Source organism: Pristiophorus japonicus, chromosome 4 (genome assembly GCF_044704955.1).
Source record: "Pristiophorus japonicus isolate sPriJap1 chromosome 4, sPriJap1.hap1, whole genome shotgun sequence".
In the NCBI taxonomy this organism is placed as follows: domain Eukaryota; kingdom Metazoa; phylum Chordata; class Chondrichthyes; family Pristiophoridae; genus Pristiophorus; species Pristiophorus japonicus.
Window position 1 is genome coordinate 13,178,739 of NC_091980.1, and position 72,089 is coordinate 13,250,827.

General features: G+C 40.4%; 1 protein-coding gene and 3 pseudogenes across 1 annotated transcript; all 4 read left to right on the forward strand.

The window, feature by feature from the left end:
- Window positions 1-2,330: 2,330 nt before the first annotated feature.
- LOC139262422 (protocadherin-10-like) lies at window positions 2,331-15,867 on the forward strand (annotated as a pseudogene).
- A 7,694-nt stretch (window positions 15,868-23,561) lies between these two features.
- LOC139262423 (uncharacterized) lies at window positions 23,562-42,983 on the forward strand (annotated as a pseudogene).
- Window positions 42,984-47,177: 4,194 nt separating this feature from the next.
- Window positions 47,178-58,197, forward strand: LOC139262424 (protocadherin gamma-A8-like). Its single transcript, XM_070877619.1, has 3 exons — window positions 47,178-49,717; window positions 50,970-51,159; window positions 57,845-58,197. The coding sequence occupies exons 1-3, from the start codon at window positions 47,261-47,263 to the stop codon at window positions 58,195-58,197; spliced, it is 3,000 nt and encodes a 999-aa protein (XP_070733720.1). The 5' UTR covers window positions 47,178-47,260.
- Window positions 58,198-69,354: 11,157 nt separating this feature from the next.
- The window catches only part of LOC139262425 (protocadherin gamma-A11-like), a 6,692-nt pseudogene continuing 3,957 nt past the window's right edge, over window positions 69,355-72,089 (forward strand).

Genomic DNA, 72,089 nt, shown 5'->3' on the forward strand with positions numbered 1-72,089 from the left:
CATAATCCCACAAACAGTAGTGAGATAAATTATCGAATAATCTTCTTTGTAATTTTGATTGATGCATAAATGTTAGCCGAGACAACTTCTCTGTTCTTCTTTGGATAGTTCCAAGGATCTTTATATCCACCTGAAAATTTAGGTAGGGCCTCAGTTTAATGTCTCAACCGACCAAGTGTATTGCCCATAGTGCAGCACACCATAAGTGGTGCACTGAAGGTTCAGCCAACAATAGGCACAGGCACGATAGGCTGACTGACTTCCTACTACGGCCTTTTACATTTGGGAGGTGGACTCGTGAACTTTCGATGAAGCCGTAACGATCTGTGGGGAGGGCAGAGATTAGCTGCATGAAGTTTGGAGGCCTACCGCATGGAAAAAGAAGGAGGTAGCGTGTTATTTTTGGCCGGGGCATTGTTCGTTTCCCTGCGCACGGCTGCAATCTGAGAATGCTTGAACAGGCCGCTCTTCATTTTTCGCCCTTGGGACACTTCCACCATCTTTTGAAGGTGGGATGCTAAGATCTAACACCAGACTCATGTGTCCAGTGCTGGGAAAAGTGCAAGTGGCAGAAAACATATAGAAATATAGGAACTCTTGACGAGAATAGATCAAGGTCCATCTATTTCGCCTTCTACCACCGTGGTGGTCTCATGATAGAATGATATTGCACAAGGAAACCCCGAGCGGTAGAAAGCTTTGGGGACTATAGTTCCAATGTCTTCATTTTTCCTCCCAAGCATGCTACAGTTACCTCATGTCATGTCTCAAATTACTCATACATTCTATCCCAAAATGGTATTTTCTGAAAGAAATATACCGAATTTTCATTGAATGAATTAAAACTAATTGCTTCCCCCGTCTTCCGAGGGATCCATAGATTGACCGCGCGCTCACTGAAGTATTTTTTCGGCAGATTAGTTTTGAATTTACCCCCCTTCAAACACAGTCCATGTCCTTTCATTCTACTGTTCTCTTGTTATATTTCGCTCATTTATATGCATTTACCGTTTTTTCTGCCAGTCTGTCGGCGGTACAATGTATCTCGGTGAGCTGTATTAGTAGATTAATGCAGGGATGTCTCTGCCGCTCCAAATCCACCGATCATGGGAGGAACGGGAAAACCTTTGCTTCTGTGCTGGCGTTCAAGGGTTAATCAACTGTGAACAATGGTTGAACACCTGGATGTAAAAAGCAGAGGATTCCTGCCCAGCGATCTTTTGATCCTAAAGCGCCATACTCGAGATATTGGTAGGCAGGAATCTTCTACAAATTTCGTTTTAGAATTGATGCCGAATTTATTCAGTCCGCGGCATTTTTATTTTGTCCATTGCTTAAATGGATGAGATTGAATCCACGGTTGGAAATTTCGCATAGTTGGTTAAAAGAACGGGATTTTGGGGCCTCAAGGCCTTTGCCCTTTCTACGACTGCTAAAGATCCAAATATATATCCAAGCAGAATTCCTTAGTTAGCTCGATGTGCAGCATAATGCTGGATTCGCATGTGAATTGGAAAAAGAAATAATAATCACACATCAGAAAATATTTCTCGCCGAACTAATAACTACAATTTTTATCAATGCATATGTATTCTCCAATGTATTTTAAGGAGAATTATCAATAACAATGTTGAAAGTGACTTACAATGAATTTCAAACGAACTATACGCATTTAATACAGAAATGCATAAGAGGCCCTCCGGGGACGTGGCTCAATCACAATGACTCAGCAGCACGGCATCCCCGGAGGAGCTTATATTACGACGTTTCTGGTTAGCTGCTGCATCGACTGGAAAGCTATTTTTTGAAGAACAGTGCAGAAAAGGATACAAAAGCTGCAGAAAAGTAAACCACATGGTCACTCATATTTAACATTGCACAACAATAATTGTCACTTTTACGCATAGACGAACGGAGGCATGACAGCTTTAAGAAAGGCTCCGCATCGTTACTGGTTGAACTAGTGCACCAATGAAAAGCTGAATCGTGCCCGGAGATCCTCCCTGCCCCTTTTCTTTCCCAGCCAACATTACCGATAGTCAGAAGCACTGCAAGCTGGATAGCGAGCTGTTAAGGATATTTAACGTAATCTAAAAGCAACTATTAGAACAGTTAACCGAAATATGATGATTTTCTTTAAAAACTCGCATCGCGTTTTAAAGCAGACAGGTATTTTGTACCATGTACCACTTTATTTGGTCGAAAAAGCGCATATTTTTTAATTTCATTCGGAATGATTGTCGAACGGCTCTGTGTCGTGCTAAATTGTTTCGAATGATTTGTGATGGAAATTGCAATATTACACAATATATTGGTTGTTAAGATGGCAAATGCGGTGCTTTATGCTCCTATCCTGGGATCTAGTTTATGGACAGATTCGGTATTCGATTCCTGAAGAATTGCAAGTGGGTGCCTTTGTTGGAAATATCGCCGTCGATTTAGGGTTAGATGTGAAAGAGCTCAAAGTTCGGCGTTTTCGGATTGTGGACGGCTCCGGGACGCCGTATCTCGACGTTGATTTAAACAATAAGATTCTATTTGTGAAAGAAAAAATTGATAGAGAACATCTTTGTGGACCAAGTCTTGTTTGTCTTTTGTCTATCGAGACGGTACTCGAAAATCCTGTCGATCTGCACGATATCGAAGTGGAGATTCAGGATGTAAATGACAACGGTCCCAGTTTTCCAAAGGTCCAGTTCCGCCTTGAAATCTCCGAGCTTGCTGCGCCGGGAGCGCGCTTCCCTCTCGAATCCGCGCACGATCCGGACGTTGGAAGGAACTCCGTGCAAACCTACCAGCTGGTCGCAAACGATTTGTTCACCCTAAATGTTCAATCGCGCAGTGGAGATGGAAAACTGCCGGTGCTTGTGTTGGAAAGGCGTCTGGACAGGGAAAATCAATCGAAACACATATTGGAGCTCATTGCGAAGGATGGCGGAGTCCCTCAAAGGTCTGGCACTGTTCAAGTATTGGTAATCGTAGAGGATCTAAACGACAACCTACCCGTTTTCCCGCAGTCAGTTTATAGAGTTAACTTGTTGGAAAATGTACCTAAAGGGACCCTGGTAATCAACTTAAATGCCACAGACCTGGATGATGGTGCCAATGCAGAAATAATGTACTCTTTCAGCAGTCATACCTCGGGTAGAGTCCGTGAATTATTTAGCATCGATTCTAAAACTGGCGAAATCAGAGTAATGGGGAGTTTGGACTATGGTACAAGTCGTATTTTTGAGATTAATGTGCAGGCAAAGGACAAGGGCTCTTCCGCAGTCCCCGTATACTGTGATGTGATGTTGAGCATTGTTGATGTGAATAATCACCCACCTGAGGTAACACTGACTACCGTTTTCAGTCCGGTTGGCGAAGACGTTCTGCCTGGGACTGTGGTGGCTCTAATCAGTGTCGAGGACAAAGATTCTAGAGAAAACGGACAAGTCCAATGTGAACTGGGAAACAGCCTTCCTTTCAAGCTCGATTCAACTTCAAAGAAGTATTGGAAATTAGTTACCCAGCAGCTGCTTGATCGCGAAAGTTCTTCCAAATACGAGGTTACTATCATATGCAGTGACTCGGGAACACCACCTCTCACATTCAGCAAAACCATTCGGGTGGAGCTTTCGGATATAAACGACAATTCACCCAAGTTTTCCCATGAAAACAAAATAGCAGACATTTTTTGAATGGTGAGAGACTGGGAAGTGTTTGAATTCAGAGGGACCTTGGTGTCCTTGTACTTGAATCATAGAAAATTGACATACAGGTACAGCAAGCAAATAAGAAAGCAAATGGAGCGTTAGCTTTTGTTAAAAAGTGATTCGAGTATAAGAGTAAAGAAGTCTAACGACAATTATGCAGGGAATTGGTGAGGGCACAAGTGAAGGATTGTGTACTCTGCTGGTCTCCTTACATAAGGAAACACATAATTGCTTTAGAAGGAGTGCAGCGAAGGTTCGCTAGACTAGTTTCCGGGAAGTGGGGATTGTCCTATGAGGAGAGATTGTGTAGACTAGACCTATATTCGCTAGAGTTTAGAAGAATGGGAGTTGATCTAATTGACATATGTAAAATTCTTAAGGGGCTTCACAGAGTTAATGTGGGAAAGTGTTTTCCCTGGTTGGGGAAACTAGCACACGGGATAACAGTCTGAGAATAAGGGGTAGGCCATTTAGGACTGAGATAAGGAGAAATTTCGTCACTCAAATGAATGTGAATCTTTGGAATTCTCAACCTCTGAGAGATCTTTATAATTCTCAACCTCAGTCTTTGAGTATATCGAAGACAGATGTTGAACAATTTTTTGGCTACAAGGAATTAAGGAATATGGGGGTGGTGCAGGAAAGTGGAGTTGAGGAAGAAGATCAGGCTCGATGGACCAGATAGCGTACTCAAACTCCTATTTCTTATGTTCCTTTGTTATTCTTGTTTGCTAAAGGGATCGACATAACAATACAATTTCTTCAACATTAACATTATATCAAAAATATTGATACATTTCCAATCGCAGAGAAGGTGAAAATTCTCTGAAGTTTGTTCAGGAGAATTTTCTTGATCAGCATGCTCAAGTAGTTTCCTGCTCAATGACGAGCAGGCATTGCTGGGTCTAGGTCTCTGGAATGAGTGGCTCAAGTGGAAATTGCCACAGTTGCAGAGCATCTTGGTAACAGTGATCATAGGCCCGGAGTTTGCAGAGGATCTCAGAGTACGCCATCATTCCTCCTTTGAAATCCGCCGCAAGTTCAGGATTTCCGCGTGCGTTTTCACATGTGCTAAATCCTGAATTTCTGTTATGCCAAATTATGCACTGACAGGCCATTCACACGGCACAAAATAGACCAATTGCTGGTGCAGTGTTGGACTATTTGCCCTTCAACTGTCCTGCAATTGGTTACGGTAATGTTACAGTGCTCTTTGCATCAGTGTAAGGGGATACCTCAAGCATGTTTTAAACAGTTTTATCTGGAAAATCATATCTTTGTACTTTATTGAATGATTATTTCAGCTTCTGAAAATATTAGAGCTTTAATCATCAATAATTATTATCAGCAAACTTAATTTTTTGGTGAAGTTGATGGAATGAAACTATTTATAAATTAAATTGCAATCCGTTAAATTATAACTAAATCTGCTTAAAGGATTCAATTAAATCTGATTCTAGGATTCCCTTCTGAAATTATGTAAAATCTAATTCTGTTTTTGATTGGAAGACCAAGCACACGTGATCCCAGATATGCTTCCGCTTTGGCTTGATATCTGGAACCGTGGTTCATTACACTGTCCTCCTAGTCTCAGTGTCAGATCACACGTTTTCACTGGTGGGCTGACAACAGGCAAGTGAGTTTTCTTTTGGCAGGTTGGTGACATACTGTTGTGGTTTGGAACCAACCACAATTTTTGGCCCATAGTATCATAAGCTTTAGATTAGTTATGGAGAAGAATAAGAAGCAATCTAGAGTAAACATTCTAAACTGGAGGAGGGCTAATTTCAATTAAGGAGGGTTCTGTGCCTTTGGCGATGGAGTCAAATATTGTCAGCCATAAATGTAATAGAGCAACGGGCGTCCTTTAATGACGAAATGGTTCAGCTATAATCTAGGTATATTCCTACAAGGGGGGAAGGGAGGTAAACCATAGTCAGAGCACCCTGAAGGTTTGAGGAGCTAGACAGTAGAATGTAGCAGAGAAAGTGGGTGTATGGCAGATGTCAGCTTGTAATACAAGGGTGAATAAGGCTGAATATAAAAATTACAGAGAAGTGAAAAAGCAAATTAGAAACAGTACGAGAATAGATTGGTAGCTAACAAAAAAGGGCTAATATAAAGGACTTCTATAGGAATATTAACAGTAAAAGAGTTATCAAAGAAGCATTGGGGCCAATTAGCAAGAAAAATGGAGAACTATTGCAGGAGGCAGAAGGCATGGCAGAGGTATTAAATGAGTTAATTGCATCAATGTTTACAAAGGAAGAGGACTTTCTCAAAGCTTTGGGAAACGAAGATGATGTTGGGATACTGGCTGAGATAAAAGTAGATCAACGAGAGGTACTAGAAAGGCTAGTGTTAATTAAAGTGGCTAAGTCACCCAGTCCAGACGGGATCAATGCTGGGTTGCTTAGGGAATTAAGGGTAGAAATTGCGGAGGTGCTGGCCACAATCTAGCAACTCACCTTAGATACAGGGGTGGTGCCAAATGAATGGAGTATTGCAAATCTTACACCCTTGTTCAAAAAAGGGGCAAATGATGAACCTGGCAATTACAGGCTAGCCAGTTTAATGTCCGTGGTGGGAAGCTTTTAGAAGCAATAATCCGAGAGATAATTAACAGCAACTTGGACAAGCATGGACTAAAAAGGAGAGCCAGTACACATGTGTTAAGGGCAAATCGTGTTTGACTAACTTGGTTTCGTTATTTGATCAGGTAACAGAGAGGGTTTATGAGGGTAGTGAAGTTGATATGTAAATGGACTTTGGAAAGGTATTGGATAAAGGACCACATATTAGGCTTGTCAGCAAAATTGAAGACCATGGCATAAAAGATGCAGTAGCGGCATGAATACAAAATTGACTAAGGCATAGAAAGCAGAGTGGTGATTTGCTGTTTTACAGACAGGAGGGGCGATTGTAATGACATACCCCAAAGTTTAGTACTAGTACCACTGCTGTTTTTAATTAAAGATTTAGACTTGGGGCTCGCGCACACAATTTCGAAATTTGCAAATGTAAGACATTAATAGACTTCAAGAAGACATAGACAGGCTAGTGTAATGGGCGGACACATGGACGATGGAATTTAATGCCGAGTAGTGTGAATTAATACATTTTGGTGGGAAGAAAGAAGAGAGCACATTCATACTAAGTGGTACAATTTTAAAGGAATGCAAGAAGAGAGAAACTGTGGCTGCTTCTGCAAAAATCTTTGAATGTGGCAGAACCGGTTAAAAAATGATAATAAAATATGTGGGAGCCTGGGCATTATAAATAGAGGCATAGAGTACAAAAGACAGGAAGTTATGCTAAAATTATATAAGACAGTAATTCGAGCCCAGCTGGAGTATTAGCTGGGAATTTGCGGTCAGCGTTGAAGTGAAGAGGTTCACTGCTGGTGGTAAAGTACACTTCGCACAAGGATCTTGCAAACCCTGTGTCGAGAACTTCAGATTTTCCGACATACAATTGAAATCAACCAAGCATATATGAGATCCCCTTGTGCGAAGTATTGTGACATCAACAAGCTGTCTAAGTAGCCAATAAAACGCACAATTCTCATACATTGAACAAGGAAGTGAGTAAGCTCGGAAAATGTTAACTTTTTAAAAATGTTAGAGAGCAAAACAAAGATTAGACCTCTTGCATAGGGAAAAGGCAAAACTAACCAAAGATGAAAAGACGTTTTTTTTAATTAGCTTTTATTCAAATTGACGCAATTTACACTGCACAAAATTAAAACTAGTTTTCATGGCGCTTCTCATAGGTTTACCAATAGTAACGCCATTAAACCCTCAGTTATACCAAACCCTTTGGGTCTAACTTAGTGCGGAATTTAACAGTGTTCTCACATGCTTACAATGCATAAGCCCTCACTACTCGTCCATAAACCACTAAAATAAGTGATTTCAGGGTTTTCTGGATATTTTTCCAAATCATGTAGGTTATATATTCATATAAAAGCATAAACATAGAAACATAGAAAATAGGTGCAGTAGTAGGACATTCGGCTCTTCGAGCCTGCACCACCATTCAATAAGATCATGGCTCAACATTCCTTCAGTACCCCTTTCCTGCTTTCTCTCCATACACCTTGATCCCTTTAGCCATAAGGGCCATATCGAACTCCCTCTTGAATATATCCAATGAATTGGCATCAACAACTCTCTGCGGCACGGAATTCCACAGGTTAACAACTCTCTGAGTGAAGAAGTTTCTCCTCATCTCAGTCCTAAATGACCTGCCCCTTATCACATGACTGTGTCCCCTGGTTCTGGACTTCCCCAACATCGGGAACATTCTTTCCGCATCTAACCTGTCCAGTCCCATCAGAAACGTATGTATATCTATGTGATCCCCTCTCATCCTTCCAAGCTCCAGTGTATAAAGGGCCAGTTGATCCAATCTCTCCTCATATGACAGTCCAGCCACCCCTGGAATCAGTTTGGTGAACCTTTGCTGTACTCCCTCAATAGCAAGAACGTCCCTCCTCAGATTAGGAAACCAAAACTGAACACAATATTCCAGATGTGGCCTCACCAAGGCTATGTACAACTGCAGTAAGACTTCCCTGCTCCTATCCTCAAATCCCCTTGCTATGAAGGCCAACATACCATTTGCCTTCTTCACCGCCTGCTGTACATGCATGCCAACTTTCAATGACTGATGAACCATGACTCCCAGGTCATGCTGCACCTTCCCTTTTCCTAAACTGCAGCCATTCAGATAATATTCTTCATTCGTGTTTTTGCCCCCAAAGTGGATAACCTCACATTTATTCACATTATACTGCATCTGCCATGTATTTGCCCACTCGCCGAACCTGTCCACGTCACTCTGCAGCCTCTTAGCGTCCTCCTCACAGCTCACACCGCCACCCAGTTTAGTTTCATCTGCAAACTTGGAGATATTACACTCAATTCCATCATCTCGATCACTAATATATATTGTATAGAGCTGGGGTCCCAGAACTGAGCCCCACGGCACTACACAAGTCACTGCCTGCCATTCTGAAAAGGACCCATTTATCCGGACACTTCTTTTTCCTGTCTGCCAACTAGTTCTCTATCCATATCAGTACATTACCCCCAATACCATCTGGTTTGATTTTGCACACCAATCTCTTGTGTGGGAAATTGTCAAAAGCCTTTTGAATGTCCCAATACACCACATCCACTGGTTCTCCCTTGTCCACATCCTCAAAAGAATTCCAGAATATTTGTCAAGCATGTTTTCCCTTTCATAAATCCATGTTGACTTGGACCAATCCTGTCACTGCTTTCCAAATGCACTGCTATTTCTTCCTTAATGATTGATTCCAACATTTTCCCCACTACTGCTGTCAGGCTATAATTACCAGTTTTCTCTCTCCCTCCTTTTTTAAAAAGTGGTGTTACATTTGCAACCCTCCACTCGATAGGAACAGATCCAGAATCGATAGACTGTTGGAAAATTATCACCAATGCATCCACTATTTCTAGGGCCACTTCCTTAAGTACTCCTGGATGTAGACTATCAGGCCCTGGGGATTAATCGGCATCCAATCCCATCAATTCCCCTAACACAATTTCCCGCTTAATAAGCATATCCTTCAGTTCCTCCTCCTCACTAGACCCTCGGTCCCCTAGTACTTCCAAAAGGTTATTTGTGTCTTCCTTCGTGAAGACAGAATCAAAGTATTTGTTCAATTGGTCTGCCATTTCTTTGCTCCCCATTATAAATTCACTCGAATCCGACTGCAAGGGACCTACGTTTGTCTTCACTAATAGTTTTCTCTTCACACATCTATAGAAACTTTTGCAGTCAGTTTTTATGTTCCCAGCAAGCTTCCTCTCGTACTCTACTTTCCCCCTCTTAATTAAATCCTTTGTCCTCCTCTGCTGAATTCTAAATTTCTCCCAGTCCTCAGGCTTGCTGCTTTTACTGGCTAATTTATATGCCTCTTCCTTGGATTTAACACTATCGTTAATTTCCCTTGTTAGCCGCGGTTGAGCCACCTTCTCTGTTTTATTTTTACTCCGGACAGGGCTGTACAATTGTTCAAGTTCAGCCATATGATCTTTTAAGGTTTGCCATTGCCTATGCACCGTCAACCCTTTCAATATCATTTGCCAGTCTAATTTTGCCAATTCGCGCCTCATACCGTCAAAGTTGCCTTTCCTTAAGTTCAGGACCCTAGTTTCTGAATTACTCTCACTCTCCATCTTAATAAAGAATTCTAACATATTATGGTCACTCTTCCTCAAGGGGCCTCGCACAACAAGATTGCTAATTAGTCACTTCTCATTACGCATCACCCAGTCTAGGATGGCCTGCTCTCTGGTTGGTTCCTCGACATATTGGTATAGAAGACCATCCCTAATACACACCAGGAAATTCACCGCATTGCTACTAGTTAGGTTAGCCCAATCAATATGTAGATTAACGTCGCCCAAGGTTACTGCTGTGCCTTTATTGCACACATCCCTTATTTCTTGTTTGATGCTGTCCCCAACCTCACTACTACTATTTGGTGGCCTGCACACAACTCCCACTAGCGTTTCCTGCCCTTTGGTATTCCGTAGCTCCACCCATACCGATTCCACATCATCCAAGCTAATGTCCTTCCTTACAATTGCATTAATTTCCTCTTTAACCAGCAACGCCACCCCGCCTGCTTTTCCTTTCTGTCTATCCTTCCTAAATGCTTTATACTCTTGGATGTTGAGTTCCCAGCCTTGGGCACCCTGGAGCCATGTCTCTGTGATGCCAACACATCATATCCATTAACTGCTATCTGCACAGTTAATTCATCCACCTTATTCCGAATATTCCTTACATTGAGGCACAGAGCCTTCAGGCTTGTCGTTTTAACACACTTTGGCCCTTTAGAATTTTTGCTGTAATGTGGTCCTTTTTGTTTTTTGCCTTGGATTTCTCTGCCCTCCACTTGTACTATTCTCCTTTCTATCTTTTGCTTCGGACTCAATTTCATTTCCCTCTGTCTCCCTGCATAGATTCCCATCCCCCTGCCACATTAGTTTAACTCCTCCCAAAAAGCACCAACAAACACTCCCCCTAGGACATTGGTTCTGTTCCTGCCCAGGTGTAGACCGTCTGGTTTGTACTGGCCCCACCTCCCCCAGAACCGGTTCCAATGCCACAGGAATTTGAATCCCTCCCTTCTGCACCACTGCTCAAGCCACGTATTCACCTGAGCTATCCTGTGATTCCTACTCTGACGAGCACGTGGTACTGATAGCAATCCTGAGATTACTACTTTTGAGGTCCTACTTTTTAATTTAACTCCTAGCTCCTTATATTCGTCTCGTAGGACCTCATCCCTTTTTTTACCTACATCATTGGTACCTATTAGAAAGATTAGCAGAGAAATACAATCCAGGCAAATTTTGAAAACTTTTGTATTTTTGACTGCACAACCATAAATGTGAAAATGACGCAATGTTTTTCGAGACATTTTAGCTGTAAGAAATGTTCAGAAGTCTCATTGGATAGGTGTGATTATGTTCAATCCACCAATCAGAAGCTGCAATGCGACTGGAGATCCTGACTGCCCCCTTCCCTTCCCATCCACCATTGCGCACTTTTAACCACAGTTTAGTGTTGAACGTCGGGCCGTGAGCATTGTAAGCGCTTTTGCATCTGAACCCAATGATGATTTTTCTCACAAAAAAGATCAGCACAGAGCAATCTCCAGATTTTAAACCCGCAGGAATATTTTAGTAATATGCTAGTTTCGCTCGAGAAAAATAAGTAACTTAATTCGAAGGAAATATCGAAGCAAGCTATCGGGCTGAAACAATTGGGATGATTTGTGCTGGAAATTAGATATTATAAACGACACTGGCTGTTAAAATGGTCACTGTTGTACTTTATCTTTTCCTTCTGGGATCTAATTTCGAGACAGATTCGCTATTCAATTTCTGAAGAGTTGCAACTGGGTGCCTTTGTTGGGAATATCGCAGTCAATTTGGGTTTAGACTTGAATGAGCTCAAACTCGCAGTTTTCGGATTGTGCCTTGTCAGAGGAAGCAGTATGTCGACGTAACTATGAACAGTGGTAAATTATTTGTAAAGGAAAAGATTGAAAGAGAACAGCTCTGTGGGCCGAGTGCGACGTGTGTGTTATCTTTGGAGACAGTGATCGAAAATCCCTTCAGTCTGTACAATGTTGAAGTGGAGAACCTGGATGTAAACGATAATGCACATATTTTTTACCAAAAAGCTAGTTCCTCCTTCAAATTTCCCAGCTGGCCGCACCAGGATCGCGCTATGCCCTTCAGCGCGCCCGTGACTCAGACGTAGGAATCAATGCACTGCAATCATACCAGCTTGTCGAAAACGAATACTTTACTTTAAATGTTGAGAGCCGAAATGGGAATGAAGATGTGCCAGTGTTAGTTTTAGAAAAGGGATTGGATAGAGAAACCACATTTAATCACAGGTTACTGCTGATTGCCAAGGACGGCGGGGACCCTGAGCGGTCTGCAACTGCACAGATAATAATCAGTGTACAAGATGCCAATGATAACGCGCCTGTGTTCCCCCAGTCAGTTTATAGCGTCAGTCTTTTAGAAAATATTGCCACAGGAAGCTCGGTTATCAAGCTAAATGCTACCGACTTGGATGATGGCTAAAATGGAGAGATTGTGTATACTTTTAGTAGCCTAACCTTAGTTAGAATCACTGAGATGTTTGCCATGGATTCAAAAACGAGTGAAATCAGAGTAAAGGGCACTCTAAACTTTGAAGAGAACAATATTTTTGAGATCAATTACAAGCAATGGACAAGGGGCCTTTTGCAGTTCCTGCTTAGTGCGATGTGCTGGTTCAGATTGTGGATATAAATGATAACGCCCCTGAGGTGAATGTCTCTACCCTGTTCAGTCCCGTCCCTGAAGACTCTGTTCCCGGGACGGTTGTAGCTCTAATCAGTGCAACAAACAAAGATTCAGGCGAAAATGGGCATGTAGAATGTCAAGTCACAAATAATCTTCCTTTTCAATTGGATTCATCCTCCAAGAAATACTTAACATTGCATACGCAACAGGTACTTGATCGTGAAAATACCTCGAGGTACAGGTCACCGTACTCTGCAGTGATACAGGATCTCCAGCCCTCACATCCAGGAAAGTCACCTGGTAGATATTTCCGATATAAATGATAACGCGCCCCGCTTTGCACAGTCTCTATTTACAGCTTACGTGACGGTGAACAATGTTATTGGAGCGTCTATCTTTTCAGTTACAGCTTTTGATCCAGATATAAACCAGAACTCGCTGCTAAACTACTCCATAGCGGCGACTCGGATTCAGGGCGAGTCAGTGTTCAATTACATCTACATCCAATCAGAAAACAGATCTCAACGATCTTTTGACTCCGAGAGACTCAAACATTTTCAAATCCAAGTTCACGTTACGGACTCTGGAGTCCCACCACTATCCAGCAACGTCTCGGTGGAGGTAATTATCCTTGATCAGAATGACAATGCTCCGGTGATCGTGCATCCACTGTCCGAGTATGGATCTATAGTAACAGAGACAATATCTCGATTCTCAGAACCTGGTTATCTGGTCGCCATGGTGTCGGCCACTGATGCTCACTCTGGCCAGAATGGTCGCCTCTATTACCAGATTCTCCAGACTACCGACCCTGGACTTTTTACCATTTCACCCGATACAGGCGAAATCTAGACTATTCGTGGCATTATGAGCAAAGACAGCTCAAAGCAAAGTTTGTTCATCGGCGCAAAGGACAATAGCTCACCACCGATTTCAGCCTCAATGACAATTATCTTACCGCTAACAGGCGGGGATACGGAAATACTTTCCGACGTGAGCAGTTTGTCTGATGATCCTGGGTCCTTTGGTGACTTAAGCCTTTTCTTAGTCATATCATTAGGAATAACCTCATCTATTTTTCTCGTGGTTTTAATTATCCTCGCCGTTAAATTTCATAAAAACAGAAACCGGTTTGTTCCGCTAATAGCTACCTGGACTCGTGCTGTTGCGTCGAAGCACAAAATTCGTCGAATGGAATTAAAAAGCCAGCAGAAATCTAGAAATAGCTCCGAACTATGTCGAAGTGTTTGGGGGCGATCCACTTTCTCAAAGCTTCCGCTATGACACGAATTCAACTTCAGGTACGGCCACGAGAGACGCCATGTTGCCGAACATGTACAGGTAATCTATACACAAGAGTAACGTCACGAGTGGTAATGAAGAAGCTTTCCGCAATTTAAACTGCAAGAACTCTGGAAACATTGAGGTGAGGCACTTCTGAAAATTAAAACACTTTAAATTTTATTTGGCTGTACAGATATCCGCTGAAATATTGTACCATCTTTGTCTTGTTGATGGCAGAGAAATGGGAGGTACGAGTAGTAACAACGGAACGTATTTATCACTTCTTGATCATACCCGTTACGCCTGAAGAAGGTACCTTCTAAATTTAAATGCAGATATCGCCGTGAATTCTCAAGGGTCATAGTGTAGAATAGCCACAAAGTGAAATGTATTGGCGAGATAATGACATAAGTCAGATATTGGCGAAAATATGCCAAAAATGAGTTATGGTAGATTGCAATCGTAAAGAGTCTTCAAGAATCAAGACATTTTACACTATGACGTTCTGCGTGAGAATGGGTTACCTCAGGAGACGATGCAATTGACCTCAATTCGGAAATGTTGAAATTATATGTTGGAAGGTTACGAGAAACAAGGGAAATATCAGCGCACTACAATAAGCATAGTACTATGCATAACGTTGATAAAAAGGTGTGATGAACATTGGAACAGGAGGAGGCCATTCAGCACTTCGAGCCTCGAATGCCATTCAATTAGAACATGGTGGATCTCTCTATTACCTCTATCTACCTGCCTTGTTTCCATAACCCTTAATATCCTTGCATAAAATAATATATCAGTCTCAATTTTTAAATTTTAATCAAGAACTTCAGCCTCAGCAGCTTTTTGGGGGAACAGAATACCAGATTTCCATTACCAATTTTGTGAATAATTCCTTTCTGACATCATGCCTGAACGACCCAGCTCTACATTTAAGTTTAGGATAGGCCCCTTTATTCTAGAATCACACATTAAATATCATAGTTTCTCTCAATCTTGCATGTCAAATGGTTTAACCATCATAAAAAAACTTAAATTAGATTATCTCTTAAAATTTGATATTCAAGGGAACACAAGCTTAGTCTGCCCAATGTGCTCTCATAATATAATTGTTTTAGCAGCGGTTTCATTCTGGTAAATCTATGCAGCGTTCTATCCAAGGCCAATATATATTTCCTGAGGTGCAGTGCCCAGAAATCAATTCAGGACTCCATATGTTGTGTTTAGGTGCCGGGGCGGGGTATCTAACTAGAGCTCTATACATGTATAACATAACTTCCACCACTTTGTATTTCATCCCTCATAAGATACAGGCGAATATTCCATTAGACTTTTAAATTATTTTTTATATCTGCGTACCAGCTTTTAGTGATTTCTCTACTTGGACCCCTAATTTTCTCTGCTCCTCAGTTCCTAGCATTTTGCCATTTAGAAAATAGTGTGATATATATTTCTTTGTTTCAAGTTGGATAACCTCAAACATGCCCATATTGATCTTCATCAGCATCAGTTTCGTCCACTCACATCATTTATCGATGTCCCTTTGCAACATTCTGCTTCTATCTGAATGACGTACTGTGCCACCTAATTGAGCGGCTATAGAGAGAAAAAATGGAGAACAAGTTAAGGTTCTGGCCAATATTGAGAGAAGGATCACCTAATAGAAAAAGGTTTTAGGGAAGACTATTGTTTTGTCCATAAGGATGTGTTTGTAGTCATTCACAAGTAAGTTTTTCAAATTCTTGAACTGGCTTATCTGCATCATCTGAACATGCCCTCATATGACCTAGCTGAATTTTGTTACATTGCTGCATGTAAAAATTCAGGATGTTAGAGAGAAAAATAGTGATTACATTCATAAATGCCACATGTCTTGATGGATTTACAAATAGTACTTTATTGGTGATACTGCTCGGTCAGGAACATATAAGAAAAACATATTTGAGATTGCTTTGGATGTGCAAGCATCCACTGAAGCATTGGAGCAAAAGCTTCCATCTTTATCTAGTTTATGGCAGAGAAATGGAAGATATGAGTAAACGTTGTACATCTGAATTTCTCTTTAATAGCTGTCCCTAAAATGGATCCCTACCAAGACATCATTTAAATTTAAGATTAAGAAGTTCAATTGTTGTCTCAAGGGATATAGGGACAATTACGTGAAAATATGAGTTAGTCAAATATTGGCCCGAAGATTCCAAATCTCGGTTTCGCAGATTGCCGTACCAAAGAGACTGAAAATATCAACACATTCCACACATTTGAAGTCCAGAGTGAGACTGGTGTACAATAGGAGATTTTGGGCTTGGCTTAAATTTGGGGGAAAGTACGAATGGGTAGATATATATTTGAAGTTTAGGAGAAAGAAGAAATAGATCTGGGCACCAAAGTGAGCACACTACAATGGATAAGGTTGGCAGAAGGAAGTTGTGATCAACATAAGAGAGGAAGTACGTTTTGAGGACAGTAGGGTAAGAAGGATCACACCTTCGAAAATAGCCTTTTGGTTATCCTGTTAATAAGTTTGTAATTATTCACAATTCATTATTTTTAAATGTTTAATTGGCTTATTCGTGGCAAAAGAACGTGTCCTCAAACAAGCTAGGTCTAGGTCAGCCTAGGTCAGTCAGGTAAAAAGGGGGGTGTAGGTGGTGTTGGAACTGTCTTGCAAAGATAAAATTGTGTAAGGTTTTCGTTGTGTCCGTTTCTTACCATAGATGTTCATAGTTTATAAGTGTGTGTCAGATATGTCTTTAATGAAGTTTGACCTTGTTGGAAACTTACCGTGGATAATAAATTGGACTTACCCGGGTTTTTTGTTCCAAGTACCACTTGTCTCTGTGTGTTTTGTTTTCCCTTGTGGAAGCTCATAATCCACCACAATTCTGAACCAGATAGGGGTGCTAGGGCGCTTCGCAACCGCCAGTTAAGTGGTCAGCGAGCCATAAGCTGCTGGACCGTCGCCTGGAAGGGACAGAGAGGCCCAATACACCAACAGCCACCAAAGACCCCAGTAATTGGACAGAGCAAAACCCCCCTACACTCATTTGTTAAAATATTTCATGTTAAACTTAGGAAATTGTAACAGAGAAAAACTGTAACTTAATGCACAACAGCCTCAAAGGAATATGTAAGAATGGATTAGCAATGATTAGGTAATTGTTGATTTTGCTGGGTGCACAATGTCGTTCGAGTTACATATTTGATGTTGCCATATATTGTACCAAATATTTAGGCTGACGTGTTGTTTTGATTCTGAAAGAAATACAACTAACTCTATTTAATTTGAAATGTATTATTTTTAAAATTTTTCGGAGCATAGTGAAGTTAGCATTGGAAAATTGATCGGTTTTCCATTTCAAGCAATTTCCATTGTGAAGCAGTCCCAGCTCAAATATAGCACAGTTTAAAGGCAGAGTAATGCTCATCTTGTTTGTTTGCATAGGTGCTTCAAACTCATCTTCAAAGCACTGGTCCATAGCATCAGTGTAACATTTCACATTACCAGACGAGCATTCGTCCCACTGAGCGAGGTTTTGAAATGAGTGCGAAATTAGCATTGTGCAGTGGCATGGCGCCCATTGGTAACTATGCTTAGTATGCACAAACTCACTTAATATCAAACACATAAACACGGAAGAAACAAAAAAAAATCTTCCCAACAATAACAGTTGAATTAGCAGCTATGTCCTAAAGAGCAATGTGTTAATTCGTTATGCCATCTATTCCCTAAAATTGCTCTCATCGGCAGCAGGCAGAGTTCCAATTGTTCACTGTCATAGAACCATTATATGGCAAGCATAATATTTAAATAATTTTTGATGTAATCAGCAGATCACTAACGAAAATAATTGGATTAACGGATAAGTGTAGTGTGAAATAAGATGTGTATTTTTAAAATATATATTTAAAGAACATAAGTAAATAAGAAATAGGAGCAGGCTACACAGCCCCTCGAGCCTGGTCATCCATTTAATACGATCTTGGCTGATCCAATCATGGACTCAGGTCCACTTTCGTGCCCGCTCCCCATTACCCCTTATTCCCTTATCGGTTAAAAAACAGTGCATCTGTCTTAAATGTATTCAATGTCCCAGCTTCCACAGCTCTCTGAGGCAGCGAATTTCACAGATCCACAACCCTCTGAGAAAATAAATGTTTCCTCAACGCAGTTTTAAATGGGCAGCCCCTTATTCTAAGGTCATGTCCTCTGGTTCTATTCTCCCTCATCAGTGGAGACATCCTCTCTGCATCCACCTTGTCAAGCCCCTTCATAATCTTATACGTTTCGATAAGATCACCTCTCAATCTTCTGAATTCCAGTGAGTAGAGGCCCAAACTACTCAACCTTTCCTCATAAGTCAAACCCCTCATCTCCGGAATCAACCTAGTGAACCTTCTCTGGACAGTCTCCAAAGCAAGTATATCCTTTCGTAAATATGAAAAACAAAACTGCACGCAGTATTCCAGATGTGGCCTCACCAAAACCGTGCATAACTGTAGCAAGACTACCATGCTTTTATACTCCATCCACTTTGCAATAAAGGCCAAGATTCCATTGGCCTTCCTGATCGCTTGCTGTACCTGCATACTAAACTTTTATGTTCCATGCACAAGTACCCCCAGATCCCGCTGTATGCAGCACTTTGCAATCTTTCTTAATTTAAATAATAACTTCCTCTTTGATTTTTTTCTGCCAAAGTGAATGACTTCATACTTTACAACATTATACTCCATCTGCCAAATTTTTGACCACTCACTTAGCCTGTCAATATCCTTTTGCAGTTTTTTTTTGTCCTCACACATTGCCTTTCCTCCCATCTTTGTATCATCAGCAAACATGGCTACGTTACACTCGGTCCCTTCTTCCAAGTCGTTAATATGAATGGTAAATAGTTGGGGTCCCAGCACTGACACCTACGGCGCCCACTGGATACTGATTGCCAACCCAAGAATGAAACATTTTTCAGTGCGTTCTTCTGTTGTGAGTTTTGGAAAAATAACTGTAAGACTTTTCTTAAAAAAGAGATTAGTACAAGAATGAAAAGCTCCAAAGTATTATAATGAAATAAAGCTTCAATTTTTGAATACACAGCAATAGATTTGGACAAAGCATTGCACAGACACCCCAGCTTTACCATATGATGAGAATAGTGATTTGTTAAATCTCCAAATTCTTTTTTTTCAATAAAGTGAAGCCAAGAGGTTATGAAGTTTCTGACAAGATGGTTTTGTCATTACGCACTGATAGAAATTTTGCAAAGCTAAATGGCAGGATGCGCAATATGGCATAGAATTTTTTCATGTAGGAATCTAATATCTTGGAGCAAGTGACAGAAATAAGCCTTTCAGCATTCACAATGCTATAATTGGCAAGAAGCAAAGCTTGTTGCTGTGCAGTTGATAGGCGTTATGAGATGTATTACACCAGCACCGACAGTTGCCTCCATATTCTCGGGCATTTCTTGCAATCTCATCTCAGAAGAGAAGTAGCAATAATCAAAAAATAAAACCCCACTTTAGCAAATTTAGATCTGCCTATTAATGACCTCCAGAAGCACTCAAAATGCAACCTTCAGTCCAAGAATCACACCTAGGTAGCGAGGAAAACTCTGAAAACTTAAGAAACCTCACCTAAATGTATGAGGTGGATGATGTTGGAATCCAGCGGGGACACGAATTAGGAGCTGGTCATGAAGAATTTGGAACACCCACCTGGCTTCACAATGCCACGTACAATATGGATCACTCCAACCAGAACTTCATATGGACGCTGTAACCACCTGCCACAAAAATAGAAAATGAAGAATAATATGTTGTGCCAGTGTGGAGATACTATTCAATACATGGCAGCATCCTGTGAACCATGGCTCACTATGAGCTATAGGTTCTTTCTCGGAGTAATAGATTTCTAGATTCGTGTGGCTCTTTGTCTGCCGGCGCAGACATGATGGGGCGAAATAGCCTTCATCTGCGCTGTAAATTTCTATTTTTTTGTTTAATGTATCACCTGAGGCCATTGACTGAATTACAACTCGATTGTCCACGTTTCATGTGGCTTTGCAAACTGAAATACGATAGAAGACTGAATAGTGGCTAGCATACTGTAGCATTTCGAAGGATTTTTTTACTGTAATTTGCTTAGTTTAAATTAAGTGGATTACTAAAATAACAGCAGATATGGTTATGCACCTTTTCTGCTACTTCATTTATGGATAGAATCATATTCGATACCTGAAAAGTTACAACTGGGTCAATTTTTGGGAGATTTGTGTTTATGATTGCATTTTTAGGGTGATGTTGGCCTGTGGAAAGCAATATGTAAGACAAATTGCGTGAAGTAATGTTTGTGGGGAGAGCATAACTTGCATGTTTAATAATTCATTAGAAATGGGCGTAGTGCCTGAAGGATAGTGAACGTAATGCCTATATTTAAGAAGAGGGGTAGTACATGTCATAGAATCATAGACGTTTACAGCACACAAGGAGGCCATTCGGACCATCATATCCGTTCTAGCTTTGTGTGTTCTAGTCAATAGGGTGAGAATTGAACCCATAACCTTCTGAGTCAAGAATGACACCAACTGAGCCACATCTACTTTCTGACTATACAGGGAATTATAGACCAGTCAGCTTAATATCAGTGGTAGAAAAAATTATGCAATCTCTGCAAATGGACAAATTGGAAGAACATTTAGAAACCAAAAATATAGCAATGAATGGTCACCATGGATTTTAAAAGGGAAAGACTTGCTTGACCAATCTCGTTGAAATTTTGGAAGAGGTAATGGAGAGTAGACAATGTTAATGAGGTAGCTGTGAATTACTATATTTTCAAAAAGCCTTAGATAAGGTACCCCATAATAGAGTGATGAACAAGGTCAGAGATTGTGGAGTAGCAGAATGGATAGTTAGCTGGCTTCAAGATGAACAGCAGAGGGTAGCGGTAAAGGGTAGCTATTCACAGTGGCATAAGGTGGGTAGTGGTGTTCCACAAGGATCAGAGCAGAGCCCATTGCTGATCACAAATTATATTAACGATTTAGACCTTGGAATCATTAGCTTCATTTATAAATTTGGAATTGCACCAAATTGCGGGGGAGGGGTATCAATACAGAAGTGGACGGCAAACAAAATTACAGGTGGACATTCATAAATGCGCAGAATTGGCATATAATTGGCAAATGGTGCTCAACACAGACAAAAGTGCGGTATTACATTTTGGTAGGAAGAATAGGGACAGCACTTATTATTTGGAGGGTGCGAGTCTAGGTGGGGTAGAGGAACAATGCAATCTCGGAGTACAAATACACAAATCATTAAAAGTTACGACACAGATTAGCAGGGTCATAAATAAAGCAAACCATGCATTAGGGTTTAATTCTAGAGGTAAAGAATCTAAAAGTAGGGAAGTTACTCTAAACTTGTACCGAACATTGGTTAGACCACACTTACAATACTTTGTACAGTTCTGGTCGCCATATTATAAAAAGGATATAGAGGCACAGGAGAGGGTGCAAAGAATATTTACAAAGAGGACACCAGATATGCGAGGGTATACATATCAGGAAAGGATGAACAGGCTGGCTCTCTTTTCCCATGAAACAAAGAAGGCTCAGGGGTGAACTAATAGAGGTCTTTTAAATTCTGAAAGATTTTGAGAGAGTGGATTGAGAGACAATATGTCCACTTGTGGGGAGTAGCATAACTAGAAGCGATCAATATAAGATAGTCAGCACGAAATCCAATAGGTAATTCAGAAGAAATGCCTTTACGCAAATTGTGGTGAGAATGTGGATATCACCAGCATAGGGGGTGGTTGAAGAGAATAGTACAAATGCATATAAGGGGAAGCGAGTCAGGCATATGAGGGAGAAGGGAATGGAGGGTTATGCTGATAGATTTAAATGAGTTAAGACAGAAGGAGTTTCGAGTGGAGCAAACTGCCGGTATGGACTGGTTGAGCTGAATAGCCAGTATCTGTGCCATATTTCCTATGCAATCCTATGTAATATTGTATTGAAAGAGTGAGAATGAAAAGTCCATTAATCTCATCTGAACTGATCTGGTTATTCTGAATGTAAGTGACAATTCAACGAATTTCCCAAAGTGACTGATCAATCTGAAAATCTCACATGTAGTTGCACCAGGGTTTCGCTTCGCTCCAGAATGTGCGAAAGTTCCAGGCATTAGAAACAAGATCCCATGATTGGAGCAGACTCGTTGGGAAAATACCACCTTCTCTGCTGCAAAATGCTGTGATTCTCCACTAAGCTATGTACTCGTTCTGAACGATTATTTAATTCTAGAGTCACAAGCCTGGAGCGGTGATGAAAGATTCTCTATGCTGGTACTAGCAAACAACTTAGACATAGAAATATAGCAGGCACATAAGTGAGGGCTAATCACAAAATATATTGGCGTCTGAAATGAGACTTGCGACTGTTCAGAAAGTAATAGCAGTACAAGAGGCCAACAATAAGGTATCAACATAAGATGCCAACGTTTATTTGCCTAGTTAGTTTACAAGGTCAGTTCTTTGAGAGACTCAGCCAAAGGAATTTTGGTAATCAAACGACCCACTACTGACTTGAGTATTTGTTACAAAGGAGTGATAGTGTAATTTTTCAGGAGCCATCCTTTGATAGAGTGCATGAGATAGGAACATAGGAATGGGAGTGGGCCATTCAGCCCCTCGAACCTGTTTCATCATTCAATTAGATCATTGATAATGTGCATTTCAACTCCATTTACCTTCCCCAGCTTCATATCCCTTGATATCCTTACCTAACAAAAAGCAATGTATCATTCTTAAAAGCTCCAATTATCGTTTTATCCACAGATTTTTGGTGGAGATAATTCCAGATTTCTACTAACTTTGTGTGGCCGAGCTCTAATTTTAAGGTTTTGTTTATGTAAGCATTTGTTGAACCAGTTTTTTACCAGTGCCGTTCTACATTATTATGATTTGGTAAAGGGAGATCATAAAAAGATAATATTTCTGAGCAGTTAAGTTAAATAAGAAATGTTGATATCGGCTCCAATATCTTGGAGTTAAAACTACAAGTACAGTAAAGTGGCGTAGAGTTGTCAAAAACAAGATTAAATTGGATTTGTTGTATTTGAAATTAGCTTTGAGTAGCCAAGTTAAGGGTTTGACAATTTATCAGCTTAGATACACTAAAAGAAGTGATTTTACGGATTTTTTGCATAACAGTAACCTAATTATACAGGATACATATTAATATTAAAGGACACGTCAGCAGAGAAAGGTGATCGCCCAAACTTTTTGAAAACACTATTTAGTTGCATTTTTGGTTGAACAACCATAAATGTGCAATCTAAGCCGTGATTTTCCGAGAGAGTCCAGCTTTAAGAAATGCTCGGAAGGCTGATTGGCTGTTTGTGATTATGTTCCATCCACCAATCAGAAGCTTAATGTGACTGGAGATCCTGACTGCCCCCTTCCCTTCCCATCCACCATTGCGCACGTTCAGCCACAGTTTAGTATGAAACGTCGGGCCGTGAGCATTGTAAGCGGTTTTGCTTCCGAACCCAATGGTGATTTTTCTCACAAATAAGAAGATCGGCACAGAGCAATCTCCAGATTTGTAAACCCGCAGGTATTTTTAGTAATCTGCTACTTCCACTACGGAAAAATACGTATATTAATTCGAAGGAATTATCGAAGCAAGCTGTCGAGCTGAAACAATTGGGATGCTTTGTGTTGGAAATGAGATATTCTAAACGACACTTGCTGTTAACATGGTCACTGTTGTACTGTGTCTGTGCCTTCTGGGATCTAATTTCTGCACAGATTCGCTACTCAATTTCTGAAGGGCTGCAACTGGGCGCCTTTGTTGGGAATATCGCAGACGATTTGGGTTTAGATCTGCAGGAGCTCTCAGCTCGCAGTTTTAGGATTGTGCCTGGACCTACGAAGCAGTATTTCGACGTAAATTTGAACAATGGCAATTTGTTTATAAAGGAATTGATTGACAGAGAACAGCTCTGTGGGCCGAGCGTGACGTGTGTGTTATCATTAGAAACACTGATCGAGAATCCTTTCAGTCTGTACGATGTTGAAGTGGAGATTCTGGATGTAAATGATAATGCCCCTATTTTTCCACAAAGCCAGTTCCGCCTTGAAATCTCCGAGGTGGCCGCCCCAGGAACGAGGTATGCACTTGAAGCCGCCCAAGACCCAGACGCAGGAACGAACTCCTTGCAATCATACCAGCTGGTTGCAAACGAGTACTTCGCTTTAAATGTTGAGAGCAGAAATGGGAATGCAGTCATGCCAGTCTTAGTTTTGGAAAGGCTACTGGATAGAGAAAGCATATCGACTCACAGCTTAGTGCTGATTGCAAGAGACGGCGGGGAACCTAAGCTTTCTGGAACTGCTCAGATAATAATCAGAGTGCAAGATGCCAATGACAATGCGCCTGTGTTCCCCCAGTTAGTTTATAAGGTCAGTTTATTAGAAAATATACCCAAAGGAACATTGGTGATCAAAGTAAATGCAACTGATTTGGACGATGGTTCCAATGGAGAGATTGTCTATTCCTTTAGTAGGCATACCTCTATTAGAGTCCGTGAACAGTTTGCCTTGGATTCAAAAACTGGTGAAATCAGAGTTGAAAGATATTTAAACTATGAAGAGAACAATGTTTTTCAGATTAATGTACAAGCAATGGACAAGGGTCCTTACGCAATTCCTGCTTACTGCCATGTGCTAGTTCAGATTGTGGATATAAATGATAACGCTCCTGAGGTGACTGTCTCTACACTGTTCAGTCCCGTCCTTGAAAACTCGGTGCCTGGCACTGTTGTAGCTCTAATCGGTGTAACAGACAAAGATTCAGGTGAAAATGGGCAGGTAGAATGTCACGTCACAAATAACCTTCCTTTTCAACTGGATTCATCCTCCAAGAGATACTTAACGTTGCGTACACAACAGATACTTGATCATGAAAATACCTCGAGGTACGAAGTCACAGTCCTCTGCAGTGATTCAGGGTCTCCACCCCTCACATCCAACAAAGTCATCCTGGTTGAGGTTTCGGATATAAATGATAACGCGCCCCGCTTTGCACAGCCTTTATATACAGCTTACGTGATGGAGAACAATGTTATTGGAGCGTCTATCGTTTCAGTTACAGCTTTTGATCCAGACTTCAAACAGAACTCGCGGGTAAACTACTCCATCGCGGCGACTCAGATTCAGGGCGAGTCAGTTTACAATTACGTCTATATTCAATTAGAAAATGGAGTCATCTTTTCTCAAAGATCTTTTGACTATGAGAGACTCAAAAATTTTCAAATCCAAGTTCAAGTTACGGATTCTGGAGTCCCGCCACTCTCCAGCAATGCCTCGGTTAAAGTAATTATCCTTGATCAGAATGACAATGCTCCGGTGATCGTACATCCATTGCCCGAGTATGGATCTACAGTCACAGAGACAGTATTTCGATTCGCAGAACCGGGCTATCTCGTCGCCAAGGTGTCGGCCACTGATGCCGACTCTGGCCAGAATGCTCGCGTCTCTTACCAGATTCTACAGACTACTGACCCTGGACTTTTTACCATTTCACCCGATACGGGCGAAATCTGGACTATCCGTGGCATTATGAGCAAAGATGGCTCAAAGCAAAGGTTGGTCATCTGTGCAAATGACAATGGTTCACCGCCACTTTCAGCCTCAAAAACATTCATCTTATCACTGACAGGTGGTGATACGGAAATGCTTTCCGACGTGAGCAGTTTGTCGGACGATCCTGGGTCCTTTGGTGACATCAGCCTTTTTTTTGTCACATTGTTAGGGATAACCTCATCTATTTTTCTCGTGGCTTTAATTATTCTCGCCGTTAAAATTCATAAAAACAGAAACCGGTTTGCTGCCCATAATCGTTACCTGGAAACGTGTTGTTGTTTCGAAGCACGAAATTCGTTGAATGTAATTCAAAAAGCCAGCAGGAATCTTGAAATAGTTCCGAACTGCGTCGACGTGTTTGAAGGCGATCCACTTTCTCAAAGCTTCCGCTATGACACGTGTTCGACTTCCGGTACGGCTAAGAGCGACACCATGTTTCCGAACATGCGCAGGTCATCAACACGGAAGAGTAACGTCCCGAGTGGGAATGAAGAAATGTTACGCAATTTAAACTGCAAGAACTCTGTAAACAGTGAGGTGAGGAACTTCTGAAAACTAACAACTTAAAGTTTTATTTTAGTGTGCAGCCGTCCGCTGAAGTATTGTAGCATGAGGTTCCATCTTTGTCTTGTTGATGTCAGAGAAATGGCAGATCTGAATTGTAGCCCACATCGGAACTTATTTTTATATTATTGTGCAAAATAGTTACGCCGAAACAAGGTACCTTTTAAAGTTAACGTTTGGTGAAGTCTCATGTGTCATAGTGTAGAATAGCATCAAAGTGAAATAGATTGGCGAAAATATGAGATAAGTCAAATATTGGCTAAAAGAAACCAAGGTTGGGTTATCGTAGTTTGTATTAGCAAAGCGTCTGAAAGAATCTCGACATTTCATACTAGTGACCTTCTATATGAGAAAGGGTTACAATAGGAGACAGTGCAATTGACCTGAATTCGGGACTTTGCAACTACATGCTTGAAGTTTACGAGAATCAAACAAAATATCAGAGCACTATAATAAGCAGAGCACGATGCATAAAGTTGATATAAAAAGGTGTGATGAACATTGTAACAGGAGGAGGCTATTAAGCAGCTCGTACCTGTACTGCCATTCAATTAGAACAGGGTTTATCTATATCTTAATTCCATCTGCACGCCTGGGTTCCGTAACCCTTAATACTCTTGCATAACATAAATAAAGCAATTTCTCTTTTGAATTTTTAATCTGGCGCCTTAGCTTCAACAGCTTTTTGGGGGAACAGAGTTCCAGATTTCCATTACCCTTTCTGTGCAGAATTGCTTTCTGACAACATGCCTGAGCAACACAAATCTATGCATACCGGTAGCTCCCCTTGTGCTGAAATCTCTCAATGGAATGTATTTTTGTTGAGAATTATGCAATATTTATTTAAATGCTAGACAAAAATACATTCCATTGAGAAACAAAAACTCCATGGGAAAAGTGATCCATCTGTGGCTAACAAAATAAGTTAAAAATAACATTAGACCGAACGAAGAAGCTTATAATGTTGCGCCGAAAGATAATAAGCTTGATGATTGGGAGTGTTTTGGAAACCAGCAGAGGATGGCAAAAAATTGAAGAAGACACAAAAAGAATGTAAAAAATGGTGGGGAACCAAGGGTCTAGTGAGGAACTTAACATGATTACTATAAGTAAAGACTAAGTACTAGAGAAAGTAATCGGAACAAAAGCCGACAAGTCCCCTGGACTTGATAGCCTAGACCCTAGGGTTCTCAAAGAGGTTGCTGCAGTGATAATGGATGCAATAGATTTCATCTTCCAAAATTCACTAGATTCCAGAACGGTCCCAGCGCATTGGAAGATAGCAAAGCTGCTATTCAAGAAAGGAGGGAGCGAGAAAACATGGAATTACAGATCAGTTAACCTGTCATTGGGAAAATGCTGGAATCCATTGTTAAGGAAGTGGTATCAGGGCATGTAGAAAATCGTAACATGATTAGGCAGAGTCAACAAAGTTTTATGAAAGAGAAATCGTTTTTCACAAATTAGAGTTTTTGAGCAGGGTAGATAAAGATGTAGTATATTTGGATTTCCAAAATACATTAGATGAGGTGCCACTTAAAAGATTATTACGCAAGATAAGACCTCGTGGGGTTGGGGGTAATATAGTAGCATGGACGGAGGTTTGCGTCACAGACAGAAAACAGAGATTAGGGATAAACGGCTCATTTTCAGGTTGGCAAGCTGTAAGTGCTGGCTTGCTGCAAGGATCAGTGCTGGGGGCTCAGCTATTTACAATCTATATTAGTGACCTAAATGAAGGGACCGAGTGTAATTTATCCAAGTTGTTGATGATACATCGCTAGGTGGGTGTGTAAGTTATGAGGAGAACACAAAGAGTCTGCAATGAGATATAGGTAGACTAACTGAGTGGATAGTAAGCTGGAAGATGGAGTATAATGTAGGAAATATGAGGTAATTCACTTTGGTAGGAAGAATAGAACAACAGAATATTTTTTAAAAGGTGAGAAACTTTCAAATGTTGGTGTTCAGAGAGATTTGCATGTACTTGTGCAAGAAACACAGAAAGTCAGCATGCAGTTAAAGCAAGCAATAAGGAATGCAAATGGCATCTTTTATTGCAAGGGGGTTGGAGTATAAGTCATTCTTGCTATAATTGTAAAGGGCTTTGGGTAGAGCATACCTGGAGAACTGTGCACAATTTTGATTTCATTATCTAAGGAAGGAAATACCTGACTTGGTGGCAGTGCAAAGAAGGTTCACTGCATTGATTTCTGGGATAAGAGGGCTATCTTATGATGAGAGATTGTGTAGAATCGGCCGATACTCTGCTGTTTAGAAAAATTAGAGGTGATCTCATTGAAAGATTCTGAAGTGGATTGACAGGTAGATGCTGAGAGGTGGTTCCCCCTGGCTGCAGTGTCTAGAACGAGGAGTGCAGTCTTAGGATAAGGGGAAGGGTATTTATGACCGATATAAGGAGGAACGTCTTCATAGAGTGTTGTGAATCTTTCGAATTCTCTGCCCCAGAGGGCTGAGGATGCTGAGTCTTTGACTAATTTCAAGATTGAAATAGATAGATTTTTGGAATCTGGGAGAATCAAGCGATATATTGATCGGGCAGGAAAGTGGAGTTGAGAAGAAAAGAACATAAGAATTACGAGCAGGAGTCGGCCATCCGTCCCCTCGAATCTGCTCCGCCATTCGATAACATCATGGATGACCTTCTACCTCAAGTCCACTTTCCTGCAGTATCCTGATATCCCGTGATTCACTTAATCTAAAAATCTATCAATCTCTGTCTTCAATATACTCAACGACTGAGAAACCACAGTCCTCTGGGGTAGAGAATTCCAAAGATTCACAAGCCTTTGAGTGAAGACATTTCTCCTCATTTCAGTTCTCAATGGCCGACCCGTTATTCTGAGATTGTCAACCCTGGTTCTAGACTCCCCAGCCAGAGGAAACATCCTCCTTGCATCTACCCTGTCAACGGCTGCAAGCATATTGCATGTTTCAATGATATCACCTCTCATTCTCTTATACTCTAGAGAATTTAGGCCTAGTCTACTCAATCTCTCCTCATAGGACAATCCCACCGTCCCAGGAATCAGTCTAGTGAACTCTCTCTATGGCAAGTATATCGTTGCTTCGGTATGAAGAACAATACTGTACACAATACTGCAGGTGCAGTCTCACAAGGGCTCTATATAATTGTAGTAAGACGTCTTTACTCATATACTCAAATCCTCTCAAAGGCCAACATACCATTTGCATTCTTATTTACTTGCTGTACCTGCATGTATATTTCAGTGATTCGTGTACAAGGACAACCAGGTCACTCCGAACACCAAAATTTCCCAATCTCTCACCATTTAAAAGAAATGCTGCTTTTCTATTTTTCCTATCAAAATGGGTAACTTCACATTGTTCCACATTATATTCCATTTGCCATGTTCTTGCCAACTCACTTAGTCTGTCTATATCCCTTTGAAGGATATTTGTATCCTACTCACAACTTACATTCCCACCTAACTTTGTATCACAGAAAACTTGGATGTATTACATGTTGTCCCCTCATCCAAATCATTGATATAGATTGTGAATAGTTGGGGCCAAAGCAGCGTTCCTTGTGCTACCCTACTAGGTACAGGCTGCGTACCCCAAAATAAACTGTTTATTCCTACTCTTTGATTTCTATCCATTCACCAATCCTCAATCCATGCTTGTATATTGCTGCCAATCCCATGAGCCCTAATTTTGTTTAATAACCTCTTGTGTGGCACTGAATTCCTTCTGAAATTCCAAATGCACCACATCCACTGTTTCCCCTGTATCTATTCTTATAGGTACAACCTGTTCTAACAGATTTGTTAAACATGATTTCCTTTTCATAAATCCGTATTGACTCTGCCCAATACTATTATTCTTATCTAAGTTCGTTGTTACCACATCTTTAATAATAGATTCTAACATTTCCCTACTACTGACGTCAGGCTAACTGCTCTGTAGTTCCCCATTTTCTCTCACCCTCCTTTCTTAAATATCGGGGTTACATTTGATACCATCCAATCTGTGGGAACCGTTTATAATGTATGGAATTTTGGAAGATGACAACCAATGCATCCATTATCTTGAAAGCCACCTCTCTCAAAACACTTGGATGTAGGACACCAGGTCCAGGGGATTTATCGGCTTTCCATAAATGTCCCATTAATTTTCCCAATGGTATTTTTTTATTAATACAAATTTCTTGCAGTTTCTCATTCTCGCTAGACCCTTGGTTCTCCAATATTTCCGGGAGGCTTTTTTGCATCTTCTTCCATGAAAACAGACACAGTTTTTCTGGTTAATTACTCTGCCATTTCATTATTCCCCATTATAATTTCTCCTTTCTCAGCCTGTAAGTGACCCACATTTACTTTTCCTAATCTTTTCCTTTTTACATAAATATAGAAGCTTTTAGTATAGTTTTTATGTTTATTGCTAGTTTACTCATATTTTATTTCCCCTTGCTTTATCAATTTCTTGGTCCTCCTTTGCTGAGTTATAAAATCCTTCAAATCCTCAGGCTTACTGCTCTTCTTGAAAATATTATAAGCCTCTTTGACCAAATAATATCGTTAATTTATCTCATTCACCATGGTTGGACCACTTTCCTTGTGGAATTTTAGAGCCTTAAAGGAATGTATGTTTTTTTTAATTATGTATTAATTGTTTCAATGCTAGCCATTGCTTGTCTACCATCATACCGTGTAATGCAGTTTCCCACCTCACACCTTCGTGGTTTGCTTTGTTTTGATTTAAAACCTTAGTTTTGGATTGAACTGAATCACTTTCAAATGGGAATTAATTCGCACTCCCCATAGATGCATATGAGGTGCACATGCACCTGTGGAATACCCGGAATTTCCGGGTTTAGGTATGCATAGCCTTGACATCTCTTGATAGACCCATTGCATCCAGAAATAAAGGGCCTTCGCGGGCATAGAGTAGTACTATTTGCCCAACTTGTGCCCAGCAAATGTCATTCAAATTCTGACAGCTGATGAAAGCAGGCATCAGTCCAGCTTTTTATCAGCGTAAGACTTTTAAAGTACAGAACAACACATTTTAATATAATTGTAACATTTAAAACCATGTTAAATAAGGTAAGTTTACTTTTAAATACTTTAAAATATATTAAAAAATTGAATTATATTTTTCTTTTAAATAAATAATTACATTCAATTTTTGTTAATTTGAAATATGTGGTGTTTTTTTTAAGTTATTTTCAGTGTTTCTGTATATTTGCGGGTATTCCCATTAATATTTATGGTGGTTCCGTATGTATGGAACTCACATAAGTATGAATGGGGATCCCCCTAATCTGATAGGTTGGGCTGGCCCAAGTGATTCCAATGATGCGTACAAAATCCACATATGTGCTTCCAGGAATGCATTCACGTAGAGTCCCAGGAAATCTCTGAACCTCCGGTACCATCATGTACTTCAATAGAAATTGTTGCAGGGCCATTATAAAATGCGACCATTTTATAGTCACACTTCTCTAAAGACCTCTTTACTAGAAAGTTATTGATTAACCCTTTGTCATTGCACAAGCCTAAACTTAAAATAGCCTGTTCCCAAGTTGGTTCCTCAACATACTGATCTAGAAAACCATCTGACATACATTCCATGAATTTGTCGTCCACACTATTACAGAAAATTTGGTTTGCCCAGTCTATATGTATATTAATGTCCCCCATGATTATTGTATTATCCTTTGTAAAATGCACCTATAATTTCCTGATTTAAACTGTGCCCTACATTACCACTACTGCTTGGGGACCTAAAACAATTCCCACCAATGTTTTCTGCCACTTGCTGTTTTTTTTTAGCTCCATCCAAACGGTTTTTACTTCTTGATTTTATAAGCTAAGATGCTTTCGCTCTACTGTCTTTATCCCATCCTTTTTTATCGGGAATTGTGGTTCTGTGGAATTCGCTGCCTCAGAGAGCTATGGAAGCTGGGACATTGAAGAAATTTAAGACAGAAATAGACAGTTTCTTGAATGATAAGGGAATAAGGGGTTATGGAGAGCGGGCTGGCAAGTGGACCTGGGTGCATGATCAGATCAGCCATGATCGTATTAAATGCCAGAGCAGGCTCGAGGGACCGTATGGCCTTCTCCTGCTCCTATTGCTTATGTTCTTATGTTCTTATTAGTCCCTATGAGTGATGCTTTGAACTGAGTTCCAAATTAGAGGCAGCATTGTGCAGTGGCATTGCACCCACTCGTAACTGTGATTCGTCTGATGAAGTTCAGTTCAGATCAAATTCTTAAAACTGGAAGAAACAAAAAAAAGTCTTCCCAGCAATAATGGTTGAATTTTCATCTATATCCGAAGAGATAATGTGCTAATTCACTCTGCCATCGATTCCATAAAATTGGTCTCTTCAGCAGCAGGCAGTGGTCCAACTGTGCACTGTCACAGAACCACTATCGTGCCAAGCATAATATTTAAATGATTTTGGATGTAATCACCGAAGCTTTAACGAAAAGAATTGAGTTGATGGATAAGTGTAGAGTGAATTGAGATGAGTATTTTAAACTATTTGCAATGGGTTCTTCTTTGGTGCATTTTGAAAATATTACTGTCAGACTATTCTTGAAAAACAGCATAGCGCAATAATGGAAAGCTCCGAAGTAAAATAATAAAATAATGCTTGAATTTTTTGAATACATGCAATCGATTCAGACAAAGGATTGCACGGACATTCCAGCATTAAGATTTGCTGAGTAGAGTAATTTGTTAAATTTACGAGTTATTTTTTATTCACAAAACCGAAGCTGAAATGTAATGGAGATCATTACAAGGCACTTTTATCAATTCGCACTACTAAATACATTACAAAACTAAATGGCAAGGTGCGCAATATTTCACAGAATTTTTTCGTGTAGGAATCTAATGTCTTGCAGAAACTGACAGAAATAATCATTTCAGCTTTCGAAACGCTGTAATTTGCGGGGAGAAAAGCTTATTGTTGTGCAGCTGAACAGTGCTATGAGACCTATTACACCAGCACCAACAGTTTAGCTCCATATCCTCTGGCATTTATTACCACCTCATCTCAGAGGAGAAGCAGCAATAATCGAAGAACAAAACACCGCTCTTACAGACTCAGATCTGCCTACTGATGATCGAAACATAGAAACATAGAAAATAGATGCAGGAGTAGGCCATTCGGCCCTTCGAGCCTGCACCGCCATTTATGAAGATCATGGCTGATCATTCCCTCAGTACCCCTTTCCTGCTTTCTCTCCATACCCCTTGATCCCCTTAGCCATAAAGGCCATATCTAACTCCCACTTGAATATATCCAATGAACTGGCATCAACAACTCTCTGCTGAAGGGAATTCCATAGGTTAACAACTCTCTGAGTGAAGAAGTTTCTCCTCATCTCAGTCCGAAATGGCCTACTCCTTATCTTAAGACTATGTCCCCTGGTTCTGGACTTTCCCAACATCGGGAACATTTTTCCCGCATCTAACCTGTCCAGCCCCGTCAGAATCTTATATGTTTCTATGAGATCCCCTCTCATCCTCCTAAACTCCAGTGAATAAAGGCTCAGTTGATCCAGTCTCTCCAAAAACGCTCAAGATGCCGCCTTCCATCAAAGAACCATACCTGCCTAGCGACTGAAACTTTTAAAACATTAGAATGCTCACCTAAATGCAAGGTAGCAGATGATGTGGAATACCAGCGGGGCAGGAATTAAGAGCTGATCATGAACCATTTGGATAACCCACCTGGCTTCACAATGTCACGTAAAATATGGATCACTCTGACCTGCATCACAACTTCAAATGGACGTAGCAATGTTACATTATTAAAAGTTGAACTGTAGCCTGTTGTGCCACTGTGGAGAGACTGTTCAAAACATGGGAGAGATTTTTGGACCATGGCTAACGATGATACTTCCTCAAAGGAATATATTCGTGTCACCTGAGGCCATTCAGTCAATTACATCTTGTAGGTCCACATTTACTGTTGCGATGCAAACTGTCTTAAGAAAGAAAGATAACTGAATAGTGGATACTGTACCGAAGCATTTGGAGCGCAGTTACTGTAAATGAATAGATTAGAATAAGTGCATTTTTAAAATGACAACAGCTATGGTTTATGCTCACTTGCTGATACTTAGATCATGGACAAATTTGTAACTAAATTACTGAAAACTAAAGGGTGGCTATGTTCGGGATATATTTCCCAGTCAGATTAGACGACCGTTGTTTGACTCACCCAACGGAACTCTGATAACCACAGTAAATGCAACTGATTTTGGTGATAGTTCCAATGGATAGATAGCGTACTTTTTCGGGAACCAACCTTCCGATTGAATGAGTGAACTGGAAGCATAGCAACAAGAGTCATCAATTCAGTCCCTCGAGCCCACTCCGCTATTCAATTAGATCACGATAATCTGTACCTCAACCCCATTTACCCGCCTTAGCCCCTAATAAAACTTTATAGATAACATTCGTATTATCTCCATTTCGCGCAGTAGCCACAGCCTTTTGTTGAGATAATACCACATTTCTGTTAACATTTTTGTGGAAAAATACTTCTTGATTTCTCTCCGAAAAGGCGCAGCTCTAATTTTATAATTCAGTACACGTAAGCATCAGTTGTACCTGTAATTACCAGAGCTGTACCACCTCTATAATTATTATTTGGTAAAAGGAGAACTTCATGAAATTAACATTTCATTCAAATATATTTCCTTACAAAATGTTAATATCGGGTCCAATAAGTCGGCTTTAAAACTGTGATTACTGCGAAGTGCAGTGGAGTTGCCAGGCACAAGATTAAATTGGATTTGATGCTTTTGAATTTATCTTTCAGCAGCCCATTTAAGGTTTTAACAAATCCTCAGCGAATATACACTAAAATAAGTGCATTTTAGGATTTCCTTGGTACTTTAACCTAATTACGTAGGCTATTAACTGATATTAAACGAAACGTTTGCAGAGAAATGTAATTCACAACACTTTTTGAAAACAATGTTTAGTTGCATTTTTGGTTGAACCACCATAAATGTGAAATCGAAGCAGAGATTTTCCGAGACATTCCAGCTTTAAGAAATCTCGTAAAACTGATTGGACATGTGTGATTATGTTCCATCCACCAATCAGAAACTGCAATGTTACAGAAGATCCTGACTGCCCCATTTCCTTCCCACCCACCACCCACTCAATACTGAACGTCGGGCAGTGAGCCTTGTAAACGGTTTTGCATCCGAATCCAATGGTGATTTTTCGCAAAAATAAAAAGATCGGAACAGAGAAATCTCCAGATTTCTAAACCCACAGGTATTTTTAGTGTTCTGCTAATTTCACTTGGAAAATATAAGCTGCTTAATTCGAAGCAATTAGCGAATCAAGCTGAAACAATTGGGATGCTTTGTGCTGGAAATGATATATGAACGACACTGGCGGTTAAAATGGTCACTGTTGTACTGTGTATGCTTCTTCTGGGTTCTAATCCCTGGACAGATTCGATATTCAATGCCTGAAGAGCTACAACTGGGTGCCTTTGTTGGGAATATCGCAGTCGATTTGGGTTCAGACATAAAGGAGCTCTCAGCTCGCAGTTTTCGGATTGTGCCTGGATCCACGAAGCAGAATTTTGACGTAAATTTGATCAATGGTAATTTATTTGTAAAGGAAAGAATTGATAGGGAACAGCTCTGTGGGTCGAGCGCGACGTGTGTTATCTTTAGAAACGGTGATCGAACATCCTTTCAATCTATACGATGTTGAAGTGGAGATTTTGGATGTAAACGATAATGCTCCGACATTTCCACAAAGCCAGTTCCGCCTTGAAATCTCAGAGATGGATGCAACTGGAACGCGCTATCCTCTTGAGTGCGCTCACGACCCAGACGTAGGAACCAACTCATTGCAATCATCCCAGCTAGCTGCAAACGATTACTTCACTTTAAATTTAGAACGCCGAAATGGGAATACCGATGTGCCAGTGTTAGTTTTTAAAAGACCATTTGATCGAGAAAAGACATCTAATCAGAGGTTGGTGCTTACTGCCAAAGACGGCGGGATTCCTGAGAGGTCCGGCACTGCACAAATATTAATCAGTGTATAAGATGTGAACCAGAACGCGCCTGTGTTCCCTCAGTCAGTTTATGGTGTCAGTCTGTTGGAAAATATTGCCAAAGGAACATTGGTGATCAACATAAATGCCACTAATTTAGATGACGGTTCTAATGGAGATTTTATGTATTCTTTCACGAGCCATAACTCTGTTAGTGTCCGTGAGCTGTTTACTGTAGATTTTAAACCGGTGAAATCAGAGTCAAGGGAAATTTAAACTATGAAGAGAACAGTGTTTTTGAGATCAATGTACAAGCAATAGACAAGGGACCGTACGCAATTCCTCTTTATTGTCATGTACTAGTTGGGATTGTTGATATAAATGATAACGCTCCTGCGGTGACTGTCTCTACTTGGTTCAGTCCAATCCCTGAAAACTCGGGGGCCGGGACTGTTGTAGCTCTAATCAGTGCAACAGACAAAGATTCAGGAGAAAATGGCCGTGTATATTGTCAAGTCATAAATAACGTTCCTTTTTAATTGGATTCATCCTCCAAGAGACATTTAACATTGCGTACACAACAGGTAATTGACCGTGAAAATACCTCGAGGTACGCAGTCACCGTACTATGCAGTGATTCAAGGTCTCCTCCTCTCACATCCAAGAAAGTCGGAGGTTTCCGATATAAATGATAACGTGCCCCGCTTTGCACAGCCTTTATATACTGCTTACGTGATGGAGAACAATGTTATTGGAGCGTCTATATTCTCAGTGACAGCTTTTGATCCAGATTTAAACCACAACTCGCGGCTAAACTATTCCATCGAGGCGACTCAGATTCATGGCGAGTCAGTGTTCAATTACGTCTACATCCAATCAGAAAAGGGGAATGGTATTTTCTCAAAGATCTTTTGACTACGAGAGATTCAAAACATTTCAGATCCAAGTTCATGTTACCGACTTTGGAGTCCCACCACTCTCCAGCAATGCCTCGGTGGAGGTGATTATCCTTGATCAGAATGACAATGCTCCGGTGAGCGTGCATCCATTGTCCGAGTACGGATCGACAGTAACAGAGACAGTATCTCGATTCGCAGAACCTGGCTATCTAGTTGCCAAGGTGTCGGCCACTGATGCCGACTCTGGCCAGAATTCTCGCCTCTCTTACCAAATTCTCCAGACGCCTGACCCTGGACTTTACCATTTCACCAGATACAGGCGAAATCTGGACAATCCGTGGCATTATGAGCAAAGACGGAACAAAACAAAGATTGGTCATCGGTGCAAAAGATAATGGTTCACCGCAGCTTCAGCCTCAATGACAGTCATCTTATCACTGACAAGCGGTGATCCGGATATGCTTTCCGACGTGAGCAGTGTGTCTGAGGATCCTGGGTCCTTTGCCGACATCAACCTTTTGTTAGTCGTATCGTTAGGCATAACCTCATCTATTTTTCTCGCGGTTTTAATTATCCTCGCCATTAAAATTCATAAAAACAGAAACCGGTTTGCTGCCCATAATGGTTATCTGGACACCTGTTGTTGCTTAGAAGCATGAAATTCGTTAAATGGAATTCAAAAAACCAGCAGAAATCTTGTAATAGTTCCGAACTGTGTCGAAGTGTTTGGGGGCGATGCACTTTCTCAAAGCTTCCGCTATGACACGTGTTCGACTTCCGGTACGACCAAGAGCGCCACCATGTTTCCTAACATGTCCAGGTCATCAACACGCAAGAGCAACGTCACGAGAGGGAATGAAGCAGTTCTCCGGAATTTAAACTGCACGAACTCTGTAAACAGTGAGGTAAGATGCTACTGAAAACAATAACACTCTAAAGTTTGATTTTGATGTATAGAAATCCGCTGAAGTATTGTAACACAAGGTCCCGTCTATATCTAGCTGATGGCAGAGTAATGGCAGATACGAGTAATACACAGCTGAAATTATTTTTGGTACTTCTGTTCATACTAGTTGCGCATAAACAAGGCACCGTTCGAATTTTAAATTGAGAATTCTAGATGAAGGGTCAAAGGCCGTAGTATAGAGTAGAACCAAACTTAAAAGTATTTGTTAAAATGAGACTTGGCTTTCGACACCAAGTTTGGATTTTCGTAGTTTGCAATAGCAGACAGAATGTAGACTCAACACATTTCACACCACTGACGTTCTGCGGGAGAATGAGTTAGAGTAGCAGACGATGCCACTGATCTGAAATCGGAAAGAAGAACGAGTGCCAGTTATGTACCTGCAGTTTAGCAGAAGCAAGCAAATAATTAGAGCACTAAATAAGCGCAGCTTTTTGGATACAGTTAATAGAAAAGGTATGATGAACATAGGGACAGCAGGAGGCCATCACCACCTCAGCCTATATCGCCATTCAATTAGCATATGTATCTTCTGTATCTTCGCTGCATCTACCAGCCCCGCTTCATAACCTTTAATTCGCTTGCATAATAAAAATATATCGATCTCAGTTTTGAACGTTTCAATTGAGCTTCCTCAAAAGTTTTTTGGGGAGAGAGTTCCAGATTGTGCTGGAAAGTGCTTTCTGGCATCACTCTTAAACAGCCTAACTCAAACTTTCCATTGTATTGCCCTTTGTACTGGACCCTGCCACCAGAGTAAATAGTGTCTAGATGCCGACTCTATCAAGCACGATAATCTTCTTAAGGACTTCAATTAGACCACAACTTAATCTTCTATATGCAAGTGAATACAAGACGAGGCAATGCAAGTTTTCCTCATAACTTAATCCTTTAAATCCAATTCTAGTAAACCTGCGCTGTACCCATTCCAAGGCCAATATTTCGATGCTGATGTGCGGTGCACACTCTGATGGGGGTCTAACCAAAGCACTGTAAAGCTGCAACATAAATTCCACCGTTTTGTATTCAGGCCCTCTTGAGATAAAGGTCAACATTCCATTCATCTTTATTTTAGTTTTTGTACCTCTCCTTGTTTTAATGATTTCTGGACTGGGATCCCTAATGCTTTCTGCTCATCTACAGCTCCTAACTTGCTACCCTTTACAAAATACTCTGATCTATCTGTCATATGTCCACAGTAGACGACCCACAATTTAACACATTGAACTCCACCTGCTACAGTTTTACCCTCTCACTTAACCTACCAATATCCGTTGCAATTTTCTGCTCCCATTTACACTATTTACTGCATAAGATAGTGTAAATCTAGAAGATCACGGGGAGAAGAACGTTTGAGATAAGGACCACCTATCCGACAACAGGTTTTTGGGGATGAATATTCTTTTGTCCAAACGATACATTTGAATTCATTCATACGTATTTTTACGAATTCATTCAATGGCTTACCAGAACCATAAGATCATGCCCTAACACGAGCTAGCTGTCCTTTGTTACAGGCTGGTAGTAGTTGGTAAAAGTGGTGATTAATTGTAAAACTGCCAAAGGTAAGGACGGATTTGCAAATATTAGTAAATTGCTGATTATACTAAGCATATAGTGTATTACTGGTGCCAAATTTGATCTTTGCAGAAGTTGCAGAATAAGGCAGGGGGATGGGAACCAATGCAGGGAGACAGAGGGAAACAAAAAGGAGGCAAAAGCAAAAGACAGAAAGGAGATGAGGAAAAGTGGAGGGCAGAGAAACCCAAGGCAAAGAACAAAAAGGGCCACTGTACAGCAAAATTTTAAAAGGACAAAGGGTGTTAAAAAAAACAAGCCTGAAGGCTTTGTGTCTTAATGCAAGGAGTATCCGCAATAAAGTGGATGAATTAACTGTGCAAATAGATGTTAACAAATATGATGTGATTGGGATTACGGAGACGTGGCTGCAGGATGATCAGGGCTGGGAACTCAACATCCAGGAGTATTCAACATTCAGGAAAGATAGAATAAAAGGAAAAGGAGGTGGGGTAGCATTGCTGGTTAAGGAGCAAATTAAGGCAATAGTTCGGAAGGACATTAGCTTGGATGATGTGGAATCTATATGGGTAGAGTTGCAGAATACCAAAGGGCAAAAAACGTTAGTGGGAGTTGTGTACAGACCTCCAAACAGTAGTAGTGATGTTGGGGAGGGCATCAAACATGAAATTAGGGATGCGTGCAATAAAGGTGCAGCAGTTATAATGGGTGACTTTAATATGCACATAGATCGGGTTAACCAAACCGGAAGCAATACTGTGGAGGAGGATTTCCTGGAGTGCATAAGGGATGGTTTTTTAGACCAATATGTCGAGTAACCAACTAAGGGGGAGGCCATCTTAGACTGGGTGTTGTGTAATGAGAGAGGATTAATTAGCAATCTCGTTGTGCGAGGCCCCTTGGGGAAGAGTGACCATAATATGGTGGAATTCTGCATTAGGATGGAGAATGAAACAGTTAATTCAGAGACCATGGTCCAGAACTTAAAGAAGGGTAACTTTGAAGGTATGAGGCGTGAATTGGCTAGAATAGATTGGCGAATGATACTTATGGGGTTGACTGTGGATGGGCAATGGCAGACATTTAGAGACCGCATGGATGAACTACAACAATTGTACATTCCTGTCTCGCGTAAAAATAAAAAAGGGAAGGTGGCTCAACCGTGGCTATCAAGGGAAATCAGGGATAGTATTAAAGCCAAGGAAGTGGCATACAAATTGGCCAGAAATAGCAGCGAACCCGGGGACTTGGAGAAATTTAGAACTCAGCAGAGGAGGACAAAGGGTTTGATTAGGGCAAGGAAAATGGAGTACGAGAAGAAGCTTGCAGGGAACATTAAGACGGATTGCAAAAGTTTCTATAGATATGTAAAGAGAAAAAGGTTAGTAAAGACAAACGTAGGTCCTCTGCAGTCAGAATCAGGGGAAGTCATAACGGGGAACAAAGAAATGGCGGACCAATTGAACAAGTACTTTGGTTCGGTATTCACTGAGGAGGACACAAACAACCTTCCGGATATAAAAGGGGTCGGAGAGTCTAGTAAGGAGGAGGAACTGAGGGAAATCCTTATTAGTCAGGAAATTGTGTTGGGGAAATTGATGGGATTGAAGGCCGATAAATCCCCAGGGCCTGATGGACTGCATCCCAGAGTACTTAAGGAGGTGGCCTTGGAAATAGTGGATGCATTGACAGTCATTTTCCAACATTCCATTGACTCTGGATCAGTTCCTATGGAGTGGAGGGTAGCCAATGTAACCCCACTTTTTAAAAAAGGAGGGAGAGAGAAAACAGGGAATTATAGACCGGTCAGCCTGACATCGGTAGTGGGTAAAATGATGGAATCAATTATTAAGGATGTCATAGCAGTGCATTTGGAAAGAGGTGATATGATAGGTCCAAGTCAGCATGGATTTGTGAAAGGAAAATCATGCTTGACAAATCTTCTGGAATTTTTTGAGGATGTTTCCAGTAGAGTGGACAAGGGAGAACCAGTTGATGTGGTATATTTGGACTCTCAGAAGGCTTTCGACAAGGACCCACACAAGAGATTAATGTGCAAAGTTAAATCACATGGGATTGGGGGTAGTGTGCTGACATGGATTGAGAACTGGTTGACAGACAGGAAGCAAAGAGCAGGAGTAAATGGGGACTTCTCAAAATGGCAGGCAGTGACTAGTGGGGTACCGCAAGGTTCTGTGCTCGGGCCCCAGCTGTTTACAATGTACATTAATGATTTCGACGAGGGGATTAAATGTAGTATCTCCAAATTTGCGGATGACACTAAGTTGGGTGGCAGTGTGAGCTGCAAGGAGGATTCTATGAGGCTGCAGAGCGACTTGCATAGGTTAGGTGAGTGGGCAAATGCATGGCAGATGAAGTATAATGTGGATAAATGTGAGGTTATCCACTTTGGTGGTAAAACAGAGAGACAGACTATTATCTGAATGGTGACAGATTAGGAAAAGGGGAGGTGCAAAGAGACCTGGGTGTCATGGTACATCAGTCATTGAAGGTTGGCATGCAGGTACAGCAGGCGGTTAAGAAAGCAAATGGCATGTTGGCCTTCATAGCGAGGGCATTTGAGTACAGGGGCAGGGAGGTGTTGCTACAGTTGTACAGGGCCTTGGTGAGGCCACACCTGGAGTACTGTGTACAGTTTTGGTCTCCTAACCTGAGGAAGGACATTCTTGCTATTGAGGGCGTGCAGCGAAGGTTCACCAGACTGATTCCCGGGATGGCGGGACTGACCTATCAAGAAAGATTGGATCAACTGTGCTTGTATTCACTGGAGTTCAGAAGAATGAGAGGGGACCTCATAGAAACGTTTAACATTCTGACGGGTTTAGACAGGTTAGATGCAGGAAGAATGTTCCCAATGTTGGGGAAGTCCAGAACCAGGGGCCACAGTCTAAGGATAAGGGGGAAGCCATTTTGGACCGAGATGAGGAGGAATTTCTTCACCCAGAGAGTGGTGAACCTGTGGAATTCTCTACCACAGAAAGTTGTTGAGGCCAATTCACTAAATATATTCAAAAAGGAGTTAGGTGAAGTCCTTACTACTAGGGGAATCAAGAGGTATGGTGAGAAAGCAAGAATGGGGTACTGAAGTTGCATGTTCAGCCATGAACTCATTGAATGGCGGTGCAGGCTAGAAGGGCCGAATGGCCTACTCCTGCACCTATTTTCTATGTTTCTATGTCTCTATGTTTCTATGTAGCAAATATCTCACCAAAGGTTTTGTATTGAATTCTGATAGTAATACAAATAACAGTATTTAATTTGATCTTTATAGGTGATTTTGCATGAAAGGCACAATGTGATGTTATCATTAGATAATTGAATAATTTTCCATTTCAAACAATTTCCACTTTAAAGCATTCCCAGGTCAGACATGCACAGGTTAATAAAGCACCTCTTGTTTGTTTCATCAGGTGACTCCTCTCAACATCAATGCACTTGTCTATCGCACCATGTGCTACGTCACATTAACATGTTAGCATTGGTCTCTCTGAGAAGGTTATCAAATGAGTGAGAAAATAGTGGCAGCATTGTGCAGTGGCTTTGTGCCAAAAAGTAACTGTGCTTATTCTGCCCAAACAGATTTCACATCAATTTCCTGTATCTTGAAGAGACAAAATAAATTAATCCCAACAATAACGGTTGGAGTAGCATCTATATCCAAAAAGGCATTGGGCTAATTTAACATGACATATATTGCCCAATATTGGTATCATCAGCAGCAGGCAGTATTCCAACTGTTTAGTGTTGCAGAACAACTATGATGTCAGCATAATATTAAATAGTTTAAGATGTAATCAGGGGAGCTCTAACATAAAGAATTGGATTGACTGATAAGTGTAGAAAGAATTAAGATATATATTTAAAAATGGAAATTTGCAGTGAGTGATTTTAAGGTGGCTTTTGGAAAATTTACTTTAAGACGATTCTTGAAAAACAGTTTAACACAGGAGTGGAAAGCTCCAAACTAATACAATCAAAAATGCTTGGATTTTTCATAAACGAGAAGAATTTTGGATCAAGTTTTGCAAAGAAGCTCTAGCTTTAAATATATGTTATGTGGTGTATCGTATTTAATCTGAGAGGACTTGTTTTCAGTAAAGACGAGAAAAAAAGAAAAGAAAGAATTATATTTACCTAGCACCTTTAATGACTTCAGGATGTCGCAAATATATATTTTTAAGCTGTTATTATGCAGGAAATGCAGCTGCCAATTTGAACACAGTAAGCTCCTACAAACAGCAATGGTATAATAATCAGATAATGTCTTGATTGTGATGTTGATGGAGGGATAAATATTGGCCAGGGTACCGGGGATTACTCCCCTGCTCTACTTTCAAATATTCCATGGGGTATTTTAGGTGATCTGGGAGGGCAGACAATGACTCATCCTAAAGTCACATTAGTACTGCACTGGAGAATCAGCCTGTATTTTTCTACTCAAGTCTCTGGAATTGGACATGAACCCATAACCTTCTGACTCACACGCTGAAATGTGACTTGAGATCATGGCAACATCATTTTGCCATTACACACTGCATTCTAAATCTAAAGGGCGAGTTGTGCAAAGTTACAGTAATATTTTTGTCTATGAATGTAAGGTAATGGAGAAAAGGATAGAATTAATAATGGCAGTATTTAAAACGTATATGTATTTGAAACTATGTTGTTCCTCCAGGCAATCTTCGGACATGAACTATATTGCAAGGAATATCAGAACGTTATAATTGGCTGGAAGTGTGCATACAACACTTGTTGCTATGCAACAGAGAGGCACTACGAGATTTATCACGCCAACACCGAGAGTCCGGCTCCCTATCTTTGGACATATCTTATAACCACCCCTCACAAGAGAAGTATCAGTAATCAGAAAATACAAGCGGGCCCTGGAAAACTCATATCTACCTATTAATAAAGATCTCCAAAATGTCTCGAGATGCCACATTAATCCTGGCAAGCAGCTGAAACTTTCAATCCTCAGAACACTCACCTAAATATAAGTGACAGAAGATGTGGGAAACCAATGAGGTTAAAACTCAGAAGCTGATCATTATCCCTGTGGATCAATATCCTGGCTTCACAATGGCATGTAAAATAAGAATCACTCCTAAAAGTATGATACTCCATGTAATCATAGAAATTTACAGCATGGAAGGAGGCCATTTCGCCCCGTGTCTGTGCCGGCTGACAAAGAGCTGTCCAGCCTAATCCCACTTTCCAGCTCTTGGTCTGTAGCCTGTAGGTTACGGCACTTCAAGTGCACATCCAAGTAATTGTTAAATGTGGTGAGGTTTCTACCACCTTTTCAGGCAGTGAGTTCCAGACCCCCAACACCATCTGGGTGAAGAACTTTCCCCTCAAGTCCCCTCTAAACCTCCTACCAATTACATTAAATCTATGCCCCATCGTTGTTGACCCCTCTGCTGAGGGAAACAAATCTTTCATATCCACTTTATCTAGGCCCCTCGTAATTCTATACACCTTAATAAGGTCCCCCATCAGTCTCCTCTGTTCCAAAGAAAATAAACCCAGCCAGCCGATCTAAGCTTTCCCCATAGCTAAAATTCTGCAGTCCGGGCAACATCCTAGTGAATGTCATCTGTACCATCTCTCGTGTAATCATCATTATTGTAATGCGGTGACCAGAACTGCACGCAGTACTCTAGCTGTGGCTTAACCAATGTTTTATATAGTTCAAGCATAACCTCCCTGCTCTTGTATTCTAAGCCTCGGCTAATAAAGGCAAGTATTCCATATGCCTTCTTAACCACCTTATCTACCCGGCCTGCTACCTCAGGGATCTGTGGACATGCACGCCAAGGTCCCTTTGTTCCACTACGCTTCTCCGTGCCCTACCAATTAATATTTATGCCTTTTCCCAAATGCATCACCTCATACTTCTCGAAATTGAATTCTATTTGCCATTCATATGGATGTTTTGATGAACTGCTATATAATTAGAAGATGAAGGATATTGTGATGTGCGACTGTGGAGTCACTATCCAATTCATGGGAGCGTCTTGTGAACCATTTTGCATTAAGATCATTCCTCGAAGTAATATATTCGTAGCACTAGAGGTCACAGAATGAACGGCTACCTTGAATACTGACATTCAATGTTGCTTTGCGAGATGAAATACGAAAGAAAGACTGAATGTGAATCACTTGGAAGGCTTTTGATTGGAAATGTAATAGTTCAAAATAAATGCTTTATTAAAATGGCAACTGCAATGGTTCATGCTCCTTTGCTGCTACTTAGTTTAGGAACAGAATTGATACACGGTTCCTGAAGAGTTACAACTGTGTGCATTTGTTAGAAATATTGCTCTCGATTTCGGTTTAGACACGCGGTTCGCATTTTTTGGAATGTGTCTGATCCGGAGAAACATTATTTACACGTAGATTTAAACAATGGGAATTGTTTGTGATTAATTGCTTTGTGGGCAGAGCATCAATGGCACATTATATTAAAAGGGTGTGAGAGAAAGCCACCACACACCCCCACCACCAGTCGCTACTGAACCGAGTTGAATATTCTAGATGTAAATAACAATACTCGGGTATTCCAAAAGGGTCAGTTCAATATGGAAGTATTACACATAGTTAAAGCAGAGACACGCCTCACCCCTGAATGTGTGCTACTTGTGAATTTTGGAAAAACTTGCTACCTGCTCGTTCTGAATGATTATTTCATCCTAGGGACACAAGCCCAGAGTGGCGATAGAAAGTTGTCGATGCTTGTACAAGAAAACTCCTGGACAAAGAAAAAATATTAGACACACATATTCGCACCTAATCACCAAATATGTTGGAATCGCTAAAGAATCTGGAGCTGTTTACTATTTAATGTCAGTACAGGATGCCAACAACATGGTGTCTACAATTACCCAGCCAGTTTAGAAAGCCATCTCATGAAAAGACTCACCCAAAGCAATTCTGGTAAAATTGAGCGATTGTTCCAATGGAGTGATAGTATACTTTTTAAAGAACCATCCTTCTGTTAGAATGTATGAGCTAGAAGCAGATTATTGGATAGGCCATTCAGCTACTACCACTTGCGTGAACAGTGCTTCTTGAATTTCCCTCCTAAATGGCCTCGTTCTAATTTTAAGGTATGTATATGTAAGCATTAGTTGAACTAATTCCTTACCAGTGCTGATCCAGGTCATTATTATCATTTGGTAGAGAGAGATCGTCATGTGATAACATATCTGAAAAGTTGAGTTAATTAAGTAATATCGATATTGATTGCAATAAGTCAGCGTTAAGCTACGATTACTGTGGAGTGGAATGGAGTTGCCAACGAAAACATTATGCCAACAAAAAAAAAATTATGGTTGAACAATCATAAATGTAAAACCGATTCGGAGATTTTTCCGAGACATTCCAGCTTTAAGAACTGTTCAGAAAGCTGATTGGATGTTTGTGGTTATGTTCCATCCACCAATCAGAAGCCGCAATGTGACTGGAGATCCTGACTGCCCCCTTCCCTTCCCATCCACCACTGCGCACGTTCAGCCACAGTTTACTGTTGAACGTCGGGCCGTGAGCATCGAAAGCTGTTTTGCATCCGAACCAAATGGTGATTTTCCGCAGAAATAAGAAGATCGGCACAGAAGCAATCTCCAGATTTGTAAACCCACAGGTATTTCTAGTAATCTGCTACTTTCACTGGGGAAACAATAAGTAACTTAACTCGAAGGAATAATCGAAGCAAGCTGTCGCGCTGAAACAATTGGGATGCTTTGTGCTGGAAATGAGATATTATAAACGATACTGGCTGTTAAAATGGTCACTGTTGTTCTGTGTCTTCTCCTTCTGGGATCAAATTTATGGACAGATTCGCTATTCAATTCCTGAAGAGCTGCAACTGGGTGCCTTTGTTGGGAATATCGCAGAGGATTTAGGATTGGACGTGAAAGACCTCTCTGCTCGCAGCTTTCGGATTGTGCCTAGTTCCACGAAGCAATTTTTCGACGTCAATTTGAACAATGGCAATTTATTTGTAAAGGAAAAGATTGACAGAGAACAGCTCTTTGGGCCGAGTGTTACGTGTGTATTATCTTTAGAGACAGTGATCGAAAATCCCTTCAGTCTGTACGATGTTGAAGTAGAGATTCTTGATGTAAATGATAATGCTCCGATTTTTACAAATAGCCAGTACCGCCTTGAAATCTCCGAGGTGGCCGCACCAGGAACAAGGAATCCTCTTGAATGCGCTCACGACCCGGACGTAGGAACCAACTCCCTGCAATCATACCAGCTATTTGCAAACGAATACTTCGGTTTAAACGTTGAGAGCCGAACTGGGAATGCAGACATGCCAGTGTTAGTTTTGAAAAGGCCACTGGATAGAGAGACGCTATCGACTCACAGGTTAGTGCTGATTGCCAAAGACGGCGGGGTCCCTGAGCGGTCTGGAACTGCACAAATATTAATCATTGTACAAGACGTGAATGACAATACGCCCGTGTTCCCTCAGTCTATTTATCAGGTCAGTCTGTTGGAAAATACACCCAAAGGAACATTGGTGATCAAGCTAAATGCCAGTGATTTAGATGAAGGTTCCAATGGCGAGATTAATTATTCTTTCAGTCGCCATACATCTGCCAGCGTCCGTGAACTGTTTGCTCTAGGTTCCAAAACGGGTGAAATCTGCGTCAAAGGAAATTTAAACTTTGAAGAAAACAGTGCTTTTGAGATTAATGTACAAGCAATAGACAAGGGAACTTCTGCAATTCCTGCTTATTGTCATGTACTGGTTCAGATTGTGGATATAAATGATAACGCTCCCAAGGTGACTGTCTCTACACTGTTCAGTCCAGTTCCTGAAAGCTCGCTGCCAGGGACGGTTGTAGCTCTAATCAGTGCAACAGATAAAGACTCAGGAGGAAATGGACAGGTAAAATGTCATGTCACAAATAACGTTCCTTTTCAACTGGATTCATCTTCTAAGAAATATTTAACATTGCGTACACAACAGGAACTTGATCGTGAAAATACCTCGAGGTACGAAGTCACTGTCCTTTGCAGTGATTCAGGGTCTCCTCCCCTCATATCCAAGAAAGACATCCAGTTGGAGGTTTCCGATATAAATGATAACGCGCCCCGCTTTGCGCAGCCTTTATATACAGCTTATGTGATGGAGAACAATGTTATTGGAACGTCTATCTTCGCAGTGACAGCTTTTGATCCAGATTTAAACCAGAACTCGCGGCTGAACTATTCCATAATGACGTCTCAGATTCAGGACGAGTCAGTGTTCAATTACGTCTACATCCAATCAGAAAGCGGAGTCATATTTTCTCAAATGTCTTTTGATTACGAGAGACTCAAAAAATTTCAGATCCAAGTTCAGGTTATGGACTCTGGAGTCCCGCAACTCTACAGCAATGCCTCAGTGAAGGTAATTATCCTTGATCAGAATGACAATGCTCCGGTGATCGTGCATCCATTGCCCGAGTATGGATCGACAGTCACAGAGACAGTATCTCGATTTGCAGATTCTGGTTATCTAGTTGCTAAGGTGTCGGCCACTGATGCGGACTCTGGCCAGAATTCTCGCCTGTCTTACCAAATTCTCCAGACAACTGACCCTGGACTTTTTACCATTTCACCCGATACGGGCGAAATCTGGACAATGCGTGGCATTATGAGCAAAGACGGAACAAAACAAAGGTTGGTCATTGGTGCAAAAGACAATGGTTCACCGCCGCTTTCAGCCTCAATGACAATCATCTTATCACTGACAGGCGGTGATACGGAAATGCTTTCCGACGTGAGCACTTTGTCTGACGATCCTGGGTCCTTTGGTGACATCAGCCTTTTCTTAGTCATAACGTTAGGGATAACCTCATCTATTTTTCTCGTGGTTTTATGTATCCTCGCTTTTAAAGTTCATAAAAACGGAAACCGGTTTGCTGCCCGTAATCGTTACCTGGACTCGTGCTGTTGCTTCGAAGCACGAAATTCATTGAATGGAATTCAAAAAGCCAGCAGAAATCTTGAAATAGCTCCGAACTATGTCGAAGTGTTTGGGGGCGATCCACTTTCTCAAAGCTTCCGCTATGACACGTGTTCGACTTCCGGTACGGCCAAGAGAGACGCCATGTTTCCTAACATGTACACTTCATCTACACGGAAGGATTACGTCACGAGTGGTAATAAAGATGCTCTCCGCGATGTAAACTGCAAGAACTCTATGAACAATGAGGTGAGGCACTTCTGAAAACGAAAACACTTTAATGTTTTAATTTGGTATATAGACATCCGCTGAATTATTGTAGCACAAGGTTCCATCTGTGTCACGTTGATGGCACAGATATGGCAGGTACGAGTAATAGCCCACATCGGAACCTATTTTGCCATTTTTGTTCAAACATAGTTACGCCGAAACAGCTTACCGTCGAATTATAAATGTTGACGTCCAGCTGAAGTCTCAAGGTTCATAGTGTCGAAGAGCAACAAAATGAAATATATTGGCGACAATATGAGTTAAGTCACATATTGGCTAAAAGACATCAAAATGGGTTATTGCAGATTGCAATAGTAATGGGTCTGATAGAATCAAGATATTTCAAACTATTAACCTTCTGCGTCAGAATAGGTTACAATAGGAGACGATGGAATTGACCTTAATTCGGGAATTTGGCAATTATATGCATGAAGTTTACGTAAAGAAAGCAATATATCAGAGCAATGCAATAAGCATAGTACTATGCATAAAGTTCATAGAAAAGGTGTGATGAGCATTGGGACAGGAGGTGGCCATTCAGCACCTCGAGCCTGCACTGTCATTCAATCAGAACATGGTGGATCTGTATATTACTTCCATCTACCCGCCTTGGTTCCATAACCCTTAATACCCATGCATAAAAAAAATATCAGTCTCACTTTTGAAATTTTAATCAGACACCTTTTTTTAGGGGGGGAACAGAATTCCAGAATTTCATTACCCTTTGTGTGAGGAAATGTTTTCTGACATTATGCCTGAACGACCCGCTATACTTTAAAGATTAGGTACCGTTTTCTGGAACGTCCCATCAAATATCATAGTTTCTCTCTATCTACCATGTCAAAAGGTTTAATCATTATTACAGTGCACATAACTTAATGTAATACTCCAGACGGGGGCGGTGGGGGGGGGGGCGTGGACGGACGGTGCGGGACGGGTTACCTAACCAGACATCTTTACGTGTGTAGCATAACTTCCACCACTTTGTATTCTAGCCCTCATACGATAAAGGCCCATATTTTGTTAGAGTTTATAATTATTTTTTATATCTGCAATGCCAGTTATTTCTGGACTTGGACCTCTAACTTTCACTTCTGGTCCACAATTCCTAGCTTTTTGCCATTTAGAAATTACTCTGATATATCTTTCTTTGTTTCAAGGTGGATAAACTCAAAGGTTCCCATATTTATCTGCATCTGCATAAGTTTGCTTCACTCACTTCATCTTTCAGTGTCCCATTGCAACTTTCTGCTTCCATGTAAACTGCTTACTGCGCCATCTAATTGAGTGCCTAAAGGGAGAGAAAAGAGAGATAAAATTAGGTGTTTGGCCAATAGTGAGAGAAGGATCACCTAAGAGACACAGGCTTTTTGTGATGACTATTGTTTTGTCCCTAAGAATGCATGTGTATTCAATCACAAGTATGTTTTTCAAATTCTTAAACTGGCTTATCTGCATCCTCAGAACATGCCTTCACATGACCTGGCAGTATTTTGTTACGCTGATGCATGTTAAAATACAAGCCATAATGGAGAAAAACAGTGATTACATTCAAAACTGTCACGAAAACATAAGTATTGATGGATTTGCAAGTAGTACTTCATTGCTGAATCTGCTCTGTGAGGAACTTTAAAGAAAACACATTTGAGTTTGATTTAGATGTGCAACATCAGCTGAAGTATTGGAGCACAATGTTCCATCTTTGTCTCGTTGCTGGCAGAGAAATTGCAGATATGAGTAAAGGTTGCAGAGCTGAACTTCTTTTTAATTGCTGCTCCTAATATTTATCCCTAGCAAGGCATCATTCGAATTTTATATTCAGGAGTTCAGTTCTAGTCTCAAGGGTTATAGGGTAGATAAGTGCAAACAAGAGCTAAATCAAATATTGGCTTAAATATGCCAAATCTAGAGGTCCACAGATTGCCACAGGTAAGAGACTGAAAGAATCAAGACATTCCGCACTTCTGCAGTCCTGCATGCGACTGAGATAGAATAGGAGGCAGTGCCCTTGGGCTAAATAAAAAAGGATTAATTATCAATTGCATACGATCCGCTGAGGCAGAGTGATGAAATATGCTAGCATTTCAGGATACATATGAAAGTGATTTGCCTAAGGCCGAAACAAGAGTGTTAAACTTAAATAAAGCCAATTACATAGTTATAAACAGCGATTTGGCTCGGGTATCTTTGTAAAATAGATTCAATAATAAGGTGGTAGATAAGCAATGGCTAGCATTTACAGAAATATTTAACAATTCTCAACATAAATTCCATTGAGAAATGAAACTCCACGGGAAAAGTGATCCTTCAATGGATAACAAAGGAAATTAAGGATAATGTTAGATTCAAACAAGAAGCTTATAATGTTGCGAAGAATATTAGTAAATCTGAGGATTGGGTTTCAGAAACCTGCAAAGGATGACCAAAAATTAAAAAAAAAGGAAAAAAAATACAATATGAGACAAAACTAGCGAGAAATGTAAAAGCAAATTGTAAGAGCTTCTTACAAGTATGTAAAAAGGAAGAGAGTTGCAAAAATAAATGTTGATCTCTGAGAGCCTGAGGCAGGAGAAATTATTCCGGGGAATAAGGAAATAGCAGAAAGATTAAACAATTATTTTGTATCGGTCTTTACAGTAGAAGACACAAAAAGCATACCAAAAAATGATGGGGACCCAAGGGTCTAATGAGGGTGAGGAATTTAACGTAATTAATTTAAGTAGAGAAAAAGTACTCGAGAAACTAATGGAACTAAAAGCCGACAAATCGCCTGGACATGACAGCCTACATTGTAGACTTTGAAAAGAGGTGGCTGCAGAGATAATGGATGCATTGGTTTTGATCTTCTAAAATTCCTTAGATTGTGGAACACTCCAAACGGATTGGAATGCAGCAAATGTAACACTGCTATTCTAGAAAGGAGGGAAAGAGAAAAAAGGGAACTACAGGCCTGATATTGTCATTGCGAAAATGTTTGAATCCATTGTTAAGTAAGTGGTATCAGGGCACTTAGGAAATCATAACATGATTAGGCAGTCAGAAGTTTTATGAAAGGGAAATCGTTTTTTACAATTCCTTTTGGAATGGCTATTAGTTTGTCACAAACAATACGTTTGTGTTCATTCACACCTATTATTTTCAAATTCTTGAAGTACCTTATCTGCATCATAAGAATATGCCCTCACACGACCTTGTTATATTTTGTTACATTACAGCATTTAAAAATTCAGGGCACAAGAGACAAAAATAGTGATTGCATACATAACTGCCACAAAAACATATGTATTGATGGATGTACGAGTAGTACTTTGTTGCTGATACTGCTCGGTGAGGAATCTATAAGAAAAAAAATACTTGAGTTTGCGTTGGATGAGTAAAAATCCACTGAAGTATTGGATCACACGCTTCCACTTTTGTCTAGCTTAGAAACATAGAAACATAGAAAATAGGTGCAGGAGTGGGCCATTCGGCCCTTCGAGCCTGCACCACCATTCAATATGACCATGGTTGATCATGCACTTCAGTATCCCATTCCTGCTTTCTCTCCATACTCCTTGATCCCTTTAGCCGTAAGGGCCACATCTAACTCCCTTTTGAATATATCTAATGAACTGGCCACAACAACTTTCTGTGGTACAGAATTCCACATGCTCACAACTCTCTGAGTGAAGAAGTTTTTCCTCATCTCGGTCCTAACTGGCTTACCCCTTACCGTTAGACTGTGACAGCTGGTTCTGGACCTCCCCAACATCGGGAATATTCTTCCTGCATTTAACCTGTCCAATTCCGTCAGAATTTTATATGTTTCTATGAGATCCCCTCTTATTCTTAAATTCCATTGAGTATAAGTCTATCGATCCAGTCTTTCTTCATATGTCAGTCCTGTCATCCCGGGAATCAGTCTGGTAAACCTTCGCTGCACTCTCTCAGTAGCAAAAATGTCGTTCGTCAGATTAGGAGACCAAAACTGTACACAATATTCAACGTGTGGCCTCACCAAGGCCCTGTATAACTGTCGTAAGGCCTCCCTGCTCCTGTACTCAAATCCTTTCGCTATGAAGGCCAACATGCCATTTGCCTATTTCACTGCCTGTTGTACCTGTATGCCAACTTTCAATGACTGATGTACCATGACACCCAGGTCTCGTTGCAGCTCCCCTTTTACTAATCCGTCACCATTCAGATAATAGAAGTGATAGATAAGAGCAAAAGTTGCACATCTGAACTTTTTAATTGCTGTCCCTAATATATCTCGCTCCCAAGGCATCATTTAAATTTCACATTGAGAAGTTCAGTTGTAGTCTTAAGGGTTATAGGAAAGATTAGGTGAAAATATGAATTAAGTCAAATATTGACTAGAAGATGACAAATCTGGGGGTTTGCAGATTGCCATAGGAAAGAGACTGAAAATATCAAGACATTCCACACTTTTGAAGTCTTGTCTGAGACTGAGGTACAATAGGAGATTTTGTGCTTGGAATAAATTTGGGGAGAAGAACGAATGCGTAGCTTTAAACTTGCAGTTTAGGAGAAGGAAGAAATAGATCTGAGCACTAAAGTAAGCACAGTACAATGGATAAGGTTGGCAGAGAGAAGTTGTGATAAATATAAGAGAGGAAGAACGGTTTGAGGATAATACTGTAAGAAGGATTACTCTCTGACCATAGCGTTATGGTTATCCCTGATAATAAGTTTGTAATTATTCACAATTAATTATTTCTAAATCGTTAACCTGCTTATCCACACGAAAAGAACATGTCCTCAAACGAGCTAACTACAATTTAAATACTTCCTGTAAAACTTTAGGAAATTATAAGGCAGAAAAAGTGTAACTGATCGCACAACTGCCTCAAAGGAATATGTACGGATGGATCAGCAATTATTAGTGCACTGTTGATTCTGCTCAGAGCACTGTGCCATGCTAGTTACATATTTGATGTTGGCATAAATTGTAGCAAATATTTATGCTGAATTTTTTTTTATTCTGAAAGAAATACAACGAACGTTTTAGTTTTTACGGAGCATAGTGAAGTTAGCATTGGAGAATGGATCTGTCATCCATTTCAAGAAATTCCCATTAGGAAGCAGTCGCAGGTCAAATAAAGCACAGTTTAAATGCAGAGTGATGCCCATCTTGCTTGTTTGCATAGGTGCCTCAAACTCAGCTTCTAAACACTGACCATAGCATCAGTGTAACATTTCCCATTACTACGCTAGCATTGGTCCCACTGAGTGAGGCTTTGAAATCAGTGCCAAATTACAGGCAGCATTGTGCAGTGGCATTGCGCCCACTGGTAACTCATTTCACATCAAATTCTTAAATCCGGAAGAAACAATAACATCATCCCAACAATACCGGTTAAATTACATCTATGTCCTACAAGACAATGTGCTAATTCGCTGTGCCATCTAGTCAATACAACTGGTTCCATCAGCAGCAGGCAGTGTTCTAACTGTTCACTGTCACAAAACTACTCTCGTGCCAAGCATTGATTTTGGATGTAATCAGAGGAGCACTAAGTAAAAAAATGTGTTAACAGATAAATATTGAATGAATTAAAATGTGTATTTTTAAAATGAATATTTGCAGTTGGCTATTTATGGTGACTTTTGGAAAATTTACTGTAAGACAATTCTTGAAAAACAGCCAAGCACAAGAATGGAAAGCTCCAATGTAAAATAATAAAATAGTGCTTTAATTTTTGAATACACAACAATAGATTGGAAAAAGGATTGGACAGACTCCCCAGCTTTAAGATATGTTGCGTATAGTAATTTTTTTAAATCTACAAGTTCATTTTTTTCACTAAAGCAAAGCTGAAATATGATGGAAATCATGTCAAGGTGCTTTTGTCATTACGCGCTACTAGATAGATTCCAAAACTAAATGGCGAAATGCGCAATATTGCATCGAGTTTTTTTCATTTATGAATCTAATGTCTCGGAGAAAATGACAGGAATACTTAGTTTACCATTCAAAACACACAGGTATTTCAAACGCTGTAATGGGCCGGAAGCAAAGCGTGCTGCTGTGTAGCTGAGCAGCGCTATGGGACCTACTATACCAGCACCGACAGTAGGCTCCATATCCTTGGGTATTTCTTGTCGCCACATCTCAGAAGAGAAGCAGCAATAATCAAAGAAGAAAATCCCGCTCTAGCAAACTCAGATCTGCCTACTAATGATCTCTGGAAGTGGACAAGATGCCTCCTTCAGTCCAAGAACCACACCTGGCCAGCGACCGAAATTCTAAAAACTTCAAAACTCTCACCTAAATGCTAGAAGCGACTGATGTGGGAAACCAGCAGGGACACGAATTAGGAGCTGGTCATAAACCATGGGGACCACACACCTGGCTTTACAATGTCACGTAAAATATAGATCACTCAGACCAGAACTTCATAAGGACACTGCAAACATCTGCTACAAAAACAGAAGATGAAAGATAACCTGTTGTGCCACTGTGGAGAGACTACTTAATACAATAGATCATCCTATGAACCATTGCTCACTATATTCCTTTCTCGGAGTAATAGATTCGTATCACGTAAGGTTATGGAGTAAGCTACAACTTGATCATTCACATTTAATATACCTTTGCAAGCTGAAATACGAAACTAAGAAGACTAAATGGGGCAACCTTATCAAAGCATTTGGAAGATTTTTTAATTCGAAATTGGACAGTTTAAAATAAGAGAATTACTAAAATGACAATATCTATGGTTATTTCCAAGTTTGCAGATGACATTAAGCTGGGTGGCAGTGCAAGCTGCAAGGAGGATGCTAAGAGGCTGCAGGGTGACTTGGACAGGTTAGGCGGATCGGCAAATGCATGGCAGATGCAGTATAATGTGGATAAATGTGAGGTTGTCCACTTTGCAAAAACAGGAAGGAAGATCATTATCTGAATGGTGACAGATTAGGAAAAGGGGAGGTGCAATGAGGCCTGGGTGTTATGGTACATCAGTCACTGAAGGCAAGCATGCAGGTACAGTAGGCAGTAAAGAAAGCAAATGGCATGCTGGCCTTCATAGCGAGGGGATTTGAGTATAGGAGCAGGGATGTCTTGCTGCAGTTGTACAGGGCCTTGGTGAGACGGCAACTTGAGTATTGTGTGCAGTTTTGGTCTCCTAATCTGAGGAAGGATGTGCTTGCTATTGAGGAAGTGCAGCAAAGGTTCACCAGACTGATTCTCGGGATGGCAAGACTGACAAATGAGGAAAGACTGGATCGGCTAGGCTTATATACACTGGAATTTAGAAGAATAAGATAGGATCTCATCGAAACATATAAAATTCGGACGGGACTGAACAGTTTAGGTGCAGGAAGTGTTGGGGAAGTCCAGAACCAGGGGACACAGTCTACAGGTAAGGGGTAAGCCATATAGGACCGAGATGAGGAGAATCTTTTTCACCCAGAGAGTTTGAACCTGTGGAATTCTCTGCCAAAGAAAGTTGTTGAGTCCAGTTCGTTGGACATATTCAAAAGGGAGTTAGATGTGGCCCTTATGGCTAAAGGGATCAGGGGGTATGGAGAGAAGGCTGGGGTGGAGTACTGAGGTTGAATGATCAGCCATGATCATATTGAATGGTGGTGCAGGCTCGAAGGGCCGAATGGCCTGCTCCTGCACCTATTTTCTATGTTTCTATACACCATTGCTGCTACTTAGTTTATAGATATGATCAGATTTGAACGCTGAAGAATTACAACTGGGTGAATTTTTTGTGAATATTTCGGTCAATATTTAGGTATGTAATAATTATCAGCTCGCATTTTGGGGGGATTGTGACCTGAGGAAAGCAATATTTCATAAAATTGTATGTATTGTTTTGTGGGCAGAGCATGACTTGTATATTTAATAATTCATAAGAAAAAGTGTTATGCCAGAGGACTGATGGATAGCAAATGTAATATCTATATTTAGGAAAGGGAGAATACATGTAATAGAATCATATAAACTTACAGCATACAAGGCGACCATTCACCCATCGTGTCCGTGCTGGATTTGTGTGCTGAAGTCACGAGAGTGGGACATGAACCCACAACCTTCTGACTAATAGGCAAGAGTGGTGTCAATTGACCCACAACTTTTTCCTGACTATTCAGGGAATTATAGACCAGTCAGCTTAACACCAATGGCAGGAACAATACTGGAATCACTAGTAATGTTGCAAATAGAAGAACATCGAGAAACTAAAAATATAGTAATGAACAGTCAGCATGGATTTCAAGAGGCAAAGTCTTGCTTGACCAAACTCATTAATTTTTTTCAAGAGGTAACAGCGAGAGTAGACAATGACAATGAAGTAGATGTCAGTTATCTAGATTTTCAAAAGGCCTTCGATAAGGTTACCCATAATAGACTGATGAACAAGATCCGAGAATGTGGAGTCAGGGGACGAGAAACTGAATGGATAGCTAGCTGGCTTCAAGACAGCATGCAGAGAGTAGTGGTATAGTGTAACTATTCATAGTGGCAGAAGGTGGGTCGTTTTGTTCCACAAGGATCAGTGCTGGAACCTCAAATTATATTATATTATTTTATGTCATAATATATTATATTATATATATTATATTAACAACAGAGGCAGCTCGAGCCTGGAGCTATTACAGGTTCTATCAAGAGGACAAAATGAGAAATATAAAGTAATAAAATTATGACATCACATGGATAGAGGGCAGTGATTGCTTCTTTCATATTAATTGAATCGCTGGACAGGGAATGAATCTTAAAGAAAGCTAATAACTGATTTAATTTGATCCAATTGCTGATTTGTATAATTTTAACTTAATTTATAATTGTGTTATATATTATTTAGTTTGGTTTAGTTATAATTAGTCTTTATTAAACTGATTTTACTATTGTGTACTCATTATTGTATTATTTACAATGTAATTCGAATTTGTTTTCACATTTCCCTTCAGATCCGAGCATTTTACCTCTTTCTACAATTTCTTTTCATGCTTTTTCGCTCGTCTCCTTAATGGGCAATAAACGTATTGTAAAATTGTTGTGAAGCGCCTTGGGACGTTTTACTACGTTAAAGGCGCTATATGAATAAAAGTTATTATTAGTAATATTATTATTAAGGATTTAGATTTTGGAATCACGAATAAAAATTCTAAATTTGCAGAAAACACCAAATTGGGGGGAGGTAGGGTCGTCAATACTGAGGGGATGGCAACAAATTACAGGAGGACATTCCGAAACTTGCAGAATGGACATAGAATTGGCAAATTATGTTCAACACAGACAAGTGTGAGGTACTAAATTTTGGTTGGAAGAAAAGGGAGAGCACTCATTAGTTAGAGATTACGAGTCTAAGTGGGGAAGAGGAACAAATGGATTTAGGAGTACAAATGCACAAATCACTAAAGGTTGCGACACAGGTTCGCAACACCACACAAAAAGCAAATCAAGAACTATGGTTTATTTCCAGAGGTATAGAATTGAAATGTTGGGATTTTTTGCCAAACTTGTACTGAAGGACACTTAGCGCACAGTGTACAGTTCTGCTAACCATATTATAAACACAATATAGAGGCACTGGAAAGGGTGCAGAGAAGATGTACATGGATACCACAAATGCGAGGGTATACATACCAGGAAAGGATGAATAAGCTGGGACACTTTTTGCTTGAACAAAGAAAGCTGAACGGTGACCTAATATTTTAAAGCATGAAAGGTTTTGAGCGAGTGGTTAAAGAGAGAATGCTTCCACTTATGCGGAAGAGCATGCCTAGAGGCCATCGATATAAGATAGTCACTAAGAAATCCAATAGGGAATTCAGAAGGATCTTTTTTACCAGAAGAGTGGTGGAACTCGCCAGGACAGGGAGTGGATGAAGCGAGTAGTATAGACACATACAAGCAGAGGCCAGACAAGTATATAAGTGGGTCAAGAGAATAGAGGGTTATGCTGATAGATTTAGTTGAGGGAAGACAGAAGGAAGCTGGAGTGGAGCATAAACGTCGGCATAGCCTGGTTGGGCTATGCCGTATATGCCGCTTCTATGTCGTATGGCCTTTGTAATCCTATGTAATATTGTATTGAAAAAGAGTGGGTATACAGGTATCCGCTGAATTATTGTAACACAAGGTTCCATTTTTGTCACGTTGATGTCACAGATATGGCAGGTATGAGTAACAGTCCACATCAGAACTTATGTTGCTATTATTGTTCAAAATAGTTACCTTCGAATTTCAAATTTAGACGTCCACTTGACGTTTCAAGGGTTATATGTAGAATAGCAACAAAGTGAAATGTATTGTTGAGAATATGAGATAAGTCAGGTATTGGCTAAAAGATGCCAAAAATGGGTTATCTCAGATTGCAATATCAAAGGGACTGATAAAATCAAGACATTTGCAACTATCGACATTCCGGGTGAGAATGGGTTACAATAGGAGACGATGCAATTGACGTGAATTTAGAAATTTGACAGTAATAGACTTGAAGTTTACAAAAAGCAAGCAAAATATCAGAGCACTACAATAAGCACAGTACTATACATACAGTTGATAGAAAAGATGTGATGAACATTGGACCAGGAGGAGGCCATTCCGCAGCTCGAGCCTGTACTGCCATTTAATTAGAACATGGCGGATCTGTATAGTATTTCCATCTACCCGTTCGACAATCCTTAATAACCTTGCATAACAGAAACATATCATTCTCACTTTTGTAATTTTAATGACACCTCAGCCTCAACAGATTTTTGGCACACATTCCCCGATTTCCATCACTCTTTATGTGAGGAATTATCTTCTGACATCATGCCTGAACGAACGAGCTCTACTTTTAAGGTTAGGTCACCTTGTTTTGGAAACTCCCATCAAAGATCATAGTTTATCTATTTCTACCATGGTAAATGGTTTAATCATCATTAAACAGTTCAATTAGATCACCCCTTCATATTTTATATTCAAGGAAATATAGGCTTAGTCTGTCCAACCTTTTATCATAATGTAATTGTTGTAGCAGCATATCATTCTGGTAAATCTAAACAGCACAATCTCCAAGGCCAATATATAGCCCTGAAATGAAGTACGCAGGAATCAATGTAATATGTCAGACAGTGTGGATAGCGGTCGGGGCGGGGCTAACTAAACATAGCTGTTTATTTGTGTAACATAACTTCCACCACTTTCTATTGGGGCCCTCGTAAGATAAAGGTCAATATTCCATTAGACTTAAAAATTATTGTTTTACCTGCATGTCAGCTTTTGGTGATTTCTCTACTGGACCCCCACCTTTCACTTCTGGTCCACAGTTCACGACTTTTTGCTATTTAGAAACTACTGTGATATATCTTTCTTCGGTTCAAAGTGGTAACCTGAAGCTTTCACATATTCATCTGGATCTTCATCAGATTGGTCCACTCACTTCATCAATGAATGTCCCTTTGCTACTTTCTGTTTCCATTTAACCTATTAGCTGCGTCACCTTACTGAGTGTCTATAGAGCGGTAAAAGGGAAAGGAAGTTAAGTTTGCGGCCAATACTGAGAACAGTATCACCTAACATACGCAGGCTTTTAGGGATGACTATTATTTTGTCCCTAAGAATGTATTAGTATTCATTCACAAGTATGTTTTTCAAATTCTTGAAGTCGCTTATCACAAGAAGATGCCCCCGCATGAGCTAGCTGTATTTTGTCACACGAGTGCATTTAAAATTCAGGATATATTATAAAAAATAATGATTACATTCAGAACTGCCACAAAAGCATATATATTGATGGATTTGCAAGTAGTATTTCATTGCTAAATCTGCTCAGTGAGGAACTTATAAGAAAAACACATTTGAGTTTGATTTGGATGTGCAAACATCTGCTGAAGTATTGAAGCACAAGGTTCCTCCTTTGTCTAGTAGGTGGCAGAGAAATGTCAGATATGAGTAAAAGTTTCACAGCTCAATTTCTTTTTAATTGCTGTCCCCAATATTTATCCCTGGCAAGGCATTATTTGTATTTTACATTATGAAGTTCAGTTATAGGGAAGGGTTGCAGTCAAGATTAGTGAAAATATGATGTAAATCAAATATTGTCTAGAAGATGCCAAATATGGGGCTTCGCAGATTGCTGTAGGAAAGAGACTGAAAGAATTAAGACATTGCTCACTTTTCCAGTCCTGGATGAGACTCAGGCAGAATAGAAGGCAGTGTGCTTGGCCTAAATAAGATAGGGTTAATTAGCAATCTCACAGTAAAGGATCGTCTGGGGCAGAGTGCTCAGAATATACCAAAGAGTCACTTGAGGGTCACTTGCTTATAATGTTGCAATAAATGGTAGGAAGCCTGATGATTGGGAGAGTTTCATAAACCAGGAAAAGCTTACCAGAGGGGTAAATAACCATGTGGCATAGATTAAAAATAATTAGGGGAAGCTTTGAAAGAGATATGAGGGGCAATGTCTTCAACCAGAGGGTAGTGGGGGTCTGGAACTCACTGCATGAAACGGTGGTAGAAGCAAAAACCCTCACCACATTTAAAATATACTTGGATGTGCAGATAAAGTGCTGTAAACTACAGGGCTAAGGACCAAGAGTTGTAAACTGGGATTAGGCTTGGTAGCTCTTCATCAGCCGGTACAGACACGATGGCCAAAATGGCCTCCTTCCATGATGTAAATGTCTATGATTCTAAGATTCTAACCTCACTAGATTCTAGAACGATCCCAGTGGATTGGAATATAGCAAATGTAACACAGCTGTTCAAGAAAGAAGTGAGAGAGAAAACATGGAACTACCTGCCAGCCTGACATTAGTCGTTGGGAAAATGCTGGAATTCATTGTTGAGGAAGTGGTATCAGGGCACCTGTAAAATCATAACATGATAAGGTTTTATGAAAAGGAAATCGTTTTTGATATTTCTTTTTGGAATGGATATTGGTTTGTTCCAAATAATACGTTTGTATTCATTCACAACTAATTCTTCAAATTCTTGAAGTGGCTTATCTGCATCATAAGAACATGCCTTCACAACAGATTGCTTAATTTTTACCCTACAGCAATTACAAATTCAGGACGTAAGAGAGATAAATAGTGATTATAGGAATAATAGCCACAAAAACATATGTATTGATAGATTTACAAGTAGTACTTTGCTGCTGGAACTGCTCGGTCAGGAATCTATAAGAAAAAAGTATTTGAGTTTGCTTTGGATGTGCAAAGATCCACCGAAGTAGTGGACCAACAGATTCCATCTTTATCTAGTTTATGGCAGAGAAATGACAGATATGAATAAAAATTGCTCATGTGAACAAAAGTTTAGTATGCAGGTAAATCAAGTGATCAGGAAGGCCAATGGAAACGTGGCATTTATTGCTAAGGGGATGGAATATAAAAGCAGGGAAGTCTTGCTACAGTTATACAGGGTATTGATGATGCCACACCTGGAATACTGCGTAGTCTTGGTTTCCATATTTACGAAAGGATATACTTGCCTTGGAAGCAGTTCAGAGAAGGTTCACTAGGTTGATTCTCATTAGAATTCAGAAGATTGTGAGTTGATCTTATCGAAACGTATAAGATTATGAGGGGGCTTGACAAGGTGGATGCAGAGAGGATGTTTCCACTGATAGGGGACAAAAAAACTAGGGAGCATAATCTTAGAATAAAGGGCCTCCCATTTAAAACTGAGATGAGGAGCAATGTATTCTCTCAGAGGGTTGTAAATCTATGGAATTTGTTGCCTCAGAGAAGCTGCGACATTGAATAAATTTCACAGAGATAGACAGTTTCTTAACCGATAAGGGATTAAGGTGTTATGGTGAGCGGGCAGGGAAGTGGACCTGAGTCCATGATTGGATCAGCCATGATTATATTAAATGGCGGAGCAGGCACGAGGGGCCGTATGGCCTTTGGCTGCTCCTATTTCTTATGTTCTTATGTTCTTAATTACTGTCCCTAATATGTATCCCTACCAACACGTCATTTAAATTTAACATTGAGAAGTTCAGTTGTAGTCTCAAGGGTAAAACTGAAGATTAGGAGAAAATGCGTTACGTCAGATATTAGCTAGATGATGCCAAATCAGGGGGTTCACAGACTGCCATAGGAAAGAGATTGAAATAATCAAGATATTCTACACTTTTGAAGTCCTGCCACGGACTGAGGTACAATAGGAGACGGTGCTCTCAGCATAAATTTTGGGAGAAGAACAAATCGGTAGATATATAATTGAAGTTTAGGAGAAGGAGGAAATAGATCAGAACACTAAGGTAAGCACAGTACAATGGATAATGTTGGCAGAGGGAAGCTGTGATGAACATAAGAGAGGAAGAACAGTTTGGTGATTGTAGTGTAATACGGATCACCTCTCCAACAATAGCCTTTTTGGGTTAAACATAGTGTTATCACTGATAATAAGTTTGTAATCAATCACAATTAATTATTGCTTAATCTTTAAGTAGCTTATCCGAACCATAAGAGCTACAATTTGTTAAAATACTTTCTGTAAAACTTTAGAAACTTGTAAGAGAATAAAGATGTAACTGAATGCACAACTGCCTGAATGGAATATGTAAGGAGAAATTAGCAATTATTAATTAATTGCTTATTCTGCTCGGTGCACAGTACTGTGCGAGTTACATATTTGATGTTGGCATAAATTGTAGCAAATATTTATGCTGATTTATATCGAATTCTGAAAGAAATACAACTAGCGCTTCAATTTGAAATTCATTGGTGTTTCTGCTTTTTCGGAGCATAGTGGAGTTAGCATTGGAAAATTGATCTGTTTTCCATTTGAAGCAATTTTCATTGCGAAGCAATCCCAGGTCAAGTATGGCACCGTTTAAATGGAGAGTGATGCTTATCTTGTTTGTTTGCATAGGTGCCTCAAACTCATCTTCGAAGCATTGGTCCATAGTATCAATGTAATATTTCACGTTATCAAACTAGCCTTGGCCTCTGTGAGTGAGATTTTGAGATTACTGCAAAATTAGAGGCAGCATTGGCATTGCACCCACTGGCAACTGTGCATAGTATGCACAAACTCATTTCACATCAAACTCTTAAATCTGGAAGAAACAAAATCATCATACCAACAATAACAGTTAAATTAATATATATGTCCTTAAAGTTAACGTGCTAATTTGCTGTGCCATCTATTCCCTAAAATTGGTCTCATCAGAAGCGGAACATGTTCCAACTCTTCACTGTCACAGAACCATTATCACGTCAAGGATAATATTTAAATGAATTTTGATCTAATCAGCAGAGCAATAACGAAAATAATTGGGTTGAGAGATATGTGTAGAAGGAACTAATATGTTTATTTTCAAAATACATATTTGCAGTGGGTTCTTCTATGGTGTCTTTCGGAAAATTTACTGCAAGACTATTCTTGAAGAAGTGATTAGTACAAGAATGGAAAGCTCCAGGTTTTATAATAAAATAATGCTGGAATTTTTGAATACACAGCAACAGATTTTTACAAAGCATTGCACAGCTATTCCAGCTTTAAGATATGCCGAGAATAGTAATTTATTAAATCTGCGAGTTCTTTTTTTTCACGAAGGCAAAATGTGATGGAGAACATGATACACTGCCTGATACATTGCAAAAATAAATGGAAAGGTGCGCAATATTGCATAGAGTTTTTCCGCGTAGGAATCTAATGTCTTGGAGAAAATGACAGAAATAATCCTTTCAGCATTCAAAATGCTGTAATAAGCAAGAAGAACAGCTGTTGCTCTGCAGCTGAGTAGCGCTACTAGACTTATTTCTCCAGCACGGACAGTTAGCTCTATATCCTCTGGCATTTCTTGCCACCACATCTCAGACGAGAAACAGCATTAGTCCGAGAATAATGCACGGTCTTACAAACTCAGATCGGCCTATTAATGATCTCCAGAAGTGCAAAAGATGGCGCCTTCACTCGAGGAATCACACCTAGCCAGCAACCGAATCCCCGAAAACTTCAGAACACTCACATAAATACTTGAGGTGGTTGATTTGGGAAATGAGCGGGACACGAATTAGGAGTTGGTCATGAAACATGTGGATTACCCATGTGGCTTCACAATGCCATGTACAATATGGATCACTCCGACCAGAACTTCATATGGACGCTAAAACCATCTGCTACAAAAATAGAAGGTGAAGGATAATCTGTTGTGCGACTGTGGAAAGACTATTCAATAAATGGCAGCATCATGTGACCCATGGCTCACTATAAGTAATAGATTATTTCTCGTAATATTAGATTCGTGTCACCTGAGGCGATTGAGTGAATTACAACTAGAACATCGACATTGAATGTTGCGTTGCAAGCTGAAATACGAAAGAAAGACGACTGAATGGGGGCTTGCATACCGAAGCCTTTGGAAATATTTATTTTCCGGGAAATTGATTAGTTTGAAATAAGTGCATTACTAAAATAACAACAGCTATGGTTTATACAGCTTTGCTGCTACTTCCATTATGGATAGAATCATATTCGATACCTAAAGAGTTACAACTGGGTGAACTTGTTGGAAATATTTCGATCGAATTGTGTTCCTATGTGTAATAATTCTCAGCTCGCGTTTTTGGGGTGATTGTGACCTGTACACAGCAATATTTAAGACAAATTTTGTGAAGTATTGTTTTGTTGGCAGAGCATCACTTGCATATTTAATAATTCGTTAGAAAAATGTGTAGTACCTGAGGACAGACGGATAATTAACATAATAACTATTTAAGAAGAGGGGTAGTAAATGGCATAGAATCATAGCCGTTAATAGCATACGCGGAAACCATTCAATACTAGCTTTGTGTGCTCAAGTCAGTGGAATGGGAATCACACCCATAACCTTCTGACTCAGAGACAAGAGTGGTACCAACTGAACCACAGCTGCTTCCTGACTATACAGGTAATTATAGACCAGTCAGTCTAACATCATTGGATAAACATGAAATCCCTACTAATGTAGAAATTGGAAGAACATCTAGAAACCAAAAATATAGCAATGCATAGCCACCTTGGAATTCAAAAGGGAAAATCTTGCTTGACCAACATCATTCAATTTTTTGAAGAGGTAACTGAGAGAGTAAACAATGATAATGCAGTAGATGGAATTGATCCAAATGTTCAAAGGCCTTAGATAAACTGATGAACAAGGTCAGAGAAGGTGGAGTCAGAGGACAAGTAGCAGAATGGATAGCTAGCTGGCTTAACGATAGAAAGCAGAAAGTGTGGGTAAAATGTAGATATTCGCAGTAGCAGAAGGTGGTTAGTGGTGTTCCACAAGGATCAGAACTGGGACCAAAGTTGTTCACAATTTATATTAACGATTTAGACCATGGAATCATGAACACAATTCCTAAATTCGGGGATTATACCAAATTGTGGGGGGGGGGGGTCAATACTGAGGTGGACAGCAAAAAGAAATTACAGGAAGACTTTAATAAACTTTCAGAATACGCATATAATTGGAAAATGTGAGGTATTGCATTTTGGTAGGAAGAATAGGGACGTCACTTATTACTTGGAGGGTGTGAGTCTAGGTGGGGTAGAAGAACAAACGGATCTCGGAGTACAAATCATAGGTTAGCAAAGCCATAAAAAAAACCCCGCAAATTATGCACTAGGTTTATTTCTAGAGGTAAAAAAATTTAAAAGTAGAAAAGATATCCTAAACTTGTACTGAACCTTGGTTAGGCCACACTTACAGTACTTTTTACAGTTTTGGTCGCCATATTATAAAAATTACGTTGAGGCACTGGTGTTGGTGCAGAGAAAATTTAGAAGGGGGTATCAGAAATGCGGGGGTATCAGAAATGCGAAGGTATAAAATCAGGAAAGGATGAACAGGCTGTGTCTCTTTTTGCTGAGGACTGAGAGGTGAGCAAATAGAGGCATTTAAAATTATGAATGGTTTTGAGAGAGTGGATACAGAGAGAATGTTTCCACTTTGTGGGAAAGAGCATAACTGGATGCCATGACTATAAGATAGTCACCAAGATATCCAATAGAGATTTCAGAAGAAACTTCTTTACCCAAAGAGTGGTGAGAATGTGGAACTCGCCAGCACAGGGAGTGGTTGAAGAGAATAGTTTAGATGCATAGAACCGGAGGGAGGCTAGACAGGCATATCAGGGAGAAGGGAATGGAAGTTCTGCTGATAGATTTCGATGAGGAAAGACAGAAGAAGGCTCGAGTGGAGCATAAACGCCGGCATGGGCTGTTTGGGCTGAATAACCAGTAATCCTATGTAATATTGTATTGAAAGAGTGAGAATAAAAAGCCCCATGCTCCCTACCGAACTGATGTGGTTATTCTTAATATATGTGAAAATTCAGCGAGTATCCCAAAGAGACGGATCAATCTGAAAATCTCACAGGTAGTTGCACCAGGGTTATGATTCGCCCTTGAATGTGTAGTAGTTCCGTGTGTTAGAACAAGTTCCCATGATTGGAGCAGGCTCGACGGGATAATTGCCTCCTTCTGTGCTGTAATATTTTGTGATTCTGTACTAAGCTATGTCCTCGTTCTGAACGATTATTTAATTTTAGAATCACAAGCCCGGAGTGGTAATGAAAAGTTGTCTATACTGGTACTAACAATCAACTTGGACAGAGACATATAAAGCAAACACGTAAGTGAGGCCCAATCGCTAAATATATTGGCGTCTGAAAAAGACCTGCGACTGCTGAGAATATAAGTGCAATACAGGATGCCAACAATAAGGTGCTTATATTTGCCTAGTTTGTTCACAAGGTCAATTAATTGAGAGTCTCAGCCAAAGGATTTCTGGTAATCAAATTAACTGCTACTGACTTAAGTGATTGTTCCAGTGGTGCGATAGTGTACGGGTTCAGGAGCCATCCTTTGAAAGAGTGCGTGAGCTAGAAAGATAGAAATGGGAGTAGGCCATTCAGTCCCTCGAGCCAGCTCTGCCATTCAACTAGATCGTTGGTAATCTGCACTTCAACTCCATTTACCATCCTTAGATTCATATCCTTTGATAAACTTACCTTGTTGCCAACAATAATATTAAATTCGATTTGTTGTATTTCAATTTAGCTTTCAGCAGTCCATTTGAGGTTTTAACAACTCATCAGCTAAGATACACTAAGAGAAGTGTATTGACGGATTGTATTCATATCTTACCCTAATTATATAAGCTGCCTACTGGTGAAAAACGACTCATTACCAGAGAAATTTAATCTACCAAACTTTTTGAAAACATTGTTTAGTTACATTTTTGGTTGAACAACCATAAATGTGAAATCGAAGCCAAGATTTTCCGAGACATTCCAGCTTTAAAAAATGCTCTGAAGGCTGATTGGATGTTTGTGATTATGTTCCATCCACCAATCAGAAACTGCAATATGACTGGCGATCCTGACTGCCCCCTTCCTTTCCCATCCACCACTGCGTACGTTCAGCCATAGTTCAGTGTTGAACGTCGGGCCATGAGCATTGCAATCGGTTTTGCATCCGAACCCAATGGTGATTTTTCGCAGAAATTAAGAATATCGGCACAGAAACAATCTGCAGATTTGTAAACCCAGGGCTATTTTTAGTAATCTGCTACATTCACTGTGGGGGGAAAAGTAACTTATATTCGAAGGAATTATCAAAGCAAGCCTCAGCAGTAAAACATTTGGGATGCTTTGTGCTGGAAATGAGATATTATAAACGACACTGGCTGTTAAAATGGTCACTGCTGTGCTGCGTGTGCTCCTTCTGGGATTCAATTTCTGGACAGGTTCGCTATTCAATTCCTGAAGAGCTGCAACTGGGCGCCTTTGTTGGGAATATCGCAGAGGATTTAGAATTAGATGTGAAAGAGCTCTCAGCTCGCAATTTTCGGATTGTGCCTGGATTCACGAAGCAGTATTTCAAGGTAAATTTGAACAATGGCAATTTATTTGTAAAGAAAAAGATTGACAGGGAACAGCTCTGTGGAGCGAGCCTGACGTGTGTGTTATCTTTAGAAACGGTGATCGAAAATCCCTTCAGTCTGTACGATGTTGAAGTGGAGATTCTGGATGTAAACGACAATGCTCCTATATTTCCGCAAAGCCAGTTCCGCATTGAAATCTCCGAGATGGCCGCACCGGGAACAATTAATCCCCTTGACTGCGCTCACGACCCAGACGTGGGAACCAACTCCCTGCAATCGTACCAGCTAGTTGCAAACGAATATTTCGCTTTAAATGTTGAGAGCCGAAATGGGAATGCAGACATGCCAGTGTTAGTTTTGAAAAGACCTCTGGATAGAGAAAATACATCAAGTCACAGGTTAGTTCTAATTGCCAAAGACGGCGGTATCCCTGAGCGGTCTGGAACTGCACATATATTAATCATTGTTATCATGTGAATGATAACACCCCTGTGTTCCCCCAGTCAGTTTATAGGATTAGTCTTTTTGAAAATATATCGAAAGGAACATTAATGATCAAGCTAAATGCCACTGATTTAGACGGCGGTTCCAATGGAGAGATTATGTATTCTTTCAGTCGCCAGACCTCTGTTAGAGTCCGTAAGCTGTTTGCTCTGGATTCCAAAACGGGTGAAATCAGAGTCAATGGAAATGTAAACTTTGAAGAGAAGAGTATTTTTGAAATTAATATACAAGCAATAGACAGGGGACCTCACGCAATTCCTGCTTATTGCCATGTGCTGGTTCGGATTGTGGATATAAATGATAACGCCCCTGAGGTGACTGTCACTACCCTGTTCAGTCCAGTCCCTGAAAACCCGGTGCCAGGGACGGTTGCAGCTCTAATCAGTGCAACAGACAATGATTCAGGAGAAAATGGGCAGGTAGATTGTCAAGTCGTAAATAACGTTCCTTTTCAATTGGATTCTTCCTCCAAGAAATACTTAACATTGCGTACACAACAGGTGCTTGATCGTGAAAATACTTCGAGGTACGAAGTCACCGTCCTCTGCAGTGATTCAGGGTCTCCACCCCGTATATCCAAGAAAGTCATCCTGGTGGAGGTTTCATATAAATGATAACGCGCCCGCTTTGCACAACCTTTATATACAGCTTACGTGATGGAGAACAATGTTATTGGAGCGTCTATCTTCTCAGTAACAGCTTTTGATCCCGACTTAAACCAGGACTCGCGGCTAAACTACGCCATCAGGGCGTCTCAGATTCAGGACGAGTCTGTTTTCAATTACGTCTATATCCAATCAGAACAGGGAGTGATATTTTCTCAAAGATCTTTTGACTATGAGAGACTCAAATATTTTCAAATCCAAGTTCAGGTTACAGACTCTGGAGTCCCACCACTCTCCAGCAATGCCTCGGTGGAGGTAATTATCCTTGATCTGAATGACAATGCTCCGGTGATCGTGCATCCATTGCCCGAGTATGGATCTACAATAACAGAGACAGTATCTAGATTCGCAGAACCTGGCTATCTAGTCGCCAAAGTGTCGGCCACTGATGCCGACTCTGGCCAGAATGCTCGCCTCTATTATCAGATTCTCCAGACAACTGACCCAGGACTTCTTACCATTTCACCGGATACAGCCGAAATCTGGACAATCCGTGGCATTAGGAGCAAAGACGGCACAAACCAACGGTTGGTCATCGGCGCAAAGGACAATGGCTCGCCACCGCTTTCAGCCTCAATGACAATCATCTTATCACTGACAAGCGGTGATCCGGAAATGCTTTCCGACGTGAGCAGTTTGTCTGATGATCCTGGATTATTTGGCGACATCAGCCTTTTCTTAGTCATATCGTTAGGGATAACCTCATCTATTTTTCTCGTGGTTTTAATTACCCTCGCCATTAACGTTCATAAACACAGAAACCGGTTTGCTGCCCATAATGGTTACCTGGGCACCGGTTGTTGCTTCACACGAAATTCATTAAATGGAATTCAAAAAGCAGCAGAAATCTTGAAATAGTTCCGAACTATGCCGAAGTGTTTGAGGACGATCCGCTTTCTCAAAGCTTCCGTTATGACACGTGTTCAACTTCAGGCACGGCAAAGAGAGACGCCATGTTTCCTAACATGTACAGTTCATCTACACGCAAGAGTAACGTCACGCGAAGGAATGAGGAAGTTCTCCGGAATTTAAACTGCAAGTACTCTGTAAACAGTGAGGTGAGGAAATTCAAAAAACACTTTTGAGTTTGCTTTGGATGTACAGACATCAGCTGATGTGTTGTAACACAAAGTTCCAAATGTTCTAGTTGACGGCAGATAAAGGGCAGATATGGTTAAAAGTACCACACCTGAACTTCTTTTTCCATTTCTGCCCCTAATATTTATCCTTAAACATGACATCATTTGAGTTTTACTTTTATAAGTTCAGTTGTAGTGTCAACGGTGATAGGGGCGTGTAGTTTAAAATATGAGTTAACCAAACCGTGGCTAGAATACGACAAAA

Excerpts from the sequence above, each read along its gene's own strand:
- LOC139262424 (XM_070877619.1), top strand. The coding sequence starts at position 47,261 with ATGAGATATTATAAACGATACTGGCTGTTAAAATGGTCACTGTTGTTC. Across the intron at positions 49,718-50,969 it reads AGAACTCTATGAACAATGAG|TGTCCCATTGCAACTTTCTG; the intron begins GTGAGGCACTTC and ends TTCATCTTTCAG. Across the intron at positions 51,160-57,844 it reads GCATGTGTATTCAATCACAA|GGAATTATAGACCAGTCAGC; the intron begins GTATGTTTTTCA and ends CTGACTATTCAG.